The following is a 72089-nucleotide window of genomic DNA, read 5'->3' on the forward strand; positions in this document are numbered from 1 at the left end:
TAGGCCCGATCAATTGTCATTTAACCGCGGCCTATTAAAATATGTCATTTCCCGTTTACAGTTTTGTGCCGTTAATATGTCAACTAAAAAGTTATTTGAATTAAGCAAATGGGCTATAAATGTAGTAACTAGTCGAAGTGGACCGGGTGATAAAATGGCTGTTTCAGGGACAATTTTGAGCATAAATAACCTTATATCTAATTCAAGTAAGTTTCATTCCGAATTAAACTAGGGCTTCATCATCGGGTGTCCAAAAGGCTAGAAGACATTTTGAGGTGTCTACAGGCATTTAAAGGTTATTTCGTCAAATGCTTTTCATTCTACATTTTATTCTCAAAGGGTGTCACAAAACTTCAACGACGTTCAACCTCTCCACCTTTTACAATCAAATCTAAAGCTAGGGTTCATAACTTTTGGGGATTTTTACACCTTTGCAATCGTCGGTATTTGGGTAAGTTCTTTATGTTGTTTTTATGTTGATTCACTAAGTTTGGTCTAACCCAAATTGATTGATTTGGGGGCTTTGGGTAGAAATCGGATTATGATGTATAGTTGTTGATTATTGTTGTAAGTGACGATATGGTACTCTTATACAATGGTATGTTTGGCTGCAGTTATAGCGGATTGCGAAAAGATAGGGCTTTCCCTACTTGGTTACTGTATAATTGATTTAAGTTAATGTGGTGGATGAATTACATGGTTATCATTATGGTTATAATTGTATTTATTGGTAATAGCATGATTGTTAGTATTATGGTTTTGGCTTCTAGTTGTATGTGGTTCGCGAGGTGCGCCCTCGGCTGAATGGAGTCATTTACGGGAATGACTTCACGCCCTTGATTCGTCTCTTGTGGTTCCCGTCACAAGGGGGATGTGCACATTAGTGGTCATAGGGTTATTCGCTCTACGGTTTCGAGCGGGGCTTATGTGGTACGGCTGCGGTCCCCACTGGCGGAGTGGAGTATCTGTTGCGATGGGTATTCTGGGAGGTCTACACACTTTAGTGTGTAGACAGGTGATTGGTGATGAACTGGAGTTGGAGGAATGTGCTTATGTAATTAGATGTTGCTGTATTGCTTATTTTGATTATTCAGTAACTGACCTCGGCTTAATGTTTTGAAAACTGTGGTGATCCATTCGGGGATGGTGAGCAGTTGTTTAGCAGGTAACCATATGGATAGCTCGCGGGATTTGGCTGGGATGGAGTCATCACTATTCTTGAGTTTAGTCTTCCGCTGTAGTCTTATGACAGTTTATTTTCTAGTTGGTTTGGTTTGAGACAATTTGTATCATACGTTTGGTTTTGGTTTTTAAGTTGTACGCACTTTAAACAGTTGAACTTTAAAGTATGTTCCTTTATGGTCACTTTTGATATCTTGTACCTCGGACAACCAAGATGGTAGCATCTCCATATGTTATGGTGGTCTTGGTAAGGCACATTGGTGTATGGGGGTGTTACACTCATAAACATGCAAGCATTGGATTCCGCATCACCATAAAGCAAGAAGTTATGACGAAATTAAGACGAAAATGGGAAAACACACGACCCCGATCGGGGTGGGGTGTCCCCGATCGGGGTGACCTCTTCATTAATTGTTTACATTTCGTTCCTTTGGTCCTATATAAGGTGTGTTGTATACGACCTCTTACACATCTTTCCACACACTTTTTCATATGTTTTAGTCTTAGTTTTCAGAATAAAATGTAGTTTAGATTTCCTTTAAGCTTTTCCTTTATGTTATAAACAATTTCATTTAAGCATTTCAAGTTATATACAAGTTACATTTCAATTTATTTCCATTTGTTATCTTGTTCTTCATTTCCAAGTTCTATTTCCATTATTAAGGTAATCTCATTTCTAGTTCTACTTTTGTTATTCATTTTTCATTTACATTACTAGTTAATATGTTCATGTTTATCATTTCATATGCCATTAGTTTAGTTTTCATTATGCAAGAGTAGTTCATTTGTCTAGGTAATAGGGAAGTCATGCATAAATAGTTTTTGCAATTGTTGAATTAGGATGCTATAGTAATCGTATAATAGTTTCTATCATATGCTTGTATTGATTTGTTAGTCTTTGATTGTCGGCCACTATCTTAGATTAAATTTGTTAATTCTTTCTATAAGTAGAGAAGCACGGAATTGAATTAGACTAAGCATGTCTTAGTAGACCAATCTAGTCATAGCGAGACCTTGCTAGAACCCGTTCTATGGTTGACAATAAGGCCGAGAGGTGGTTGTCATAAGACTTAAAACAATTATCATATTATTTATTTCCTAGTTTGACTTGAGCATTTACATAATTTGCATGTGTGACCCTTTGCCAAAGCACGTCATGGGCCGTTACCGATTTGTTAGGCATTGAAACCGGTGAAAGGTTGAATAAGCTTGCATTTGTGGAGTCGCCACCAATTTATTGTGAAAAAATTGGAAACCGTTCGAATACCTTATGCCATGTCAAGATATAAAGTAATGACATGAACACTAAGAACTCGTTACCCTTAGCATTCTATGTCTAGAATGACTCTCAAGATACCAATCGATACGGATGTCCAGGGATAACTGGAGTAAGGGGTGAGGGTACGTATTAGGAAGTTCTTTAATTCGAACACCTAATCCCACCCGCCTCGATATCGGCCTCTACTAATGATAAGAGAAATCGTTCATATTTGATATGTCGTCGATGTAATGTATGCAATGCAACAAACATGGATTAATCCTAGCATGTGAAATTACACTATGTCGGTTAACACGTGTTTTAGCAATCAATTTGGTCGAAGTAAATGTTAGATTCAATTCATGTGAATGCCATACAATTAAATCATACATAATAATAATTACGATAAACGAATTACAATAATTAAAATTACAAAAATTACAAGCTTTATTTGATCTACGTCAAAAGCACGCTCAAAGACGGGATTTCGAAGAAGAAAATAAAGAGAAAATAAATTAGAATTAATATGAAAATACGTCAGATTAGAATTGATAATACGGATAATAGTTGATTTAAACCATAATTAGGAGCTACGTCAAAGCGAGAAAGAGTTCAGAGGCAGAGACCAACCCAGAACAGGCGCAACATCTACTGCATCCTCTGGACGAGGCGCAGCACTTCATGCATTTGTTCTCGAGCTGGGTTCTGGCTGTGAAGTCAGAATCGCAACACTGTTATTATTCGTTGGTAGAATTAAGATGAATTATCGATATTAGACTCGAATTGGAGTTTTTTAACCGATTATATATATCTGGACAAGTCATAAAACGAATTAAAACGAGAAATTATATCGGTTTACATGATTATCATTATACGATGAACTCGTGTCGGAAATAAAAAAAAGGCGAAATTTGAGGTTAGATTAAGACGAAACTGGACAAATAAGACTCGGAAGAAAACTTATGTATCAAATTAGGATTCCAGAGCCTCGACATGAACAAGCCGAAACCCCGAAGAATCGATTTGAATTAAAACGGCGAAAACCCGCAAGTATTGAATTACTCGGGATTAAGGACGAATTAAGCATTGTAGTAAAAAGGGAATTGTTAAAATAGGATTTATGTACTGAAATAACAAAGAAAGAAAGAAAAAAGAAAGAATAAGAAAAGAAGGAAATTTGCAGGAAGTCGAGGAAGAAGAAGAAGAGCAGAAGCAGTAAGCAGCCTCTGGTAAAGGCGCAACAAGGCTGCGATCCTTCCTGAAGGCGCAGCTGCTGCTGCATTTCTTCTTGATGTCTGACCTCTGATGTTTCGTAAAAAACGGCTTTAAAAGGTGGATTTTAAATCGGTTTTCGAACGTGCTTTTGATATAGATTTACATTAATTGATACAAAATAAAAGTACAATAATAAAATGGGATTTACACCCTCAGACTTACATGTTTAACGAAACGGGAATGATTAAAGTTATCGTTTTAGTGATTGCTCGACTCGAATATGCGTGGAGTTGGTCAAGTTGGTCGGTCTATGCAATGTGACTGTCTATGCAACGTGACTGGGACTCAGAATGATCTGAGCTTACGTGGTCGATTGATCAAGCACGTAGGTGTCGAAAGGCAATAGCGTAGTCTAGAATGCAAAGAGAGAGAAAGAAGGGGCGGAACACTCGTGTGCCAAATATGGAGGCCGGAGGCCTCTATTTATACTAAACATATGAAAGAGTTTAGGAATGACACGGATTTGGAAACAAATCTCGGAAATATTCTGAAAAAGGCGAAAAGAGGGATGGAGAAGAGGCGCAGCAACCATTGCGACCCTTGGAAGAGGCGCAGCACTTGCTGTGTCCTTTCCCCAGAAGTTTTCTCCTTTGCAAGAAAGATTTCCGCGTTTTATTATTGAATTTCGGTAGATTTACACTTCCTTATTCCATGAAACACAATATTACGGTAGATATAATTTTAATTAGGAATAAATATCCAGAGAATTCTAGAACATTCCGGAATATTCCGACTTGGCATTTAAACGGTTTTTAGAAAACGAAGCGGTTTTTGACCCGGACTCCAAATGAACTCTAATTATTGTCAAAACGACTGTATCGGTGCGTAGATGACGACCAAGGGGTTGACTCGAGTGTTTAAGCTATCACTTGACGATGAACTTAGGGACTGTCATAAATCGTTCCGTGTATAAGACATGCGGCCCAATCATCACTGGGTGGTTGGCGGGAGGTGTAGAAATGAGGTATCTACAGAGCCCCCACTTTGACTGAGGCTTAGGCAAGGCGAATGTCAAAGTATAGACATCGGGTCAAACGAAGATTACAACCTGACGACTATGGCGACGCGAGGCGGCTCAAGGGGTATGAACCAAGTACCTATCGTCGAGAATATTTTTTAGTCTGTCGACTATCGGGGAGGGTCGTTTAAAGTCCATTAGACTACATAAGGAAGCTCGCCAACCATAAGAAGAAACCATACCTGAGACTCACCCCTAGGTGAAGGATTTGAAGGTACTCTTCGGAGAATTTTATCTTAAACTCTGTGGGGAAGAATCATATGTTGAGTCGACAATGGCGCGCCCTTGGCACCGCTGAGGAAAAAATAATAGATCGAGAATGAGGTGCCCTTGGCATCGCTGAGGAAAATAAAGGTGTTCGATCGACAATGGCGCGTCCTTGGCACCGCTGAGGAAAAAATCCGCTCAGGTCATCGCAAGCGAAATTCCGATAAAGAGGAGAAGCTCATGAACTGTATTTAGTGAACATACACTCTCGCTGGGGAACAAAATGTCGTGGTTGTCTGTAGTCTATTGAAGAGAAAATGTCGATTCGGACGAAGAGAACGCCCAAAAAGGAGCCATATGTCGAAGATAAAATGTCGGGGAAGAGGCGCATGAAACCCGAGCCAACAAATAACGAACATATAACGAATTATAACGAATCTTTGAGGAAACTCACTGAGGAAGAGGCACAGCAACAACTGTGACCTTTGGAAGAGGCGCAGCAAGCGCTGCGTCTTCTCCCGAGCTCACCCCTGTCTGGGTAAAACCCGACTTAATGCCGTGTTTATTTCATTTCAAAAACACATACCTATTTCATTTTCTTACAAAACCCAACCAAATTCCAACCAAATTCCGTCAAAACTTGATCAAAACTCGCCATAAATCATGACTAATCGAGGTAAGTGTCCTATACTTGCTTTATTTTGCATTTGAGCTTTGATTTGGGTCGAAAAATTAGGGTTTATATACCCATCTTTGATCGAAAATTTGGGGCTTTGTCCCAAATGAATTTGTCTCATGAAATTGATATTGGAAATGAGTAATTGATCTTGTTAGGAACATAACCATGTATCCCTTTCGAATTTTCGTCAAGTATTAAGGATTTGAGGGCGAAATGTGACGGTCTCTTGCTATACCGTAAAACCCTTCTAAAATGGCTCTCTACTAGCCCATTTTTTATGAAACTTGATGTTTTGGAACCCTTAAGTAATGGGTAAACTTTCTATTATGTCGTATTTTCAATTTGTGACAGCTTCTCCGGGACACTTTTGTATGGCATAACTGCTATTGTAGCGAAATGCTGCCGAATTTTCGACTCAAACCCGCAACTAGGCTTGAATTTAGACTCGTTTGGACATAATCTACCACGTGTGGTCGGGCTTGGAAAAAATATGGCCAAAGATGGCTAGAAAGGTCGTTTTTAAATGCTTGAAAATACGTTCAACATCGCTTTGTTCACTTGATTTTGCAGAGGATATCCCTTCTACGTCGAGGAGAGACCCCATGGACACTGAATTTGACCCTTCTACCGCTCCGGGAGTGACCCAGGAGATGGAGGAGGATATAGAGAAGGAGGCTCCGCGGAGGGCCAATGTAGGACGAGGCGGCCGTCAGCTCACAAGAGCGCTTGAGTGGGCTGAGAAATGGGATGGTAGACATATCATTTGGGTGGCGGAGAGCCACGTGTCCTATAGGATGGCGAGGAGCATGGTAAGCCTTCATCTTGTCATTCCCTTATTTCCCTTATTTATTTATTTCTTACACACTTCATACTAAAGAAAGCTTTCTTTTGAATTGACGCAGGAGGCTGGGAATATGAGGTCCTTCTCTGGTTATACGATGATGATAGACGCCTTCGAGAAGCTGTCGGAGGAGGAGAAGGCTATCATCGAGCGGGGAGCCTTTGGTTCCTTGGTACGAGGCTGGAGGGAGATCAAGGAGAGAAAGATTCGGGCTAACCTTAGCCTGATTAGAGCCTTTCTTGATCGGTTCTGGGACACGACCTCGACTTTCCATATGCCTTTTGGAGAGATCGGGGTCACCTTGGAGAACTACGACATGATCTTGGGTCTGACGTGTGGAGAGGAGCCGTTGGTGTGGCTGTTGGCGGCCATGAGAGTAGACTCGGCCGAGGCGAGAAGTCTGGTTGGCTGGAACCTGGCTGCGGGTGCGGCCCAGGTTCATGGTTTGGTGCCGAGTAGCTACGTCGAAGACTACTTCGGTGGTAGGGTTCCGGCGAGAGTGAGGATGGATGGACGTACGGTGCCTCCACCACCTTGTACTGCTGAGCAGCGGGCCCGTTTGTGGTTGTGGCGGTTCTTGTCTTCAACTTACTTCGGAGACAAGGGGGAGAGGCTATCGACGAAGCTTCTTCCGTTTCTATCTTACTTGAGTAGCCTAGGTCGCTGGGACTGGGTTATTCCTAGCTTTGCGGTCCTCACGCGCTATATGAGGACCATAGTCCGTCCGGAGCTAATGGAGAAGGGAACTTCTCCTGCCACTGTCGGTCCTGGACTCCTCTTGGAGGTATGAATCTTTATTGAAAATATGAAAGATCATTTTTGTAGAAAATGATTTGTAATCATTATTATTTTGCCTCCAGGCATGGGTGTACTCTTACTTCCCTGGCTTTGCGCCCACGAGGGCGGAGGACGTACCGAGAGCGTACCCTGTCGTGAGGGACTGGGTATTGTGTCGTCATAAGAGCCAGCGGTCTTCTTATGATGCTTGTCGAAGGGGCGTGAATGCCCTGAGTTTACACAGCGTAAGTGTCTTTTGATCTTCATTTTATTTTTCCTTTATTTAGAGATGATCATAGGAATGGCCTCTCGTTTTCTTGCTTTAGTGGGTGCCCCGGCCTTGGGATAGCTACTCTGGGGTTCCAGCCTTTATGGCTGAGGTTCTCCGTCCCCGGAGTTCAAGTAGGTTGTTGTTGACGACAACCATGGGGCATGTGTGGTACTTGGGTGAGTGTTTGACTCGGCAGTGCTCTGTGACGCCTTTACGGTTCCCATCGACCCACCACGGACGATGTTTAGGGAGCCTTCAGAGGATGAGATTGCAACTGACCTGGATGGGACGAGTGGTGACGCCCTCCTTCTCCCTGGTGAGGAGTATGCTGGGTTTGTTCACCGAAGGCTAGCGTACTGGCCGATCGTGGTAAGCATATTTACCATTTACTTTCTTTGATAGATCTGATAAATGATGAATGATTAGCAAATAATGAACCATTTGAGTTTTGTAGGAGATCGAGGTGGCGGGCGTCGAGCCCCCAGTTTTTCCATAGACGTTGGAGTACACTGACTCGGCGGGCATGACGGTGATCTCGGAGATCCATTCTTTCAGCGAGGAGGTGACTGACGCTGGCTTGGATGAGTGGCTCGGGACGGCAGGTATGAACCTTTTGTACCCGTCTTCATTTTTACACCTCCAATTCCGTGAAGTGAAGTATCACTCCATTTTTTCTGTGTAGAGGGAGCGTGACTTGGAGCGTGAGCCGGTGCAGTCCCGGGAGGAGACGGCCCATTTGCTGATAGAGCTTGAGGCCAGAGATGCTGAGATTGCTGCCCTTGAGGGGACAGTGGCTGAGCTAAGAGGTTGTCAGGACTAGTTTCCTGACTTTATGTTTGTACATTTGTACATTTTGGATGTCATTTTAGGCAGGAGCCCGTATTTTGATGTATATTTTTGCATTTTGGTTGTATATATGACGGCCTACGTGCCTTTGCTGCTGGGTTTTTGTTGTATCTGCAGGTTAGCTTTGAAAAACAGGTTTGGCATGTGACGGTTTGCGCCGTCATGCTGCCGAAATTCACGTAGGAAATCACAAGCAAAACATATAGCAAAAAGAATTCACGTAGAAAATTAAAATGGCCTAAAGCGCGAAAGAAGAAAATGAAAAAAAAGTGCCCAAAAATGGACAAAATAACGCGACCGGACGGTACGGAGGGTTACCCCCTAAAAAAAGAATTTAAAAGAAACGTCTAAGTGTGTCATAAACATTTTGAAAAGAGGGAGTGAAATGATTCCCCGAAAAAAAAAAAAAAAAAAAAAAAAAAAAAAAAAACAAGACAAGTATGTGTGCGTATTTGGCGAAAATGTCGATTTTACCTCGAAAAGCGAACCCAAAAGATTAGGAAACATAAATTTGGTAATTAATCGAAATTAGCGAATTAGGTCGCTATAGGAATAAAAAACTATAACTAAAACAGATTAGGAAAGATCCCACGACTGTGAAACGAGGAAAAGAGCATGGGGAAGAGGCGCAGCAACAGCTGCGATCCTTCGAAGAGGCGCAATTCTGTTGCGTCCTCTTTTCAGCTAGTCGGTTCTCGACAGAAATTAGGAAACGTCGAAGAGTATAAATAGAGGCCTTGGTTGAGCTTCTATTCTCACAATGCTCCCTTCCTTGATTTCGTTTATTACATAAAACCTCATATATCTTCCCAAATTTTACCCAAAAAATATGGATGCCTTTGAAAATCGCATTAAGGAGTGGCGACTGAATTTACGAATGTGGAGAAACACGACATGGGTGCTTTTAACTTAGGATCAGTCATATGTTTTAAGCTAGTGAAGGTAATTAGTCCCTTTTTGGATGCTTGTCTTGAATATTGGGACCCGAATGTTCACGTATTTGCCTTTCCGGGAGGCGAAATTTGTCCTTTTCCTGAAGAAATTGCTGCGGTTGGAGGATGGGACGTAGAAAGTGTTCCGACTATATCCCCTAGCTCTCAAGGCTATAAAAATAAATTTAGGGATTTGCTTGGATTGACCAAGGCTGAGGTAGACCGTCTTGTGACCTCAAAAGGTGTCCGTATGTTTGAATTTGTTGATTGATTTATAAATAGGGAGGACCCTACTGTCTCTTATGTGGCGAGGCGCAGAGCTTATGGATTTTGCCTTCTTCATTTCTATGTTCTGCGAGGGCATGTGGACAAACAGATGAGGGGTCACCCTCGATTTTTAGGCATAATGGAGCAAATGAAACTGCGCAGGAGCCCAGCATGCTTAGTTCTAGAGGAGACCATTCTAGGATTGGACAATAGGAAGGCGAACCACGAGTATCCTTATCTTGGGAGTCCTATTATTTTACATGTAAGAACCCGTTTTCTGTCCTATTCGACCGTTTTTTTTTTGTCTTCTTCTTTTTTCGTTTTTTTTTCGGCCGGTTTTGGATACTAACTCCCATCCCCTTTTTTTGGAGATCTGGCTAATGGAAAGGCTGTGGTTGATCGAGCCCCTAGTTGACGTGACAGGATATCGCTCTCGATCAATTGCGATGAGAACGAGGCTATACATGGTGGACTTCACTCGAGTATGCAGTTATTGAGAAAATAAAGTGAAGAGTGAAGGTGGGCCCTTGATTAGGTGGATCGTGCCATGGTGGCATCTTAGATCGGTGACTGAAGTATCGTCTTTGGATCCGACACGGTCAATTCGTGTTCCCGGCTTGGAATTCATGGTCTATACTTTTCCGGAGAGATTGATGAGGCAAGTGAGCCTAAGACCGAAAATCCCGAAGCTAGACACCGTCCCTCAAACTGCCTTGGCGCATACTTCGGAGTCTTATCGAAAGTAGGAAATTCGATGGGCCCAAAGGAATATGTGGTTCATACCTGTTCCGGTTGGCTCGTTATGTAACACCCCCTCATACCAAGGTACCTTACCAGGACTACCCCAGCATGAAAGGTTGTTACCATCTCGGTTGCCCGAGGTTAGTATATATCAAAAGCAACAGTCCAAACACATTTATTAATGTACGTAATTATAAAAGTTACATAGTCTCCAAAATCTAATAAACGAATTATCCAAATGGCAACAACTACCAAAACAATAACTAAGGCTCGTGATGGTGTCAGCTAATCCAGCGTGGTGACTCTCCCATGAATGCCCCAATCTCAATAAATGTATCACCTGTCACAATCTGCTCACCATCCCCGAATGGATCACCGCAGGTTTTACAAAACAACAACACGGGGTCAGTACTACTCAATCTATATAAGACAACAAACAATACAACCAGCTGATCATCGATCTCACACAGTAACCGACCACACACCGAAGTGTGAAGCCCTGCCAGATTACCCATCGCAACAGGTAATCCTCGCCGCCAGTGGGTGACCGCAGCCCATCCCCACCTAGTCCAGCTCATCAACGAGCGACTAACAATCCCTGTCCCTTAATGTGCACATCCCCTCCCGTGGCGGGTTCCACGGAGGGCGAACTAGGGTGTGAAGCCACTCCCGCAAGTGACTCCACCACAATCACAATCACATGACATCACAACCATCTCAATCCCCTCACACCGACATCATCACAACAATCTCCCTACTCCGATGATCAACAGATAACAATAATCACAACAAACATGTCTTACAAAGAACAGTAAACTGAGTAGGGAAACCCTACCTTTTCGCAATCCGCTTACGCTGCAATCAACCATACAAATGCATAACAAATATCACATCGTCACCTACAACAATAATCACATAATACAATTACACATTGCACAATCCCATTTTCCCCAATTCCATATATACAGTAACCCCAAAATAATACAAATGACAAGGGAATGAAACTTACCAATAGTAGAATAAGAGACTACACGCAAGGATCACGACGATTTGCACACCCAACGAGATTAGAGGATGATTAGGGAGTGATTAGGGAGAGATCGTAGAATGATTAGGGTTGGAAGTGATGTTTTTAGAAACTGACGTCGAATATAAAATAACCCTAACATTCCCTAATCAAACCGATAAAATAACATTCCCCAGACCGGATACTCGGTCGAGTAAAGCTATACTCGGTCGAGTATCATCTACTCGGTCGAGTATTCTCCATACTCGGCCGAGTATTACTCGGCAGCACCAAAACAGACTCCACAGTTAACACTACTCGGCCGAGTAGGCTCTACTCGGTCAAGTATACAACTTAACAAAATCCGTAGTGTTACAATCTTCCCCCCTTAAAAAGAACTTCGTCCCCGAAGTTCCAACCCAACCTATAAAACATGGAACATCTAACACTAACTCCACAAACCACTCTTCCTTCCACAACATGGCTCACGATATCGTCTCCACTATAGCATAGGCTCCCAATACTGACTCCATAACATTACCCAATAACCACAATATAATGTTGCCAACCTTGTATCACTTCCATAACACTCAATAGCACTCAATCCACAAAAGAAGATCAACCATCAAAACGGAATGTTACATTCTACCATCCTTAAAACGAACTTCGTCCTCGAAGTTTACTCAAACACATAAACATCCTCTTCCAACTGTCAAAACTATCGGACTCATAATCATCATCATTCAACTGTCAACACTATTGAAATATTCTCTCATTCCTAAACATCGAACTACTACAAGCACGGTCATGACCTTTAATTAAATCAACACAAATATCCGTCCTTTATGCTACACCAACACTCTACTTCCAAATATACTACGACATGCACAACCCTCAAACGCTCTTTGCCGCATGCTACTCCTCTTAAAACATATGTTACGTCCTCGTAACTCACTAATACTAGATCCTCAGCTATATCCTCTCATTATCTTCATCACCACCACATATCAAAGATAACCTCCTATACCCTCACACCTATAACCATTCCTATTTTCAAGGCTCTCTTACTTAAACAGTTCTCATACCTCAACTCATTCTGCACTCCATCTAGCCAATACCACAAAATCCTGATCATAACAAACACTCTAACTCTTCCACATTACCGCAACACGACATACCTCTCTATATAAACTATATAAAACTCTTATCGCCAAAAGCATAACTCACGATCCACACTTGTTACGTACAGTCACACTAGATCCTTAAGTTCCTTTCTTTCATTACCGCAAGACTCATACATAACTTAACACGACACTAATTACCCAACACCCTACACTCACTGTCTCAAGAAAGGATTATGAACCACCTGCATATATCAGATCATTACCACACATGTTCTACGAATCACTTGCCATTACCACGTCTACCAAGGCCTCATCTAGAACAAGATCAAAATTACTGTAACAACCTATCTCAACTATGTCCCATCAACAGAATATCACTATACCATGACAACAACGAAAACATATACAACTCTCTTTCATATCATACTCTACCCTCATTCCCAAATCAAACCGGTAAGACACATCAACAAACAAAACAACATCTACATGTCTAACCAAAACTCACAAGAAATAACAACAACAAAACAACAATCTGTGCATAATCGGTCTGTACTTTTGAAACTCAAATCGTAACCACCTCGTATACTCCACCACAACCGTGACGGCATCGCAACACCGCCACCAACAAACCGCACCGCAGCCAGCGAAATGCCCGCATCACAACACGAAGTACCGTGCCCGGATCACCACCCGAGGCACAACAACCACATCGATAAACATTACACCCACATATAATTTCCACAAACACCGACTCAAGATAATTCTCCTGGACAAGAAAACTTACTTAAAACTGCTTTACTCGATCGTAACACAACATTTTATACGGAATAGACATACAAGAATCTCATGCATATCATCCATACCTTTTCACGGAATAAAATATGTATCATCAATACACATACGATTTTAACTATCCATGCCAGATCAATCAAATTATTACTTTTTGAACCTTATTCCATTAGATTGTTGTACCCAAGTAACCCAACATATATAACATTCATATAACAACTTTATGACTATCACACCATACCGCTTCTCGTGAGGTCAGAACCTCACACAAACATTTATACACATCATAGACCCATAACCACATCCAACTAGTCAATCCTGATCACGTAAGTTACCATTTGACAAAAGTTACCTCTCACCCGAGCTTAACTCGTACACCCCTCATAACATATTCTCCCACTCGCATAACCATCACCCCCTGCCAAGTGTAACCATACCATTAATACTCAACTACTAACAACCGCCTCATATAACCACATCTTATACTCTCTCACAACCATACATATCAATCTGGTCTCTACAAAATCAACCTCATTAGAACAACTAGCTTCCCTAAAGTAACATCATCCTCAACCACTAGTGACAATACTATGACACCAACATCCTTCATGTGACTACTCTCTTACTATCACTTCTTAATATTACAATCCGTTTTCTCTCTTTGGTTATCATCCCAAATAACAAACATCCAATCCATCAACACAATTTACCTCAACATTATTCCCAATTCTATCCTTTATCATATCGTTACCTAACTCTCCACCAAAATCTCAGATCGTGCAAACACTCTACAAGCTTCTTATTCCCTTAATATCTCGAAACCCACGGCTAACATGTCGTCATGTTCTCCTATATAACCATTAACTCACACCCTCTAGTGAGGCTATCGTACATTTCCATAATTTCCTACCTTCATGCTCCTTAACTCCGGTCAACGTTCTCTCAACTTCCATCCATCCATCTTTCCCCCTTTTTACTCAATGATACCAATTAATAATTCATCTCCTTTCTCTTTCTACCAAATTTTTTTAGTAAACTGTTTATTTTCCCATAGCTCCACAACTCTAATTCCATTAATTCATATCAATATCTTATCATTCTTCTTATCATTTATCCTCTCTCATCTTGTTTCTCACTCACCCTTGTCACCATCAACTCCACACTCTACAATTACTATTCAACTAGTCGTATCTCCCTTTCGTATCTCTAGAAAACCAAAAATTAATCTCATACCGTTAATCGCCCAAAGAATTACACACTAGGCTCACCTCTTGATATTCCAAATTCCCAAACTTGGTCAGTATCTACAAATCCACGTCGCGACATAACTCTATCTAAGTTCACTATATATCCCTCTTCTCCATCCCTCCAAAGCAACCTTTCATTACATATATCCTTAAGCAACACAATGCTAACCGTCTCCCTCTATAAGTCCTTGCACATCCCGAAATGTCACTATTCGTATCCCTCATCTCAATCTTTCATTCTCACGTTTCTTTAAACTCACATTACTTTTGCCCATATATACTTACTTTTATATTACGTAACACACGACTATATCACTCACCATATCTCACGAAACATGCTATTTACCTCGACTAGCTCATCATTCTTCCCTTTCCTTTTTCCACTATTTCTCACAACCACATTAACACATGTCTTCCTTATCCAACACTTATCTCTCATAAGCCGACATTCTCCCTATCATAGCATTTGGTAACTTACGTATCAAGACCGTCGCATATATAAAAGAATACTTTAAGACTCAAAACATACATGTGTATATACCCTACGACTCAAAACAATGTAAAGACATAGCCACCGGCTCAAAACAAAAGTAAGAACATAGCCACCGACTCAATGTGGTGGCCTAATGAGGTACTCGGTCGAGTACATAACATACTAAGTCGAGTACAAGGTACTCGGTCGAGCAACTATATTACACGGTCGAGTTTTGGACTCCAGAAGCAAACTCAATTGTCGCAGAAGGATTACTCGATCGAGTATTGGGAATACTCGGCCGAGTAGACCTTACTCGATCGAGTATGAGACTACTCGGCCGAGTTCACGACTCCAGACGCTAAACAGTATTATCACAGAGAGATTACTCGGCCGAATACGGAATACGCGGTCGAGTATAAAAGATACTCGGCCGAGTAGGGACTACTCGGTCGAGTATCGGCGCAGTTCTCAGCACCGTCCAGTTTTCGTAAAACAGTCATATCTCACTCGTTACTTGGTCATTTTGGGCGTGTGACCTATCGTTAGAATCGTAAGAGGACAAGCTATCACCTCAACTTGGAATCACAGCAATATCATTTCTAGAACTCGACTTATGACAGTTTTAAGACAATCCTTCCAAACATCGGTTTGTATACAACTCAAAATTCCTTAACAAAACAACTTAAACATGCATAAAACAAATAATAACGACCCAATACTTCTAAAAACCAGTACAGAGGTGAACTTTTATCATACCCACATGAAAATTAAACACGACATTCATATGCATAGGCGCATGACCTTAATCACATGCTACTACCAACAACCAAACATTAACATTATCATGATTATGTACCCATGTACCACTACTCTTTTGAAAGCCACATAATAAACACTTAACATGCCAACATATTTCATACCAAATCCGTTTCAACAAGTTTCACCATGTCTTAAACATGTTTCCACACATCTCACTTCCTTTCACATGATTCAACCATTCAAGTTCCACATGCCACACACACGCATCGAAAAGACTCACAACAAATTCCCCCTGGTGACCGGCTTGAGATTGTGAGGGCCATAGTGCGACTTCGGGACGTCTCCCAAGTCTTTGCGGTAGCTCCAAACAACTCTCCCCGGGTTCATTTTATTTTGACTCTCTAAGTTCATTGAGTTCATTAGTTTTAGGTGCCGGAATCGTCGGCTCTGATACCACTTTGTAACACCCCCTCATACCAAGGTACCTTACCAGGACTACCCCAGCATGAAAGGTTGTTACCATCTCGGTTGCCCGAGGTTAGTATATATCAAAAGCAACAGTCCAAACACATTTATTAATGTACGTAATTATAAAAGTTACATAGTCTCCAAAATCTAATAAACGAATTATCCAAATGGCAACAACTACCAAAACAATAACTAAGGCTCGTGATGGTGTCAGCTAATCCAGCGTGGTGACTCTCCCATGAATGCCCCAATCTCAATAAATGTATCACCTGTCACAATCTGCTCACCATCCCCGAATGGATCACCGCAGGTTTTACAAAACAACAACACGGGGTCAGTACTACTCAATCTATATAAGACAACAAACAATACAACCAGCTGATCATCGATCTCACACGAAGAATCACCACACACCGAAGTGTGAAGCCCGCCCATTACCCATCGCAATGTAATCCTCGCGCCGATGGGTGACCGCAGCCCATCCCCACCTAGTCCAGCTCATCAACGAGCGATTAACAATCCCTGTCCCTTAATGTGCACATCCCCTCCCGTGGCGGGTTCCACGGAGGGCGAACTAGGGTGTGAAGCCACTCCCGCAAGTGACTCCACCACAATCACAATCACATGACATCACAACCATCTCAATCCCCTCACACCGACATCGTCACAACAATCTCCCTACTCCGATGATCAACAGATAACAATAATCACAACAAACATGTCTTACAAAGAACAGTAAACTGAGTAGGGAAACCCTACCTTTTCGCAATCCGCTTACGCTGCAATCAACCATACAAATGCATAACAAATATCACATCGTCACCTACAACAATAATCACATAATACAATTACACATTGCACAATCCCATTTTCCCCAATTCCATATATACAGTAACCCCAAAATAATACAAATGACAAGGGAATGAAACTTACCAACAGTAGAATAAGAGACTACACGCAAGGATCACGACGATTTGCACACCCAACGAGATTAGAGGATGATTAGGGAGTGATTAGGGAGAGATCGTAGAATGATTAGGGTTGGAAGTGATGTTTTTAGAAACTGACGTCGAATATAAAATAACCCTAACATTCCCTAATCAAACCGATAAAATAACATTCGCCAGACCGGATACTCGGTCGAGTAAAGCTATACTCGGTCGAGTATCATCTACTCGGTCGAGTATTCTCCATACTCGGCAGCACCAAAACAGACTCCACAATTAACACTACTCGGCCGAGTAGGCTCTACTCGGTCGAGTACACAACTTAACAAAATCCGTAGTGTTACACGTTATGGGTATCTGACTCATATCTGCAGTGGAGGAAAGCTAGCACTCCTGAGGAGCGTGAAAAGCTAAGGAAGCACGAGCCCGCAGACTATAAGATCCGCGAAGTGGCGAACGAGAACCAAAATTACTTAACTGAGGAGGAAGAAGAGGCCGGATATCGAGTTGTTCGTTCGTCGAAGAAACCAAAGAATGCTCCTGCCGAGAAGATGGTGGTGGATCGAAATGGGAAAGTTAGACCGCGAGAACGACCGTTAGTGATTAGCTCGGAAAGAACGCAAGAGTGTCCCGCTCGTGGTCGAGACAAGAAATGTGACAAAGGCGACAAAGACAAGAAATGTGACAAAGGCGATATATGGCGGGGTTTTTAGAATCCTAACCTAGCATTTTATTTTTCAGCATTTTAAATTATATGTATTTTACGTATTACTATTATTTAAGAAGTAATGAATAGAAGATTTATTAGTTAAGAAACTTTTATAAATTTTCTTTATTTATTCTTGTCGAATTTCAAATGCAACATGCAAATGTCCTTCTATTTACATCTTGAAATGACGGGTTGTATCCTGTAAAGGATTGCCTACGTATTCATTAGAAAAAATGAAATCAAACCCTGTACGTAGTTCGAAAAAATGTAAAAGAATAAATGTTCGAAGTAAGAGCTTGTAATAAACTTAGAAAAATAAGCGTGTGCTTTACTTACTACTAAGGAAATGCAATTCAATTTATTTGATGATATGAGGATGTCAAAATGTCAAAACGCAAGAGCGAAATGTCATAAGCTTTTTAGCGGGCCAGGGGCCGTTTTTATTCCGTGTCGCAAGAGCGGCACGTGTGTGTAGACACCTCAAAATGTCTACCTAGCCTTAAGGGTACCCGATGCTGAGACTAAAATTTAATGACTAAATAAAAATTGACAATGTTATAATTTATGACTCTTTACGCTTATTTTTCGAGAAACTAGTAAAATGGCATAAAATCATTCGTGAATATCCGTTCCATTATTTCAGCTTTAACATACCATTCCACAGCCAAACCTTACTACTCGTTTTTGTTCTAATAGGCCCAAGAATATTGAGGCAATTCACCTTAATGTTAAATAAAACGTCTAATTATAAGAGCCCAATTATCATACAAATCCAATTGGGTGTTTTGCGGTCATCGACATAAAATAAAGTGATTATTTAGGATTACACTAATTATTATATAAGACCAGTCTTAGAGTAAGACGGGTCCAATTATGAATAAGCCCAAACTTTAATTCACCTCTCCTTTCTTTATTTCTCCTCTACTGCTTGCGTTCTCCCTGAACAACTCAAATCCAACCTCTATGCCACCCATGCCCATAATCATGAATTTCTTGTCTTGACCCAGCATTCTGGCCACACCTATGGAGTATGGACGGCGATTTCCACCCCGACCCCAAACAACGACATTACTTAAACCAGTAAGTTGTTAAACTAAAATCGTTAGTCGTAAAACTAAAAACCATGTTTCACAAAAGTAAAGTAAAAACTTTAAGATTTCAACAGAAAAGAATAACAATTTTCCATCATAATTATATGAAGTTTTGAAACTAAAATTGTAAGTTCTGAAATTAAAACTTTCAGTTGCTAAACAAAATATATTTCCCAATGAAATACTAAGGTAAATCACAAGATATATGTAAATGTTTTGAGCTAATTTAAAATGTAATTTTTAACATGAAATTTTCAAAGTTCTCAAAATAAAAAAAGTGAGTATTCAAGATAAAATAGTCAGTTATGGTTTAGAAGCATCAATTTTAATTTTAATTCTTGATCTTTCAAGATCAATTTACCAAACCTGATTGTACTTGGTGTTCATCGCCATTGCCAATGTTCATCTTCTATATATAGTGTGATTATATGTGGAAGGAGAAAGAAAGTGGACCGCTAATATTGATGACGATGGTTGTAAATGATGTTGGGGCGGTGTAGACATAGGTGATGGTGATGGAGGTGTTGGTGGTGCTCGTGTTGGTGGAGGTAGCGGTGCGATGAGGAGATATCACTGGTAGGTAGTGTTTATCACACTTTGGTGCTTTACATAGGAATAGAGGGTTTTCAATTAATTTGGGCTAACTTCTTCTATTGGACCCGTCCTATAGCATAGGATGGTCCTATAAAGGAATTGTTGTTTATTCGTTCATTTGGAGGCATGCATGTACGTATAAAAGAAGTGTTGTTTAACCCAAAATACATGAATTGTGTAGATAGATAATGGACAAGCTAAAAGATAACACTGCCATGAGAATAAGATAAGGATGTGGTATTTCAGAAAATCCATTGTAGGCTAGTCTACGGGTTCTAATGATGGAAGGCTATTGAAACTCTCAAAATTATTATCCTTGTTGAACTCCAATTCCACGGAAAGTACCATAGCAAACCACTATAAATACACTTGTACGGAGTATATCTTTAAAAAAACACGAGACACAAAATGTACAATTCTTATACTATACATCCAGGTGTATGGTACTTTCTACTCCCAATATTAAAAAAAAAAAAAAAAAAAAAAAAAAAAGTCCCCACTACTTAACAATTATCACTTTCCATAAACTCTTTCTTTCTCCTGTTTCAAACTATGTCTTCTGTTTCTATCAAAAAAATCGTCCATAAAATTTAATTTTCCATCCAACACAGTGGTTTTGTAATCTTGGTTCGAGTTTTGATTAATTAAATTCTAACTTATCAGGTATGTGTTAAAATTACTTCGTGTTTTGATTAATTAAATTCTAATTTATCGGGTTTGTGTTAAAATTACATTAAACCCTAAAAGTTGTATAATACCGTAAATTAAATTGAGTTTTTATGTTTTATCTCTCAATATTTATGATTAAATTTGTGGTTTCAGGTGTGATATTCATCATATGGCACTATCATATTCACTCAAAATTTAGTGAATCTGATAATTTAATTTGATGAATATGTCTTATCAAGTGTGATATTCATCATAAGTCACTATTTCATTCATTTTGATTTTAGTGAATATGATAATATAATTTGATGAATATGTAGTATTTAGTGTGATATTCACCTTATGATACTATTATATTCACGTTAACTTAATTGAATATGATAGTGTAATTTGATGAACGTCTGTTATGTAATGTGATATTCATTTTATGACATTGTTATATTCACTTTGAATTTAGCGAATATCGGTCTAATTTGATGACTATGAACTGTAAATTTGATAAAACTCGAATACAAATAGACGAAAGAAAACTACGAATTTAATAAATTCAATAAGGTTTTAAATTTGATAAATTGAGTAATTTATAAAAGAGAAAAAAAGGTACTGTGAAAGATGTAGTGGGTAGTTTTTTTTTTTCCTTTTTTTTCATTTTTTTTTTTTTGCCCATAACTACCATGGATGTATCTTACTCCCTACTCTTGGGAGTAGGATATAATTTGTCCAAAAAGTACGACATTCCCAGACACAAAAAGACCTGATCCAATAATTCAATTCTACTCTCTAATATACCGTCTCAAATATACTATCTCAGCTTCAAATCAAACCACACACAATAAATCGTCCCAGTTTCACATAAGCGCATAAGAGCCATTAATTTACGACAAAGTCGAAATTCATTCATAGTCAAACATCCAGATAGGCCTGAGGGTACCAGATTCAAATAAGTTTTTTCTTTACTCTTTCTTTTTATTTAATTCTTTTATTTTGTCTTTTATTTATTTTCTCTATTTTTATTGTATTAACTAACCTAATAAATTTGTCCTTGTAAATAACTGTATAAAGTTTGTTTCTAACTTTATTTTCTTTGTTTTATTATCGTCAAATATATAATATTACAAATAAATAGTAGAGGCCGTCAGTTTGATGGACGCTCCGGGTACCTAACACCTTCCCTGACCGTACCTTTACCCCCGAATCCGCAATCTTTGGTTCAGACCGGAGTGACGGATCAGTTCCCATACCAGGGATCAAAAGGGGTCTTTTCCGTTAAACTAATTTTTGTATGTTTTTTTATAAAACCTACTGGCGACTCCTCCCTATTATCTATTTATTTCAAAAAGGAAATTTTTTTTTTTTGATCTCACAATGGCGACTCCGCTGGGGACTTACTAAGAGGGTAAGACTTAAAATTTAATTGTAATAATATAAATTAGACGTCATTTTCGCCTTTCGTGCACAACTAACGCATGTTGATTAGAAGAAAATACTGATTGCATGCTTGTTTGAGTATTGGAAGTAACATGATGGTCAAAACAAGAAGCCATGAAGTTATACTGAATAACTTGTTTGTGTGGACTCTTGCTTATCATTATTTTTCCCCATCCCGTGCTTATTTTTAATTTGTTTTTCGATTTTTTGTATATTATTCTGAGACAAAAAAAAAAAGGCGTAGCTTCTCCGTAAGCCAATATTACGCCATCTTAAGCTACCCTGATTTACCTTCGGTAAAGTACGATGTATACTTAGAAGGTCCATTCGACCGACTAGGCCTTACACGTATTTTACACTTCATGACGTCGTGTTTTGGCAACTCGCTTGGTCCATATGACTGGGTGACCACAAAAGCGAGAGATACCCTCGGGTATTTTAATGTCGTGAGTACCCAAATTTCCAACCCGTAAACCTAACCATAGAGCCCGAAGATCCTTGGTATAACTGTATAAGTCATATTATTATGTGTGCCTTAACTCTTAGTGTTTATGCGCCATTTATGATTTCTATTATACGTCTTGCATATAACGAATTTTTAATATCTACAGATTGACGTGTCTCAGCTATCACTAACCACAATAGGCGTCGTGAACGTACATATACATTAACGAATTTGGTCAAAACTTTGCACTGAGTCCTTACATACATAGGTTTTCATCATGTAAATATAAAAAGCATCACGTGTAAACTTCACCATGTCCCCGCGTTTGCATATAGCATCCCGCACTTCTCTTGCGTCTGTTTGTAGAAGATTTCATACCCTCATTAGGCATTACATTCACCAGTCTTTTATGTACATAATCCTAACATTTAGGGAAACATCATAGGACATTAGTATGTCCACTCATCAGCTTACCATGTTTGCATTTAGCTAGTTCACAAGCCAGTCCGTCCATGCGACAGTCCGTCTGTCAGTCCTGCACATGTAACATGTGAAAAAAAACCAATGCCTACATTAAGTCTTGTATGCATCACTTAGTTCATGGGTTAGTTCGACATATGCACTCCATAAAACCATTGCTTTCATCAGTACAGTGTGTAGTACTTACATTTAGGCGGTCCAGGACTCCAGGCTCATAGTTCCAACCCATAGTTCCAGGTCCTGCAATTCCATTACCTAGAGGTGGCAAACGGGTCAATCGGATCAGTTTCGGTTCGGGTTCTTTCGGATCGGGTTATTTCGGTTTATCTTTTTTTTCGATTTCCGTTCGGTTCAACTCGGGTTGGATTCAGTTTCCACTTTTAATCGGTTGTAGATATTTCGGGTCGGTTCGTTTAGTCGGGTAAATATCGAAGCAAATAAGGTTCGGGTCGGGTCAATATCACAGCAGATGAGATTCGAGTCAGGTCATTATCGGATCGGATGTCAAGGGTTTAAATCTTTATTCAAAACATTGGATATAATACAAATAATTTTTTTTTAAAAGCAATATATAATGGTTTTTTGTATAACTATGATATAATATTAATTCATTGACGTCAAATGGGCGATACTCATGTACTAAAAGACACCTTAGAAGTGACGCCTAGGTACATTCGGGTCATTTCGGGTTTCAAAGTTGGGTTTCAGTCACCAATATACGGGTTAAAATCGGTTCGGGTATATATCGGTTCGGATTAAAACAATTCGGATTGAAACAGTTCAGGTTCATTCGATTTTGGGTCTATTTCGGGTATTACAAATTCGGTTCGATTTGAATCAATTCAGGTCGATTCAGGTTTCGGGGTGAAGTTCAGTTATATTTTTCGGATGTACGGTCAGGTGTCGATTCAGGTATTTTCGATCGGTTTTTCGGGTTCGGTATACTTTTGCCAGGTCTACCATTACCCTCGTCTGCCTCTCAAGTGTTTGCAAATAGACGTATCATAATATATCTCCATCTGTCAGCACGAATGTGTCAAAAGGAATTAAGATCAGAGTACTTGCATTAAGTCTTATCCGCATGCATATCTCATATCTAGGCAATAGCAGCATATTCTCTCAGCATTTGCATATAGCACAAGTCCAATAAGCAATAGTACAATGACAATTATGAACACGTAAAAAAAAAATAGGTACTTACATTCAAGTCTTATATAGCATTAAGTGAATAATATTTTCATTATATAGGGAGTTCTGCATCTGCACTCGCCGTATTACTCCATTTTAGTTCTGTTCACTATAAAATCGTTTTTTAAAAGATACAATGTCATGATCCGGGATAGGGAGGAGTAAACGAGACCCTAATTTTAATAGCCACTCTAGCTTGGGAACAAAAGAAAGGTACAGGAAGACTAGGTAATACAAACTGACATGTAGTTTTCATTGCCGGTGTCTAATTAAAATGTAGGACCATCCAAGCCCTTTCTCACTTGCATTAGTTGCATATATATAAAAAAATTAATTAAGAATAAGAACAAACATGTCAATAGAATAAGAAAATTCACTCTTATAGTCATATAATGTCATACGAGTGTTCCTGACATTACCTAAAAAAAACACTAGTTTACGTAAGTGTCTAATTAAAATAGGACCATCCAAGTCCTTTTTTGAATCAAATAAAAGAAAAAAGAGCATATGTCATTTTTACTAGTTACTTGTTCTACTTTTTACCCTTAACTAGTGGAATAGACTCGAAATACTTTAGGACGTATCTCTTTAGTGTAGATCAATCGACCTCTTAGAATCAGCCTAAACGAGGGCGTGCATTTGACCATCTTTTCCATCTCTGTGGTGTGATAATTCCTTGATCGCCGTGTCTCTAGCTAGGTGACCTCTAGGTTTGGAGACCCTGTCTTTTTACCCGATTTGTCAAATTCTTCATATTTCATATGACTACCAATCTAAATGAGCACAACCCTTTATCTACCCGATATGTCAATTTCCCATATTTCAAATGATTACCAAATGAGCACAAATTGCTTTCTACCAAATTTGTTAATTTCCCATATCTCAAATGACTACTAGATGATCACAATCTCATATGATCGGCCATTTCGTCATTTATTGTCATCCATTCTCATTTGCGCTAGAAAATTAGCTCAAAAATATTCAAACCATATTCCTAGAACACCCGTGCCCAAACTTACCAAATAAGTCACGGGAGCGCGCACTCCGTGCTGTTTTATAGGTGACCACTAGTCCCTTAGAATGAACTTAAGATGTGAGTCCAAATAACAATACAAGCTCAAAAATACTCACACCAAAGACTCACAAGTAAACAAAAATTCCAGTCAAAGTTGCGATCAACTCTAGTGTCAAAAGTCTCAAAAAGTCAAAGACAAAAGAGTATGATCTCTAATAGATACAACTCCAGTGTCAAAAGACTCAAAAATTCACAAGACAAAAAAAATCCAGCTAAAGTGCAATTTATAATCCAGTATCCCAAAGATTCACAAGACAAAAAAAATCCAACCGAAGTTGCAATTTAATCCAATGTCAAAAATCTCAAAAATTCACAAGACAAAGAAAAATTCCAGTAAAAAAGAGAAAAAAATACCCTAGTTAAAGATGCAATTGAAAATTGCAGCGTAGTCATTTTTTTCATTCCTCGGACGAGTCAATTCACAGTTCCATTGTCTCCATTCTTCTTGGGACGATCCTTTCATTCATTTAGGTGAGTGAGAGAGGCACACAGATCTCCAGTGTCTTCTAACACCATAGAACCTTCTACTCCATTCCATTTATCACCCTCGTTTAGCATCTAAGAATTCGGGGGATGTACACTAAATTTATACGGTCACAATAGTATTTTGTTTCTATGCTATTAGTTTTGCTTAATTAGAAAACCGTGTTACTATAAAGAAGGCAAAACTCATTTTAAAAGAAAAATCTCAAATTCCAAGTCGAAAAAAAAAAGGAAAAGAAAATACCTAAACAGGGGGCTACCACAAAACACAGAGTGAAGAGTTTCAGTTAAGACCCAGGGGCATAGGGAAACACTCAGCGCATATGTTTGACTACATTTAGACGACAACCCTGACCCAAAAGTTGTAAGGACTTACAAAGAAATGAAGGTTCAATAGGCATATAACACCTAAAAAGCTAGGATTAGAGTACTTCGTCCCTTTCCCAGATCATGCTCAATAGCACGTTTTAATTTGAAAAGAAACCGGGCTAGTAATTCGGTGTGTCATGTGTCTATTGTCTATTTTAGGAAAAGAATCCATTGTCAATTAGCTAGTGTGTGTCTCTATTGCTGTAAGTACATTAGCATCTTGCATTAATAGAATCATAAGCAGTCTACAGCATACCTCATAAGAATTCTACGGCATGCATCGTAAGCACTCAACTATTCAAGCACACAACTTAATTTAGTCGACAAATAGGAAAAAGAGAACAAGAGCATAATTTCAAAGTCAATCAACAAAGAATACGAAGCACTTACTTCAATTGTGCTCAGTCACCAATCGGGATTTCAAATATGGGCTATAGCGGCGCAACCCCGCTGATTTCATTCTATATCAGGAGCTAGCAAGATTAACCACCGACGGTGCTCCTTTACGAGTCAGCCAATCTAGTGCTCAAAGAATGGTTATAATGGCACAACTGGCGCAAACCACGCCAAACTCCATCCCACATCAGGAGACAAAAGATTCGACGATGCTCCTTTATCAATTTACTTGTCGCCAGTCGGGGCTCGAACGATGGCTATGACGGCACATCAACTGTCAATTATGTCCCATATCAGGATAGTATGCTTGAAACTAATGGAAAATGTGAAGATAATCATTTAAAGAGCAATAATTGAAAATCATCAACAAAAAAAAACACACCTACGTTGATGGTACTCCGTAATAAGTCATCCGGTCACCAATCGGGTGCTCAAAATGCGGCACATCTCCGCTGATATCGTTCTATCTCATGAGCTAGCAGGATCGACAACCGCCAGTGCTCCTTTATCAGTCAACTCGTTGCCAATCTAGTGCTCAGACGATGGCTACAGCAGCAAACCTACGATGATCTCGTCCCATATCAGGATAGTACATTTGAGCAATCATTTAAAGAGTATAAATTCGAAATCAATCGACAAAAAAAAAATAACCACTTACTTCGACGGGACTCCATCAGTCAGCCGGTCGCCAATCGGAGCCTTAAATAGCGGCACAAAACCGCTGATCTCATCTGATATCAGGAGACATCAGTCTTGATGGCGCTCCGTCGTCAGTCGCCTTGTCACCAGTGGAGTTGGAACGATGGCGACGTTACAACAACAAGTATGATTGATGAAAGCTTCCCTTAGCAACAATGAAAAATCGATCCTGAAGCAAGATAATGGTTGATCGAGGTCTCAATTTTGTGAGCAATAATGAACTGATGAGAAAATCAAAAAGAAATGTGACAATTTGGGCGTAGGTTAATTCCACAAGAAGCGAAATGAGATTTCCCTTGCTGGAGAAGCTTTCATGTGATAATAAATCAAAGTAAATGGCCCACCTCAATTTCTCAACCCGTCTTTTAATCAAGTACTCTAACATACTCGGTTTTAAACCCGCTCCTGTAAAATAAAATTTTACACCTCTCTATTTTGCGAAATAAAACTTTTGCAATTCTTTCAGCCCATTTCTTAAAATAAAATTTTCCGAACTTGCCTTTTTGGGAAATATAATTTTGCAATTTTCGAATCTTTTGGTCGGCAGGCCCTGACATGCATTTCAGTTTTTAAAATCAAATTTTCTGAACCTTCCCTTTTGCGAAATAAAATTTTGCAATTTTCGAATCTTTTGGTAGGCAAGCCCTGACATGCACTTGTGTTCTTAAAATAAAATTTTCTGAACTTACCTTTTTGCGAAATAAAATTTTGCAATTTTCAAATCAATTGATCGGCAGGCCCTGACATGCATCTGAGTTCTTAAAATAAAAATTTTTGAACTTGCCTTTTTTGCGAAATAAAATTTTGCATCCTAGTTTGTAAAATAAAATTTTACATTCTAATCCCTTTTCAAAATAAAATTTTGAACTCCTAGGTCGGCGGGCCCTGCCACGCATTCGAATGTGAAATCAAATTTTGCAGGTTCACTCTTAAGTGAAACAAAGTTTTGCTCCACCAGATTCCAGACCAGCTAAACAAAGTTTGGCTATTCCAGATTCCAGACCAGCAAAACAAAGTTTTGCTTTACCAAATTCCAGACCGACGAAATAAAGTTTTGCCGTACCAGTTTCCAGATTGGTGAAACAAAGTTTTACCTGCTCCATTCCAGATTGACGAAACAAAGTTTTGTCATGCCAGTTCCAGACAAGCTAAACAAAGTTTGGCTATATCAGTTCCAGACCAGTGAAACAAAGTTTCACTATGCCAGTTTCAAACCAACGAAACAAAGTTTTGTTGCACCAGTTCCAGCTTCATTTCAGATTAGTAAAAAAAAGTTTTGCTTAGCGAGTTCCAGATTCCAGCTACTCCAGACACGTAATATAAGAGGACCAGGTACGTTTTTTAACCTTTATCTGTCCCAACCAGACTACTTTGACCTTCGTCTTACTCAGACTCAGTCAAAGTGGGGGCTTCTGTAGACACCTCAAAATGTCTACCTAGCCTTAATGGTACCCGATGATGAGGTTAAAATTTAATGACTAAATGAAAATTGACAATGTTATAATTTATGAGTCTTTACACTTATTTTCCGAGAAACTAGTAAAATGGCATAAAATCATTTGTGAATATCCGTTCCATTATTTCAACTTTAACATACCATTCCACAGCCAAACCTTACTAGTCGTTTTTTTTTCTAATAGGCCCAAGAATATTGAGGCAATTCACCTTAATGCTAAACAAAACGTCTAATTATAAGAGCCTAATTATCATACAAATCCAATTGGGTGTTTTGCGGTTATCGACATAAAATAAAGAGATTATTTATTCATTCATTTGGAGGCATGCATTTACGTATAAAAAGAAGTGTTGTTTAACCCAAAATACATGAATTGTGTAGATAGATAATGGACAAGCTAAAAGATAAAACACAGCCAAGAGAATAAGATAAGGTTGTGGTATTTCAGAAAATCCATTGTAGGCTAGTCTACGGGTTCTAATGATGGAAGGCTATTGAAACTCTCAAAATTATTATCCTTGTCGAACTCCAATTCCACGGAAACTACCATAGCAAACCACTATAAATACACTTGTACGGAGTATATCTTTAAAAAAACACGAGACACAAAAAGTATACGACATTCCCAGATAAAAAAAACCCGACCCAATAATTCAATTTTACTCTCTAATATACCGTCTCAAATATACTATCCCAGCTTCAAATCAAACCACACACAATAAATCGTCTCAGTTTCACATAAGCGCATAAGAGCCGTTAATTTACGACAAAGTCGAAATTCATTCATAGTCAAACATCCAGATAAGCCTGAGGGTACCAGATTCAAATAAGTTTTTTCTTTACTCTTTCTTTTTATTTAATTATTTTATTTTTTCTTTTATTTATTTTCTCTATTTTATTGTATTGACTAACCTAATAAATTTGTCCTTGTAAATAACTGTATAAAGTTTGTTTCTAACTTTATTTTCTTTGTTTTATTATCGTCAAATATATAATATTACAAATAAATAGTAGAGGCCGTCAATTTGATGGGCGGTTCGGGTGCCTAACACATTCCCTGACCGTACCTTTACTCCCGAATCCGCAATCTTTGATTCAGACCGGAGTGACGGATCAGTCCCCATACCAGGGATCAAAAGGGGCCTTTTCCGTTAAACTAATTTTTGTATGTTTTTTTATAAAACCTACCGGCAACTCCTCCCTATTATCTATTTATTTCAAAAAAGAGATTTTTTTCAGGGATCTCACAGTGTGTCACGTGAGGCGCGTTTTATCCTATTCTAAGGGTAGTACCGTTTCAATTGGTCTAGGTTAGTCGGATTAGAAAATTCATTCCCGTCTAGGTCTGTGATCTTAACCGCACCCCCTGAAAGTATGGACTTGACTAAAAATGGTCCTGCCCTATTAGGTTTAAATTTTCCCCGTGGATCGACATGTAAGAGAGCTCTGACTGACTTGAGTACTAAATCCCCTTCCTTGATATATCTGGGTTTGACCAATTTATTAAATACTCGTTTGATACGTGCCTGATACGTCTGCACATTATGTAATGCGCGTAGCCTTCGTTCGTCCAAGAGGACGAGTTCATCATAACTATCCCTATTCCATTCAGCCTCTGGAATTTGACTTTCGAGTAAGATGCGTAAGGATGGAATCTCTAGCTCTACTGGTTGTACAGCTTCCATGCCATAAGTGAAATAGAAAGGAGTAGCCCCAGTGGGCGTCCTAACTGACGTGCAATATCCCCACAACGAAAAGGGTATTTTGCTAGGCCAATCGCGATAATTGTCGATCATTTTCTTGAGGATCGTGACGACATTTTTGTTAGCTGCCTCTACCGCGCCATTAGTTTGAGGTCTATATGGTGAGGAATGGTGATGCTTGATTTTATATTTGGCTAGCAACTGTTCAGTTTCGGCCTGAAAATGTGACCCGTTATCACTGATGATTTCATGTGGGCAACCGTATCGACAAATGATATTGGTTTGTATGAACTTTGCCACATATTTGGCTGTAAGGCTAGTGTAAAATGCTGCCTCGACCGATTTAGTAAAATAGTCGATAGCTACTAAAATGTAACAATGACCTCCTGTCCCAGCTGGAGTGATTTTCCCGATGATGTCTATTCCCCAAGCAGAAAATGGTCAAGGAGATGTCATGGTATATAGCATTGAGGAGGAACATGTGGCACATTCTTAAAGATCTGGCAATTATGACAATGCCTGACGTATTTGATGCAATCTGACTCCATTGTCGTCTAGTAATACCCTAGACGCGTAATTTTCTTTACCATCATAGGTCCACTTATGTGAGAACCGCATTCTCCATCGTGAACTTCTTCCATTACTTTATGTGCCTGTGAATGATCAAGGCAACGCAAGATGACACCAAGTGGTGTTCTCTTGTACAACTCTCCCTGCATGAGGAGGTATTGAGAGACAAGTAAGCGTATGGCGCGTTGTCCCCTCTTATCCATATCTGGTGGATATATACCATTAAGCTTGAAATTTAGAATGGTCTAGAACCAAGGTTACCCTGGGTTTTTCTCTTCATCTATAAGGAAGTGTGCATAGGCTGGCTCTGACCGCCGTTCGATGCACAAAGGCATTTCAACCATGTTGTCTGGCATGTTAATCAAGGATGCGAGTTTTGCAAGAGCGTCCGCAAACTAATTTTATTCGCGAGGCAGGTGTAAATAAGTAACCTGATCGAAGAATTAAGGAATCTGATCTATCTTAGCCTGATAGGGTGCTAGTCTTTCACTTTAGATTTTCCAGGATCCAGTGATTTGGTTAATCATTAAAGATGAGTCCCCGTGAACTCGTAGATGGGTCAAACATTATTATTCAGAGGGAGTAACATTTAAAATATGGCTATATTTCGAGACTTAGGTGGCACCATTTTCATTTGTCGCCGTCTTTATTCATAGATGTTACCTTTATAATATTCATTCACACATTCTAACTAATATAACAACATTTCATACAAGGCTACATTTCGAGACAAAGATGGTAACATTTTCATATGTCATCATTTATTCATAGATGTTCTCATTATAATATTCATTCACACATTCTAACTAACATGATAACATTCCAAACAGGGTCACATTTCAAGATAAAGATGGTAACATTTTCATATGTCACCATGTTTATTCATAGATATTGTCATTATATGATAACATTCCAAACAGGGTCACATTTCGAGACAAAGATGGTAACGTTTTCATATGTCGCCATGTTTATTCATAGATATTGTCATTATAATATTCATTCACACATTCTACCTAACATGACAACATTCCAAACATGGTTACATTTGATATTAAGGTGGTAACATTTTTAACACAAATCATATATCACCATGTTTATTCGTAGATGTTGTCGTTATAACATTCATTTACATTCTAACTAATGTGACAACATTTAAAAACATGGCTACATTTCGAGACTAAGGTGATAACATTTTTAACACACTCATATATCACCATGTTTATTCATAAATGTTATCATTATTATATTTATTCACATTCTAACTAATATGACAATACTTAAATCAGGGTTACATTTCGAGACTAAGATGGTCACATTTTTAACACAAATCATATGTCACCATGTTTATTCTTAGATGTTATCACTATAACATTCATTCAAATCTAAACAAACATGCAGTGTAATGGTTACATATGTTATCAGTAGGTACATTTTTTTCCACTAAGGTGGTCACATATTCAACAATAACACACATGTCACTATGTTTACTCCTTTATGTTATCATGTTAAGATTCATTTTAAACTGAAACAAACATTTTTATATTGAGTAAGACACTCAAACATATATACATACATTTATCAACTAAGACGGTCACATTTTCAAAACTAACACATCTGTCACCATCTTGAGTCATTTATGTAAAATATGTTAAGATTCATTTTAAACCCAAATAAACATAAATATAAATTACAACACACTCAAACATATGTACATTTCTCAACTAAGGTTGTCACATATTCAACACTAACACATATGTCACCATGTTTACTCATTTATGTTATCATGTTAGGATTCGTTTTAAACCCTAATAAACATTTATATAATGAGAAACATACTTAAACATAGGTACATTTTTCACTAAGTTGGTCACATTTTCAACACCACGCATATGTCACCATGTTTAGTCATTTATGTTAAAGTGTTAAGATTTATTTTAAACTCAAACAAACGCATATGTCACCACGAGCACAATTCAGAAGCGTACATATATCAAAAGCCGACTTATTAGAATTTGAACTTTGGATTCATGATGCAAATAAATCATTTAAAGTCTAAATGTATAAAGGCAGATTTTATATTCTTACCGAGTCTATGCTAACGCAAACTCTAGAGTTTTAGTTGTCTACACATTCATTTATGCCAACACAAACAGAAGTGTTTAGTTTATACAATAAAAAGTTAGTTAGTGAGAGTAAACCAAAATTTACCATAAAAAATTACTCCATATTATTTGATAAGTTTTTTTAACAAAATTATACTATAACAGAGTTAATTAAGTTAAATACATTCATTGTCATTATAGAACTTCTTTTTTTTCTAATATTGTCATGGTAGAAATTTTTTTTCTATTAGTGCCACTCTAGAATATGTATTTTCTTCTTAATGGCCAATATCTAATTTACTTTACCTGTGATAGCAGGTTAGCTAACATTAATCTTTAGATTTTATTTATTTAATGGAATATATATCTAATCAGTACCATCCAAACATTAGGAGCTGGAAGCTTAAAACTGTCGAAAGCTATAGCAAGACACAAGATTTTCGCACTCAACCCAAACTCCCCTACAAACTGCATCCAACCAGTACATATCTTTCATCGAATTTGCAAGTTCTAGGACTCCTCTTGGAACTTGTGGTAAATTTGAGTAAGGAATAGTTATCATTGCACGAAACGGTCTCAGACCCTAAAACGATGCAATTATGTAAAAATATATGTAACTCATTTGTTAACAATAAAGGATGTTCTTTTTAGTAGATGGACCGTCTAATACTGAGAGACCGTCTTACTCTGTAATTTGCGAGCAAGAAAAATGTCATGTCTAATGCCCGCATGCCCCTACTCTACTTTCATCTTGATTTCCTCGTCCTTGTATCCTTTTGATTTCACTAAATTTGTAATATTTTCAACAATTACATAACTAAAAGGAATGGTTAAATCAACTGCCTCTCCCCCTACATAAATCAAATTTGGATTCCTTATAAAATATCCACATAATGAAGGTAAAAGGTCATTTTATCCTTTCGATCTAAAATCCCCTATCTATAAAAGCTAAAACATTTAACTTGCTCCTATTGGTCCCTTAAATTTAGGGATTGAATTTTTTTTTTAAGGAACCCCACGTTCCATGTAAACATTTAATTACTCACTCTTTTCTTATGCTTTCATTTTCTAGATCTCTTATAGTAACCAAAAGAATACTCAAAACCAGTTTTAGATTTATCCATATTTAAATTTTCATGCATTTGCTCGGAAAAAAAATTAACTATCAATCAATTTTAAATGAAACTCTATAAAAAAATTATTAAGAAATGGAGTAAATATTTACAGAAATTATTTGAATATAAATTTTAATCATACTAATATAAAATAAATAAATCGAAAAAATATATTCATATAAAAGTGAACAAAAAAATCATCTTATTAAAAATCGAAAAATAATTAATACTGGATGAACATAATCAGATTTATTTACCTCAAAATAAAATAAAAAATTCAAAAACTTGAAAACATATCTATAAACTATAACAAAGGAAATCTATAAACTATTTCTATAACAAAGGGAAATTGATGTGAAAGAAAATACTTCAAGGAGCCTTACATAAAAATTACTCTTTACTGTGAATGTGAGTATTTCAAAGAGCCAAAAATCGAAAATTCGGGAAGAAAAAAATACAAGAATCAGTCGATCATGTGGTAATTAATACCAAATGACCCATTGAAATACTTGAATAATGGGTTGATGAGTTAGATTTATTTATATTATATACATAACTAATTAAATACATAAGAGATAATTGTAGATTTAGTTGAAGATAGATTGAAGATGTGAAAAGTGAGGTAGTGGCGGTGGAAAGGGGTAGAAACAAAGTTTGGATGGATGAATGTTACGACGAAAATGAGTAATTTATTGGTAGGGTTTAGTTCTTTTTTTCCTTTTTCTTTTTAAGGGTAAAATTTTATTAATTAGATTTGTAAACAAGGAGTTATTGGGCTTACGGGGTTCATTAAATTCTTTTTATTTGTTAGGCCATAACTCTCATTTTAACCACAAATAGGATCCTACATCCTGTTGTACAGTAGCATTGTACAACAGGCCCATATATTATATATATCTATCTAAGCCCAATAAAAATAAAAATAAATTCTACGCATCTTCTTTTTCCCTAATTCTGATTTCTCTTCAGTCGACAAACCCTCTTCTTTCCCTTCTCTAAATTTCTCTTAAACGGCAGTCGACAAATCTCTCTTCTCCATAATTTTGATTCTAAAATGGTGAAAGGGAAGCAATTTACATCATCATCAAGGAGGAAAAACGCATCTAACAATATTTCGTGAACGAGAAGCAATTTATATCATTATCAGGAAGGAAAAATGCATCTAACAATACTTTGAGGTAACTTTCTACAACAATCATACGAACTATTATTAAAAGAATATGAACTAAAAAACACAAGCACCTAAGAATACGAGCTATTAAGATAAGAATACGAGCTAATGTAAAAAGAATACGAGTTTAAGAGGATCACGAACTTAAAAAAACGAGCACATAAGAATACGATCTATTAAGATAAGAATACGAGCTAAAGTAAAAAGAACACGAACTTAAAAAGATCACGAGCTTAAAAATACGAGCACATAAGAATACGAGCTATAAAGATAAGAATACGAGCTAATGTAAAAATAATACGAGCTTCAACTATTTTCATGCATCGGAAATTTTGGATAAAAAAATTCTTTCAAGATGATGCTCAGTTCCGCATAGTCAATTAATTATAATAATTTAAGGGAGAAGATGATTCATTAACTGGATGATGGAGGAAGATGAAGAGAAGTTAGAAAAATATGGAAACAGTAAGAGAGAAATAAGGATTAGATTAAAAATTGAATTACGTTACCTTTTTTTTGCAAAAATATTTGAAAAAATACTAAAATAATCTTGGATGTACAATACTCATTGTACATCCAGTTGTATAGTCTTGGAACTGTTTAGTGACCTATACATAACAATCTTAGTATTTTATACTCTCTCCATTCATCTTTTATCTTCTCACTTATCTAATATATGTGGGGAGTATTTTATTGAAATGGAATGGAGGGAGTACTAAAAAAAATATTTTGAATATAAAGGCATTTTTTTTTTTTTTGCAATATTATGTTGATTATACTATTTTGTAATTTGTATGCAGTTTAATATCCAATTTTGCACTTTATTTTACTGAAAATGTAATTTAGATAAAGGTTGACTATTATATGTTTGAGGTCACCAAAATGAAATTTTATTCAAAACTCAGGTTACCAAAGTGGGAAGTAGTCGAAACCTCAGGACACCAAAGTAGAATTATGCAAACCTCATGACACTAAAGTGGAATTAACCTGAAACTCAGGGACCAAAATGGAAATTTTCCAAAAAATAAAATAAAATGAAAAGCTATAGTAAAAACTATTGTACTTTTAAATATACAATCAGTACATTACAAAGTAATAAGTCTAATAACCAGCAATACGCAAACCGCGGTAAATAATAAAGTGAATAAAAACACATAGATGAATTGGAATTTAGAAAGTAAAAATTGATGTAATCGCATAATTTTGTATATTTGGCAATTCAATACAGTTTTAACGTCTATTATGGATTTGATATGAATTTGAAATCGCTTTGAAGAAAAATTCGGTGATATAATAGTAGATTATATATAATTCTCACAATTTTTCTATATATTTATCGTACACTGATTTATTCATAGTTAGCTGGTTCTTGGATTATTAGTCCCGCATAAAATCATAATTCTTGACTATGTTCATTTATATTTAATTTGTTGGCTCATTTGACAAAATCGATATGAGACTTATTTAGTATTTATAAATGGTAGCTCAAATGTTTTTAATCTGATGTGAATATTATTAGTAATTTAATCACACACATTTGATACGGTATAGTAAATCAGTGTTAAAACTATTTCATGCCATCGTTGAAGTTGTTTATTTCTACTATTGTCATTGTAGAAATTTTTCTCTGCCAAATGTTAAGTAAATGTTAATCTTTACTTCTTTTTTCCTTTTGACATGTTACTTTTTCCTGAAATATTTTTTTAAAAATAAAAATAAGTTTTGTCCTAAGGTTTTCGTAAGACAATTACGGGTTTGGTTATAATTAACAACTCGTGTAAGTTTTAAATATTCAAAAAAATTTTTAAATAAAATTATCTTTGTTACTACACGAGTTTTTCTAAGTAGTTAAAATCGAACAAATTAGATTTTTGACAATATTTTTATTTGTAAGAAATTAGGATCCTTTTTTTTTCTCACAAAGATTAATTGTATGTTTATAAAATATATAATTTTAACACTTTTATACGTTTATTATATGATTTTTTTTGCTTTATAAATGTTTCTAAAATAAATATTCTTTATAGAGTTATTTTTCTATTATTATTTTAGTAAAGAATAATTGATAAATTATTAGATCCACTTCTATTAGTATTATTTTTCTCATAAATTATTAGATTTACTTCTATTAGGATTACTTTCTCATAAATTATTAGATCTACTTTGATTAGGATAATTTTTTCATAAATTATTAATAAGAAAAATCTAGATCTACACTTATTAGGAATTCTAAAAAAGTTGGACTCTCTAATATCGCTCGAAAAGCTTCTGCTTTATATATATGTATTGATTGATTGCACCAACTTGATTGAAGATACAAAACTTGATTGAAAATATTTTGTTTCAAAATCGACTATGCAATTTCTAATTTCTAAATCTTTTAAATATGACAACTTAATATAAATATTTTATGTTTTCATGATAGATTGTTTAAAATTCAGTTCCTACATGCGACTATAGGTAAAATTCTAATGGTAAGACATGTGCATACAAAATTACAAAAGTGCAAGTATGCTCCTTCAAATTTATTAATGCGACTATAGGTAAAATTCTAATGGTAAGACATGTGCATACAAAATTACAAAAGTGCAAGTATGCTCCTTCAAATTTATTAATACGTAAAATCCGTATATTAAATATAATGTTTCATAAAAATTATTAACATATAAAGATATGAACTGTAACATTATAGTAGACTATTATACGATAAAAATATGGTACCTTATAAAAAATGGCGTTGATACAAACAAATTTGACGATTGAATATTACAAAATCAAAGTTGAAAAAATATACTCTACCTGCAAAAACAATAAACTATATAAGAATAAGAATTAGGTTGTGATGTTTTAGAGACCATAATTAAATTAAGGGGTCGTTTGGTTGCATATAGGAATTTGTATTGCCTATGAAGTCATAAAACACATGAATTTAGAATTTATGTGAATTGCAAAAAAATGTTTGGTTGCCATGAAGGAAGTGCAATTCATGTAGGCATTCTAATTTACCTAGGGGGGCCTAGGTAAGCAATTTCCTCCATTGTGGAGGAATTGGAATTCATGGGAACTTCCAATTCATGTGAATTGGGGTAACCAAATAACATACCCATTTTGCAATTCACATGAATTTAAATTCCTGCATTGTTTAGTGGGTAACCAAACGACCCCTAAGAATCAAATACCAAGCTAAGAGAAAATCAACATCCATTATTTAAGTTAACTAATAGGAAAAAAAAAAAAAAAAAATCAATGCTTGGCGCAAAACCCTGATGGTGGAGCATTATATACACACTAGCTTAGGACCTGTGCAAATTGCACGGGCATATATAGATGATATATATAAAAAAATCTTCTTAATTTTAGTTACAAATATTGTATAAGTTTGAATATATGACATCTTATACAAATGATTGAGAATTCAGAACTATATGAGGTAGTCATAACATTCATTCTAATAATTGTATTTTATAATGAGTAAACTAATCCCATAAAAAATTATCAAACTAAAAAAGCCTTGAACTTTTGAAGTCATTATATCACCATTATATGTAGAAGCATAGTTACACTCGTTTGTTGAATACTTTGTATCATGTTTAATTTATACTCATATGAATGTGTCTTGCGGCCCAAGCATTCATATGTCCAACATGCTAAAGAATTAACAATAGATCTATCTACTAAACAATATATATACTGTTGGAGTAAAACGTTGCAGTAACAATGAAAAGCAAGAAAACCAGAAGAGATATAATCCGATTAGTAGTGACGTGGTATGGAAGCCACTGCCTTGAAAACTATATTCCGGTACGACCGTGGTGGTGATCATCTAGTGCCGGTAGTTCCCCAAGGATAACACTACAGTCTCCACTCAGTTTCGCCCACTCGGAACTGTGAGACTTGGAACGACAGAATTTGCTTCACCCAGAAATTATAGAGGAGAAGAGAAGAGAAGAAGAGATGTGTTGTTATATTTTTCTGAAGTGAAGGGAGTGTTTATGTAGTAAAAAGAAGCAGTCATTAGCAGCACTTTAGTGGAGCATTAACAGCACTTTTCTATTAACAGCACTTCCCACTCAGCACTTCAGTGGCAGAAGCATTAACAGCACTTCCCACTCAGCACTTCAGTGGCAGAAGCATTAACAGCACTTCCCACTAACAGCACTTCAGTGGCAGGAGCATTAACAGCACTTTCAGTGGCAGGAGCATTAACAGCACTTCAGTGGCAGGAGCATTAACAGCACTTCCTACTAACAGCACTTTAGTGGCAGAAGTATTAACAGCACTTCCCACTAACAGCACTTCAGTGGCAGAAGCATTAACAGCACTTTAACCTCCATTAACAGCACTTTAAGCTCCATTAACAGCCCTTTAAGCTTCCACTAACAGCACTTTAATCTTTATAAGCCCCTATTTCCAACAATCCCCCACTAGGGGTGCCACATAAAGAGAAAGAAGAATTTCTGGGTAAAGGAAGGATTGGATACTTAGGTATCAATATCTTTCGATTTGAATTGACACTTTAGTGAAATGAGGAAACAACTTACTTACAGCGAGAGAATATCTTGCGATTTGAATTCCTAGCTGAGCTTCGGTCGATACCCCCCACAACACATATCATACCTTCAGATTAAGATCGTTCCGCGAAAGTGCAACGCGCTCTTTTAGAGTTATGCGTTTACCTCGATGTCGAGATAGATGTGTTCGTAAGACTTCTCATAGTCTAATGATCGTTACACCTACGTAGGTGACTCAAGTGCTTCTCAATAGCACTTCTCACATGAGTCATTAAGGATCTAAGTCCAACCTGGTGTATGATTCATCAAGTGCGTCTCAAAAGCACCACCATTAAGGCTATGAATCATACAACGTCATAGGAATAGAAGCTTTAGACCTAGTCAAGTCTCACTCTTGACCTAAGGACTTAAGCCCCATTCCCCTCGACGTATCAACGACTAGTCTCCTAGCCAGCCCTTTAGTAAAGGGATCAGCAAGATTGTTTTCGGACTTCACATAGTCCAAAGCAATCACTCCATTGTTTTGGAGTTGTTTAACTGCAGCGTGTCTTATTCGAATATGTCTCTTTTTCGAATTGTAGACACTATTCTTTGCAACACCAATTCTTTGTCATGAGTCACAAAGGCGGGAGACCGGTGTTAGCCGTCCGCCCCATCTTGGTATATCGGCTAAAAGGTTTTTCAACCATTCACCTCTTGCCCCGCCAACTCAAGAGCTATGAACTCAGATTCCATGGTAGAGCGTGCAATACAAGTCTATTTAGAAGACTTCCACGATATAGCACCTCCACCCATGGTAAAGACATGACCACTAGTAGAACAGATCTCATCGTTACTCGCAACCCGCTTAGCATCACAATATCCCTCTAACACAAACAGCAGAAATTTACTATAATGCAAACATAAGTCAATTGTTCCCTTCTGTATTTTAGTAAACGACGAAGAGCATTCCAGTGTTCATTGCTAGGGTTATGTGTATAACGACTCGATCTACTAACTCGCATAAGCAATATCTGGTCGAGTACAGTTCATCAAAAACATCACACTACCTAGGATTTTAGCATACTCTTCTTGGGAAACACTCTTGCCCAAGTTTTTACACAATGCTTTGCACTAGAATCATAGGGTGTTACGGGCAGCACATCATCAAAGCAGTTAAACTTTTTCAACACTTTTTCAACATAATGAGATTGACTTAGACAGATTCCATTGGAGTTTCGGATGACCTTAACTCCTAGGATAACATCAGCTTCTCCTAAGTCCTTCATCTCAAATTGTGATGACAAAAAAACTTTGGTTCTAATTATCACCTCTAAATTATTACCAAGTATTAACATGTCATCAACATAAAGGCATATAAGCACACAATCAGATTCTATTATCTTTGAATAAACACATGAATCAGAATGGTTAACCACATAGCCATTACTTATCAAAGTGTTGTTAAATTTCTCATACCACTGTTTAGGTGCTTGTTTCAGTCCATAAAGAGACTTGTTCAGTTTACACACTTTACTCTCTTGACCCTCAATCACAAACCCTTCAGGTTGAGACATGTAGATCTCTTCCCTTAGTTCACCATTCAAAAAAGCAGTTTTAACATCCATTTGATGTATAATAAGGTTATGAATAGCAGCTAAGGCGACAAGAGTCCTAATAGTCGAGATTTTGGTCACAGGAGAGTAAGTATCAAAATAATCAATACCCTTCTTTTGTGTAAAGCCTCTAACTACAAGTCTAGCTTTGAACCTCTCTATTGTACCGTCAGGTCTCATTTTCTTTTTAAAGATCCATTTACTTGTAATGGGTTTACTACCTTTAGGTAAGTCAGTCAACTTCCAAGTTTGATTTGACATAATGGAATCTGTCTGTAACAATGTCGTCTGTTTTAGCGAAAACCATTCCTGACTTGACTAAACTTGAGAAACTGAACGGTCATAAGTATAGCCTTCATCATTTCTTTTAAGGTTCTATTTTTTCGTTCAGCTACACCATTGGATTGGGGTAAATAAGGTGGACTAGTCTCATGTATTAAACCGTTAGCGACAAAAAGTCGCCTAGATAATCGGATTTATACTCACCACCTCTATCAGACCTTACCCTTTTAATTTTTTCTGTCTAGTTGATTCTCAACTTCATTCTTAAAGTTTATAAAATATTGTTCAGCTTCATCATTAGTCTTAAGCAAATAGACACGGGTGTATCTAGAACAATCATCTATAAACGTAATATAATAATTCTTGCCACCTCTACTTGCGACATTTTTAAAGTCAGCCAGGTCGGTGTGGATTAACTCAAGAAGACTCGTGATCCTAGTAGTCACAGGTTTACTAGGCTTCTTGTAAACTTAGCCTCAACACAGCTAGCACATTTAGAGAATTCTTGATTCGTCAAACTCGGAATTAAACTCATAGTTCTAAGTTTTTTTAATATAATCCACATTCACATGACCTAACCTACCATGCCAAAACAGACGACATTGTTACAGCAATTAACAACAACATATATATATAGTTTTCAAATTGTTGGAGTAAAACGTTGCAGTAACAATGAAAAGCAAGAAAACCAGAAGAGATATAACCCGATTAGTAGTGACGTGGTATGGAAGCCACTGCCTTGAAAACTATATTCGATGCGACCGTGGTGGTGATCATCTAGTGCCGGTAGTTCCCAAGGATAACACTACGCCTCCACTCGCCGCCCACTCGGAACTGTGAGACTTGGAACGACAGAATTTGCTTCACCCAGAAATTATAGAGGAGAAGAGAAGAGAAGAAGAGATGTGTTGTTATATTTTTCTGAAGTGAAGGGAGTGTTTATGTAGTAAAAAGAAGCAGTCATTAGCAGCACTTTAGTGGAGCATTAACAGCACTTTTCTATTAACAGCACTTCCCACTCAGCACTTCAGTGGCAGAAGCATTAACAGCACTTCCCACTCAGCACTTCAGTGGCAGAAGCATTAACAGCACTTCCCACTAACAGCACTTCAGTGGCAGGAGCATTAACAGCACTTTCAGTGGCAGGAGCATTAACAGCACTTCAGTGGCAGGAGCATTAACAGCACTTCCTACTAACAGCACTTTAGTGGCAGAAGTATTAACAGCACTTCCCACTAACAGCACTTCAGTGGCAGAAGCATTAACAGCACTTTAACCTCCATTAACAGCACTTTAAGCTCCATTAACAGCCCTTTAAGCTTCCACTAACAGCACTTTAATCTTTATAAGCCCCTATTTCCAACATATACTTCACCAAACTAAAGTACAATGAAAGATGAAAACTAAGAGGCCTGGGCTAAATAAACGTTCTTGTACTTGTAGCTCTTGCAGCTTGTCATACATCTGGAGGAACATATTCTTGTAAATTATCACCCACATCTTCTATGATTTAAGCGCGACAAACTCCTATCTCCACTGTGCACGGTAGTTGATCAGTTGGTCATGATCGATATAATGTTACATTTACATCCAGGCAATTCTCTATATTGAACTCTAAACCCAACTCTTGTAGTCGAGTTTGACAGGTTCCCCATCCTTGTGGCGGCTTGCTTATTTGCTAATGACATGGTTTGCTTATTACTCGTAACTGATTTGGTTTTAATCACAAATAATCAATACACTAAGGGCATGGGGAGATAACTGATCATATCAAACAATCACAATACATAAGAAATATTAGACTAACTAATGTGAATTAAATGTATATATATTATATAGCATAAAAGATTACTTGCCAATCAATCATTGATAGCTTTTCTCCCTTAACATTTGTATGTACCTGAAATACTACTTTGAGTTCATATCAACAATCATCTTTTGATTATAATAAGCAATGAATTTTGGGAACTATAACATAAAAAAGAAACTAAGAAAATTAGTTCTCCCATCCCGATCATTTGTTTGTCTTAAAGAATAAAAAAAGGCAAACAAATGATATTAAAGTTTGAAAACTATATTTAGAACCCCGTAGGAAGACCCTGTTGTTATCATGCCTAACAATTAGATGACGTTAAGGCTCTGACTAAAGCAAGAAGCATAAAACTATAAATGTAATGTGTGATTTAAAAAGAAACAAAACAAAAGATGAATTACCTGCTAATGTTTGTGTAATCTCAGTAGCAGCCATGGGAACGTAAAAACTGAGATGAAATACTTAGCTTCCCTGTGATCGATAAATAAATGGAACTAAAATAATAACAATGTACATCAAAATGTGTAAGTTCATGGACGATAACCATGCGGAAGAATTGAACGATACACTTTGGAGGTGACCGATTCCAATATAACACCTAAATCCATAAACCAAAAGACGATAATAATTCAAAGTTATAATGCAATATGATAATCAAATTAAGCATAAAAATTTGCCACTTGAGAGTTACAATTCATTCTTAAATATCCACATATGAAAATTGTGATAAGAACTTCGACCAAAGATGAAACTAATTGAGCAGACATAGAGGCTAGAAAAGATTACCAACAAAGGGACAGAAAAATTCTAAAATTTGAGTAGAGAAATCAAAATTTTGTGAGAATAGTTCTGAGACGGAGGGTGAGAAAGATGTGTTGTGACACGCCATGCCGTTGCGACGAAAAAAGACCCATCTAGACGCCAGTCTATAAATCTTGTGTGAAATAAATCGAAGATAGTTTGGAGAAATTACCTCAGATAACATCGTCATTCTGAAATTGCATCAACTATGGAGTATTATTTATAAAAGATTACAGATACTATTCACCTCTTTAATAGTAGCTTGTAATTTATAGCAAGCTGGTAAAGTCGTTGCTAATTGCTTCCTCAACCAATAAATCATACGAAGTAGTAAAATCTGAAGGAACCAGATGATAGGGAGATGGGGGGAAGAATACGAAGAGGATAGAAACAATTGCATAATGTGTGATGGAGAAGAGGGAGCGATGATAGCAGGATAACAATAAGAAAAGGAAAACCTTAAGCGTCATATCTCAATTAGGGTTAAGAGGAATGTTTAGTATAGAAAATACTCCCTCCAATTTTTTTATATCTTCCCATTTTTCTAATATTTGTGAGGAGTATTTTATTGAAAGGGGAAGATAATAGGAACTTGGAGGGAGTATGTTTTAGGGTTTGTAGAGTGATGACGGCATATTAGTCGGTAGAGAAAAAAATTTTAGGGTTGTGTGGAGTGAGCGGGAAAAAAATCAACGTGAGAGTGACATGTGTCATAGGATGATGTCAGCGGTTATTCTTTTATAGTTTTAATATAGATAGATTCATTATTGATAGTATACCTTTATAAGAATTCTAAGCAAGGTAAAACTAATAATGACTCTAGATTATTCCAAGCCAACGCAACATTGTTAATGGGTAGAATTCTGGGATTATCTCTTTTTTTTTTAATTATTTTTTAAATTAAGTGTTTTAGATTTGTTGGAGACTCTCACAATGCCTGAAAAAAACCTCTTTTATATTGATACATTGATTTTTGTTTTATTCACCAAAAGCAAAGCCAGAAAGTTATAGTTTACTATTAGAATGATTTAGTATCTTAAAATGGTTGTAGCTTTGAATATGATGTGGAATTGGCAAGCTAGAAAGTCATAGCTTACTATTAGACTTGCTCTTAGAGGTACAAAATGGTCGGCAGACTTCAAAATTAGTAATAATCAATAATCTTAATTCTTGATATTAATAAGAATCTAAGTTTATTATTCTGTCAAACATGATTACCTTCTCTGAATCTCACTTGAGTTCTGCTTATCAACTCTTCCAACTTATTTATTATGTCTCCAAACTTGGCAGCTTCTCTAATTTATTTTGTTTTAATTTTGTGTTTGTCTTACGGAATCCCATATACCATTGTGTGGTTCACTATCGATGTGATAATTACTACATAGTACTACTTAGCATATACCGAGTTCTATAGATCGTTTGGCACTATTTTACAATAAAAAAGTTGTTTTGGTAAAAATCTACCGAGTTATTAATTGAATTTGTGAGTTAAAGCGATCGTTCTATGGCCTGCGGATGAAATAAATACGAATGTTCGAATGAATGAAAATGCAACGAAATAAGAGAATGACACGAGGAATTTGGTGACGCAAAAAACCCGATGTGGGAACAACCGTGAGAGGGAGTCGGAATCCCACCAACTTGGCACTATAATCGAGACGGAAATACTAAAGTGAGGAAATACGAGAGAGATTTTGCTAATGTATTGTTTATCGATAGATTGAGAGTGTTGTAGTAGTTGAGTTGATGTCGAATGAGATGCCTTTCTGATTGCATTTGCTCTCCTTTAATAATGGTTGTTTGCTAGAGTTTTGGTCCTCAACCTTTTCCAGATTCTGCTCCTGACTTTTTGCTTCTGTTGCACAAAAATAGGAGGTAGTTGTTGACTTCTTCTTCTCACCTTTTATGCGTAAAATATTTATCAAATGTGTGTTTATTATGTGCTTTAATCCAACGAACCCCATGCCTCTATGTCATCAATCCTCTTGCTTTCCTATCTCCCAATAAATGCTTGTCACGTCATCTAGAGATAAAAACATACTCCCACCAATCCAATCCAAACTATCCACTTGCTTTTTGGAGGTCAAACTTTGAAAAATTTGACCGTTAATCCATAGAAAAATATAAAACTTTGAACGATAAAATTTACATATTTAGTTGTATTATGAAAATATCTTTCATAAATTATATTTTTTGCAAAAAAAAAAAATTATATACAAATGAAGAAAAACGCGGTCAAAGTGTCGCCTCGAAGACCACCCAAAAGCAAGCGGGTAGTCTGGATTGGATTGGAGGGAGTAATTTTTATCCATAACAAAAATGAATATACATTTCAGTTAGAGTATTATTATTACACAAATATTATCCTACAATCAGTTGTATAGTAGCATTGTACATCCGCCTCAAAGTTATTGAGCTCTTACACATAGTTATTAAGCTATTTTACAAGTTATTAAGCTATTTTACAAAGTTATTGAGCTTAAAAATTATTCTGTTAAGCTCAATAACTTTGTATCATAGCTCGATAATTTTGTTAGTAGAGTTCAATAACTTTATAACAAAGCTCAACTACATTGAATAAGTTGTATATACAACCAGTTGTATAATACATTAATTGATTACGGCAAGTAAAGTCATTTAGAGTGCTATTTATGATCTAAGCACTCGTAAGTCATAACTTATGCACCAATGCATGCTCGGTATTATGTAGCATTAGCAAGGCTTACCCATGTTCGGACAAGTTAGTTGTACCTGAGTCCGAACATGTTTATGCATTGATTTTTAATTGATTTTTAATTTGTTCATGGTGAACATGGATGATATTGTGTAGAAAGAAAACGAGATGTAGAGAAAAGTTTGTTATTGATTAATGATGAGAGCTTCTGTGATACATCGCATATATACTAAAGGGGCGTTTGGTTGGGGAGAATAAGGAAAGGGAAAGAGAATAAAAATGGTTGATTCCTTTTGTTGTTGTTTGTTTGACACAAAGAAAGGGTAACCCATACCCCCCCTTACCCCCAAAACCATTCTCATCTTTACCCCTCCCCTCCTTGGGTAAGCCCATAACCCCATAATCCCTTCTTCCTCCTACTCCCTATTTCCACCACTCCCACCAACACCTACCACACCCTCTCACACCGTCGACCACTGCCACCTACACCCTACACCCACCACACCGACACAACCACCACCATAGACGCCGACACAACCACCACCAGCGATGCCGCCTGTCCACGCTTTTAATTCCCTTTTCCTCTAATTGTCAACCAAACACCCAAGTATAATATGGGTGATCCCATTCATTTCCATCTCTTACCCTTTCTTGATTTCATTCTCTTACCATTTCCCGTACCAAACGCCCCCTAAATGTATAGCACTAAAATAGGAACTACTCCCTCCACTTTTTTATATATGACGTTTTGTATTTATGAGGTAAGCCTTTGACTTTAATATTTTCAAAAATATATTTGTTCAAAAAATATAAAAATGGTATCATTAAATTCCTTACGAAAAACTCTTTCATATGAGTATACATATCATAATATTTAGTCTTATATTTTAAGAGATATTGAAGAGAGAAGGGAGTGTCTCGAAATGTGAGAAAGTCATATATAAAAAAATAGAGGGGTACCTCCTAACAAATCCCCTAAACCAAAGCAACTAAATAATTACAATATCATACAAACATCTAAGTACAATGTATACAGCCTAATATGAGATATATGCGTATAATATGGAAATCACATAATATCTCTTAATACTCCCCCTCAAGTTGGAGTTGAGGGTTGGACAACTCCCAACTTGGATTGGAGATATCGAAAAGCATCCCCGGCCAAGGCTTTGGTGAAAAGATCGGCGATATGTTCCTTACTCCGTATGTGAGACGTTGTGATCGTGCCTTGAACGAGATGATGTCGAATGAAATGACAATCTATCTCAATGTGTTTAGTTCGATCATGAAAAACCGGATTTTTTGCTATATGTAAGGCTGCTTTATTGTCACAAAAAAGAACCATAGGTTGATTATGCTCAATGCCCAAAGACTTGAGAAATGATTTTACCCAAATAACTTCACTAGTAAGAGCTGCCAACGCCCTATATTCGGCTTCTGCCGATGACTTCGCCACTGTTGTTTGTTTCTTTGCCTTCCACGAGATGGGTGAACTACCGAAAGCAACATAATAACCAGTGATGGACCGTCGTGTTAAGGGGCACGTTGCAAAATCCGAGTATGAAAAACCTCTAACACGGAAGTCACCCTCTCGCTTGAGAGCAATTCCTTTATTAGGAGTTCCCTTGATATAACGCACGACTCTCATTACAGCATCTAAATGCTCTTCTCGTGGAGCATGAACAAATTGAGAAAGAATATGGACCACATAAATCAAGTCTGGCCTCGTAATTGTCAAGTAAACAACCTTCCCAACCAATCGTCTATACTTCATTGGATCGTTCAAAAGACGCCCTTTGGCTAGTGATAAATTATGATTGCGTTGAATGGGGGTATCAACCGGTTTTGCACCTTCCAAACCTGCTTCCTTTACAATGTCGATAGCATATTTACGTTGGCTAAGGAACAATCCCTTACAACCTTTTGCTACTTCGATCCCTAGGAAATACTTGAGCCTACCAAGATCCTTAATGCCAAAACTACGGTCCAAAACTGTTTTAGCCGAGTACTAGCTCCTTCATCATCACTCACAACTATCATGTCATCCACATAAACGAGAATTCCGAGAAAAATACCATATTTGTTGTAAGTAAAGACGGAATAATCTGCCATGGACTGTTCGAAACCATACCTCGTTAAGGATGTTGTCAACTTTTCGAACCAGTTTCTCGACGCCTGCTTGAGACCGTACAATGATTTGTTGAGCTTTCAAACTTTATTAGTGCCTTCTTTGTCGAAACTAGGTGGCATCCTCATGTATACTTCTTCATTCAATTCCCCATGGAGAAAGGCATTGTTTACATCCAATTGAGCAATGGACCATCCCTTCATAACGGCAACTGCTAATAAACATCGGACACTCGTCATTTTTGCAACTAGAGCGAACGTTTCATGGTAGTCAACCCCTTCGACTTGAGTGTATCCTTGTGCAACAAGCCTAGCCTTATATCTCTCAATGATTCCATCCGCTTTATACTTAACTTTATAAACCCATCGACAACCAATGGTCGTTTATCTTTTGGCAACTCAACAATTGTCCACGTCCCATTTTTTTCTAGAGCTTTATACTCTTGTAGGATCGCCTCTCTCCATTCTGGAATTGCTGCTGCCTCGGCATAATGCTGAGGCTCGACGATTTCATCAATTTTACTTAAATAACACCTGTGCTCATTAGAAAAACAATTCGTAGTCACATAATTAACCAAAGGATAACGAGTACCTTTCTTTCCGGATTTTGATTGCGCCGAAGGAGCATGAATTGCGGGGTTTATGATCCGAGTCGATTTGCAAAGGTAGTCTTTCTTCCAGTATGGTTCGATTTTCTCCCGTGCACCACGTCCCATTGGCTCACCATTATCTTCACCTTCCTGGTTTTGTGCTTCTTGGACCACTTCGTTTTCTACAGCATTTTCGTTTTGCTCAGCATCCTCGTGTGGCATTACTACTACTACTTGTATTTCTGTGTTATCCTCCAAAAATTCCTCTAAAGTGACCCTTTGAGAATCTCCTACTGATTGAGTCAATTCTTCGTCATGACCCACACTTCCATCCATGGTATTAATATCATTAAAAGGGAAGACATGTTCATGAAACATTACATCTCGACTCTCAAAAATACGACGACGTTTAAGGTCATACACTCTCCATCCTTTCTTACTCGACGGATACCCAACAAAAATACATCGTGTCCCTCGTTCTTTGAACTTATCCTTTGGTCTCTCTTTAGTGTGGACATAACAAGACTCCCGAAAACTCGTACATTATCAAGATTTGGTTTGTGGCCATGTAAAATTTCATAAGGTGTTTGGCCGTTTAAAACGTGGGTTGGAGTTCTATTTATTAAGTATGCAGCGGTAACAACACACTCCCCCCAAAACTCGTTAGGTAGGTTACCTTGAAATCGCAAAGCCCGAGCTTTCTCTAAGATATGTCTATGTTTCCGTTCCACTCGCCCATTCTGCTGTGGTGTATCAAAATTAATAGTTTGAAAAACAATTCCATGCTTGCTATAATATTCTTTTAATGTTCCGGAGAGAAACTCCATCCCATTATCGCTTTGAACCACTTTAACTTGTTTTTCAAATTGACTTTTTACCATATTGCAAAAATTGATCATCAATTGATTTACCTCACCTTTGTCTTTCATAAGATAGACCCAAACAGCCTGACTTTTATCGTCTACAATGGTGAGAAAACACTTGGATCCACTCAAACTTTTAGCATGATACGCACCCCATATATCACAATGGATAAGACCAAATAAAACACTACTGCGTTTATTATTCAACTTAAAAATGGACCGCGTTTGTTTAGCTCGACAACACGAATCGCAAATATCTTTTGAATTCCAACTTAAATTAAAACCAATTAAACTAGAAAAAAGAGGTAAGATATTACTCGAATGATGGCTGAGTCTCTTGTGCCAAAGTCGCGCATCCCCACTAGTATCAACCCGTGCTACCATTGTGTCATGACTTGCCTTGAAATAATAGACCCCTTCTTCATGCTCACCCCATCCAATCTTCATCCTCGTAGACAGGTCCTGTATCACACAATGGTTAGTATAAAAGGTCACTACGCAATTGTTTTCTTTAGCAAGTTGTTGAACGGAGATTAAATCGCAAGTTAAAGACGGGACATAAAGAACATCTTTAAGAACAAAATTATTAGCCAAAACGACTTTCCCATGCTCATGAGCAATGATTTGAGAACCATTGGGGAGGCCTACTGTTGACGGCTTACAGCTATGAATATTTTCGAGCAAATGTCGTCGACCCGTCATGTGATGCGAAGCACCACTGTCGAGGAGCCAACTGTCACAATTTTTATTGACCATACCTGCATTCTTATCGCTACGTTCGTTTGACAAGAGAGTACGAAGTTTAGTCAATTCCTCCGAGGTCAGATTCTGTGCATTCCCATTCCTGTGCGTATCGACAACACCTGCTGCATTTACCCCGTGGTAGCTTCCACGACCACCACGACCTCTGCCACGTCAGCCTCGGCCTCTCCCTCTTCCTTGATTTTCTGGTTTATCCCAATAATGATCTTCAGTATGCCAAGGCTTCCCACAATGCCCACGGCAGAAAATATCTTGTTCATCCTTTTCTGATGTGCTGCCATTACCTCGACCACGACCTGCTCCTTCTGTGATTTTAGTCGCCTTAGCCAAGGTTGCTTCGAGCACTTCTTCTTTCACCTTGGTCACTGCTTTATGTCTTTCTTCTCTTAATACAAGAGCGTAAGCCCTACTTAAAGAAGTGATTTCGTCATCCATCAACAAGTTGGACCGAATATGACCATAGAGATTGGTATCGAGTCCCATGAGAAACTGGTGCACCTTCTCCTCTTCACACTCCTTGAGAAGTGTAGTAGCCGCTCCGCAAGTGCATTGGGGAACCTTACTGTAACTCATCAACTCGTCCCATATCATTTTCAGATTGGTGTAATATTGGACCACAAATTGGTCTTTCTTCTGTTTACACTCGTTTAATTCCGCCTTTAATTGATGTACTCTTGGAGCGTTTCCAGCGGCATATCGCTCCTATAATTATTGTCAAAACTCCACTATGGTACCCGAAAAACTGATACTAGCGTGCAATTATTCTTCAATTGAGCACCTTATCCACGCCTTAAGCATAACATTGCACTGTCGCCATGCTACTGCTTCGAGGGGCTTTTCCTGCCCTTCGATCGTGACAGGTTTCTTGATGGTGCCTTCAACGAAAGCTAATTTGTTTTTCGCGTCGAGAGCGGTCTTCACTGCATCTGCCCATAAATCATAATTTTCTCCACTAAATTTCTTGGGAGTTAATGATAAACACGGATTTTCATTTGGGTGGAGATATAACGAAGAAGATGGTAATATTTGCTCGACCTTTGTCTTGGGTGTCGTCATGGATGTGGTTTGATTTGAAAAAAAAAGTGTATTGTATTTTTTTTGTGTCAGGATCAAAGAACCTTCTCTGATGCCATATAGAAAGAAAACGAGATGTAGAGAAAAGTTTGTTATTGATTAATGAATACATAGCATATATACTAGAGGCATACCACTAAAATAGGAACTACCTCCTAACAAATCCCCTAAACCAAGGCAACTAAATAATTACAATATCATACAAACATCTAAGTACAATGTATACAGCCTAATATGAGATATATGCGTATAATATGGAAATCACATAATATCTCTTAATATATCGCTATGTTATATGTAATCAGTCAAATTATTATAAATTTATTATGAGACCGATGCATATCATGCAACAACCCAGGCCAATTTATTCTCCGTTTTTAATAAAACTGAATAAGTTAATATAAAATCGTATAAAATACTAACAAGTACTACAGTCTTAATCTCAATATGACCGGGACAGGAAAAAGTCCAAAATGGGAGTGATTTGTTTAAGAGTAGTTTCCTCAAGGCATTTGTTTCAGTAGCTAATCAGACAATACAGGAAAAAAACCAGTAAAGCAGTAACAGTATCAATGCAGCATGCAACTGAATAGTGAACAATGGGAATGATAATGTCACTATTATTTCCTTTAATGTCACTCAAATTATGTGTGGCATTAAAGGAAATGATATATGCTCCGTATATTACTTGTAAAATCGTTTTACTTTATAAAACGTTATATCACTTGCTAAATTTTGCCTTTTTCATTCGAATTCAATCTTATTGACTCCTTTTTTTCTGATTAGGTAATAAAACTAGATTGATCCTTTAAGGTAGGGCCAACCTATCTCATCCTTTCGAATGATAGAGGTAAGTTGAAGCCACCGGCTTTCAAACTATCTCGAAAGAGTTGGACATGAATGTCCAATAGAACCCATAAAGTCGGCAACTTTGTTGGCTTCACGAAAGCAATGTTTAATTATCACTTCATCAAAAAACTGAAGATCTAATTTTACATCCTTGATAATACTAGAAATTTCCCAAGGAATTTGCCAAGTACCGCGGATTGAGTTGATAACACATAAATTATCACCTTCTACAATTAACTTCGAGATTCCTAAGTATTTAGCTGCTAAAACGCCTTCCTTTAAAGCGAGAGTTTCAGCAACCAGAATTCTATTAGATCCGCACTTTTTTGCTCCTAGCAAAATGACTTTACCATTATGATCTCTTATAGAATATTCTAGAGCAGCTTTATTACCATCTATTTTTGATCCGTCAAAATTTAGCTTTAGAAACCCATTTTTAGGTTTCTCCCACCAAATTTCTTCCTTACTAGTAGTATTTCTAACTGACACGTTTTTATCAGGATTGTTAAGGTCCTTATGTCTAGTCTCATTCCAAGTCTTGATTTTATTATTATATAAAAGGATAATTTTGCTAATATTAAAATGGACATCATTAAAAATAATCTCATTTCTATGAAACCATGCATTACACCAAATAAAAACAATATTAATGAAATCGGCTTTTGGAATTAAAATTTTAAGATGATTAAGTTTCTCTATAAAGCTCTGACTTGCAATATTATCGTATATTGCCAAAAAATTGTTAAAGCTAATGATATTCATGTCTTGGATGACCGATGTAATCAGGAACACTTGAAAAAGAAATGATCTCTATCTTCAATTGGATGATTGCACAAAACACATTGAGGTGGGACAATAATATGACTTTTTCCTTTGTTCACACTATATAGTGTGGATAAATTTTCATTAAGACCATCAGTCGTTCTTGCAGCCCTACCTAGACCTAATTCCTGCATTAAAATACTAATATATACTTCTTAACCTACTTACTAGACCTAGTTCCTGATTTTGTTATTTTATCAAGCCCTAGTTAGACCTAATTTCTCTTTTTTTAACATCATAATTCGTATATTTTTATTATATCCTTACATCTTAATTTTATTTTGATAATAGTTATAAATGTATTTACGTTTAATATAAATTAAGTTTTTTAGATAAAAAATACAAAAAAGAAATACGATAAGTCTCTTTTAAGACGGATATATCCGTCTTAAAGTTAAAATGGGTCAAGTTGTACTCACTTGTATGGATAAGACAAAAATGAAATGTCTAAGAAATAAGAATATGCTTGTCTTATCTATACAAATGAGTCATTATTTGACTTGTCTTAAACTTAAGACGAATACCTCTGTCTTAAATGAGTATTTGTGCATTAAAAAAATGAACTATATTTCTTGGGCCCACACCTCAAATACACATCAAATTAAACAAAACTTTCACAAAAGTGTGTTCCTGTATGTGGTTTGCTAGGTCCAAATGGGAACGGTTGGAACGGATACATGTTCTTGAATTTTATTTTAGTTTACTTTTTTTTTTTATTTTTTTTATTTTTTTGTTTATTTAAGACCTGGTTCTTACTAGCCCTACCTATAAACGTAGTCTAAAAGATAGGAAATTAATGTAAATTTAATTAAGTTTATTTTGAAAAGAAAGGGACATTGGAAAGGCTGCATGAAAGACAAGTGTAGTGTTGCCGGTAATTTCATCTGTAATCAATATCTATCTATAGACTTGATTAATTAATATTAGAAATAATTTTATAACTCGTGGAATGTATAATGTAGTATGTGCACTCTGCCTGCATAAGTGGATTATACATTTAATGTACTATATCAGATGGTATAGTTTTTGAGCATTATTAAGAAAAAGTTTTTAAGTTTTAATTTAAAATTTTTGAGTTTTATTATAAAGTTTTGAGTTCATTTACTTAAACATTAATCTCATAAAGTTATATTATAACTCAAAAAAATTACATATAAACTCAGGAAAATTTGATTTTTGACGCCATAAAACTAAAATGTAATCTATAAACTCTATAGAACTAAAAAAAAATACACAAAAACTCAAAAACTCATTAAGTATGAGGTAGTACATCTGATGTACAATCATTTTTCTCCTCTGCCTACTAACCTTTGAGTTTGGATGTCTTCCATCTCCATAATAAATTAATTACACTACTACAAAACTTGTGATGGACATCGGACTTTTCGCTATATGGACATCGGATACACAACCGATGTAGAGTTTGGTCATGTCCATTGTGGATTAATGGACATCGGATTTTAAACCGATGTCCATTAAAATTTGCACATCGGATTTTTAGGAAAATCTATGTCTATTTGATCAATGGACATCGAATTTTTAGGAAAACCGATGTCTATTTGATCAATGGACATCGGATTTTTAGGAAAATCGATGTCTATTTGATCAATGGACATCAGTTTTTTGCAAAAATCCGATGTCTATAATTATTATTTTTTATAAAAAAAAATATTACGCTGTTGCCCATACTAGTCGTACACATGATGACAATGCAAAATGATTCCATAATCAACAAAAAATATCTGTATACAATCAATCAGTTATCAAAAGTCAATTACAAAAAAAATTTCATCTACTGTCAAATTTACTTAGACGACTAACCTATACAAAGATATCTTTTTTACCCATGGAAGATCTTCGACTATCCTGCCATTTCCCTCGAAGCTCGGAAGTAATTGCTGCAATACATCATACACGATATAGATGAAAGACTACAAGGCTGAAATGCAACAAACCAGTGTTGGTGACGATAAGAATGCAACAAACAAGCGAGTTCGAATTTGAATCACATACACTCATCAGGTCCAACACTTTCTCATAAATATCTTCCGATGATAGAAGCTTCTGGCTACACAGGAACGTCTCCTCAAAAAAAGTTTTCAAATATTCAGTGTACGATCTCCTGTAAAAATTATATATTAACTTGTGATACAGATCAATTTAAGGAAACCAAAAACAAAAATTAATAGCAGGCACACTCACGCAAGAAACGGATGAAGAGCAGGACCACCTAAAGAAACCTTTTTCAGACTGTTCTCATTGCCCTGACAAGACAACGTAGCAGGCTAAGCAACTCTTTCATAGTTACTTGGTATAACCAATAATCAGGGCAACCATGGGTGCCCGTCTGGAAAGATGAAAGATATAAATCACCTTATACACATGAAAATACGCGGTTATAGCAGCTCTTTGTTCATTGATTAACCTGCAAAGAAAGTATGACATCTGAGATTTAAGTAGTTTCCTGCATATCATGGAATACCTAAGATCAAGATCATTTTCAACTTGTTTTTATACCTTATTGCTTTTGCATCTCAAACCCAGCAATGTACACCACGTCGACCACTGAATACCTAGAGAATGTGATTGAAACCGAAATCATCTGCATACGAAAGCGATAGTAACATTTCATTTTAGTACAATCATACAATTTAAGGCCTTCTTCGTTCTTAGCAAAATCAAAAGTCTAGGTATTAGGTTTTAAGAAAGTGGACATGAGCAGAAAGATGACAGTTCAGAAATTATACACAATATAAGTTAACTACCTCTAAGAGCAGTGTCCACAACTTTAATAGCAACTGTCATCAGAGGCCAACAATCACAGCAAATGTCAGCCCCAGAGCAGCAAAATCTGACATCGTTGTAATCCGTCATATTCTGCAGAATAAAATGAATCACAAGCGAAAAGCATACTAATTTACCCAATATGTTGGCAGATACGGAGTACTAGTAGTTACATCATACAATATCAAATACGAGCTCTCGCTCCACAGAAGTAATTTGTGCATAGGTGTGTCGCTTGGATGGCTGCAGAGAAGTTTAAGTACACGATAATTAGACAGCAGTAGTCCATAGGTCAAATTTTTAGACTGTTCTCATTGCCTTGACAAGACAACATAGAGGCCTAAGCAAGTCTTTCATAGTTACTTGGTATAACCAGTAATCAACGCAACTATGGGTCTGAATCAACTTTCCTGGCAGATTGATCTCAGTCAACAACAACAATAAAAACATTAGACTAGTGTATAGAGGAGCTGTTAAATTATCGAATGGTTATGTCTGAGAGACCCTCAGTTAAATCAACAGGAAAACAACAACCATGACATTAGCCTAGTGTCTTGGATTACCTTTCCCTCCCGTTCTTAATCTCCCCCATCTTCCATCTCTCAACAATCATTCTAACAACAAACCAATACTGAAATTAACATTGCGCTAAGGAGAAACAAAAGTTACCGACAAAACCAAGTCAGTTTAAGTAGGTGAAACCGGCATATCAGAGAACATCGACAACTCACCTTACTATCTTACCACAGTAAGAGAGACGGGATCATGTATACAACGCTAACTCAACCCACTTCTCACACTAACCTACTACCTCCAACCAAATAAAACTTCCTATTCCTCCCATACCTTCCGACCCTTCCTCGACAGCCAAACAAGGACAAAACTCACACAAACTGATTATCACTGTCATAGCAATACACATGGAACATATGAGAATCCAATTAACCAAATGCTGTCAAAATAACATAGCCTATGCTAAATCAGATAGCACAAAACACAACTATATACAGCAAAAGCAAAACGAGAACGGAGGGAAAACGCACCGAGTAGCAGCGATAGACTGAGAGGGAGCTTCACCTCTTAGGGTTTTAGCTTTCAGCTTCTTCGACAAAGCTTCCAATTGATCCAAATCCCTCTAAATTTAACTCAAATCATATTAGTATTAGTGAATCAGTTATCAAATAAAACCCTAATTAAATGCAACAGCATTAAAATGCTCGGAAATTACAAACTTGTTAACAAAAGAAAATTATAAAAATGAAATTGAAAAAGGAGAAAACCTGGAGAGGAGGGAACTGAGCGGAAGGGGCGGCTTGTTCGCAAAGCTTAGAAGAAGAGTGAAGAAGGTTAGTGAAAATGAGACGGCCACGGTGCAGGCGTGGTGGTAGGCCGGCGGTGCAGCCGTGCATGCGTGGTCGGAGGCACCACAAAAGGAAAAGAGAAAAAGAGCACCAAAGGAAAAGAGGAAAGGAGAAGGAGAAGGGCGTGGTCGGAGGCAGGCTGGTGGTGCGAGGCCGGTGGTGGTGGTGGTGGCCGGTGACGGGCGATGTGGTGCGCGATTTTAGGTTTTGAGTGTGATTGAAATTGATTTGGGGGAAATGAAGGAGTATCGCGATATTAGGGTTTTTGAGTGATAGTGAGGGAGAGGGATTTGGGGAAGAATGTATGTAGTGATGGCGATGAGACAAATATTATTGCGCTTATAATTTTAACTTTAGATGCAAATCGGTTAAATGCAATGCCCCATGTCCATGACTTTTATATAAACATGGGTTTTATTAAATATCACATGTCCTTTAAAATCATAAATAATGGACACGTGTTTCTTAACGCAACCGATGTACATATAATTATATGCACATAAGTTTTTTTGCAAACAACCGATGTGCATGTTATGTACATCGGTTTTTCAGATAATCCGATGTCCATAACGAGTTTTGTAATAGTGTTAGAGCAAGAACCATTACAAATCTTATATCCTACACTCATGTGTAGGATACTCCATACGCCCTCCAACTCCCCCACTCCCTCACTCATCCTCAACTTCCTCTTTTTTATTTTATTTTTTAAAAAAAAACCAAAAAATTAACTACCGCTTTTAATAAGCAGTTACCACTATCATATTCAGTTTAAGTGTTATGTAGTGTTACATTCACGATATGACACTATGACAATGTTGTTTAATGAATACATGTTTTATAGTGCGATATTTACAATATGACACTATTATAGTGAATATGACCGTGTAGTTTGATGAATATGTATTATGTAGTGTGATATTCATTCCATGACTCTATTATATTCACTTTCAGTTTAGTAAATGAATATGGCATTATAGTTTAGTGAATATGGCTCTATTTGTTCAAATATATTGAAGAATGATCATGAACGTTTTATTCCACATAAAAACCGCATAATACAAAATAATTTAAAAGAATAAAAAATAATTATGTGATATGAAATGAATATGTCAATTACATGATGTGAATATGTAAGGAAAACTAAAATAAATAACAAAATATATCAATTATGATATTTATTTGTAAAGGAATAAAAATTATGAATAATGATATATTTTTCTTTTATTTTCTAATTTATTAAATTTAAGATTTATTTATTATAAGAAAAAATTAAGGGGGAGAGTATTATGCACGCACCATACTCCTGGATGTATGGTATAATATACCGAACCCTTATGATCAAACGTTAACACAACAAAAATTCTACCACAAGTAGAACATCAATAGTTATCAACTTCTAACATATATAAATACTTACCAAATTTCAATATTGGCCTACTACCTCATAATATGGGTATACTAACAACCTATTTGTTTCATTAATTTAATTTTATGTGGTCGTGTTATTAATTTTTATTTGAGAACTAATAAATTGCTTGATTTTTAATTGCAGGATTTCGGGAGAAAAACTTGATAAAAGGGCACGGATAGGATTTTATAGTAAGGTGATAAATCTAATTTGTTTATTGATTGAACAAATTTCATGAATTCTTACAACTATATATTGCGTTCCAATATTTTTGTAATTACCGATCGCAAGAGTGTTGTATGTGGCCTAAATGAAGGACTTCTATTCTCAAAGTGTAAAATAGAATAGGTAAACAAATGATCGTGGCGGAGGGAGTATACAAATTTTTATAGTTTTTTTAGTGTTAGCTTGAATTTGAGAAATTTCTTTTACGGAGCATATCCTAAGAACACCCTCATATCATTAACAATACATCTAGTCTTTCGATTTCACCTCCTTTATTTATTTGCTTATGAAATATATGATTAAATAATTTTTATCAGTATCGTAGGACATATATATGATGATTCAAATACAAGTTTCAAAATTAGGAGCTTCGACCGAAGGAAGGACTAGCCGAGATCGAGTTGTAGATACCCAGTATCTGCACCTTCCAAAAACCACCCGATGATGATCGGACTGTAACGTGTTTTTGATACGCGTGCGTGGATTAGCTAAATATGAGACGGTTTAATGCACTACTCGGATATGAAAAATGATTTCAAAAGTTTTCTAACTTCATTTGCATTAAAATAACACTATTTAGAGTTAAAACCGTCTTCGGACCCAAAACCGACTCAGAAACCCGCAACTCGAGTCAACCTGAGTCAAACCGAGTCAAACCAAATCTCAAATGTCAAAAATAATGCCATAAATGTCTTTATCATATCATTTCCATTAAAATGACCCTAACTAGAGTCAAAATCGACACCGGGCCAAAAACCGACTCGAAATTCAAATCTCGACTCACACGGGTCAAACCCGAGTCAAGCACACAAAACACCTACCTCAAGTAACACCAAAATCATCTTATTAGATGCCCATATTGTCACACGATATCCTATATGAATACCACATATCAACAATGGATGGAGAATAGGCCACGTCCAAATTGAAAGGGACAATATACCCATTTGTATCACGAGGTAGCTCGCGACTCAATGGGGTGTCTGCTTAGCCTCCAAGCAAACACAACCGACCTACCATCCCATATTTCTCTATAAATACCCACCATCACATAACATAATCTTCACGTGAGCGTCCGCCCCTTCACCTCTCCCTTAAACTTCTAGACTCGACTTCCTAAATCACAAAATCGACACGTGTTTACGACCTACCGATCGTAAACACAAGCCTTACACATATTGTTTGGTACCGTCGCCGTGTATTCGACCGACCTATTTGACCAACTCAATTCATCAACCAACATGTTTTAATCAACATATTTTCAAAACTAAATCCTTTTTTAAGGCACCTTTTTAAACTTCTTTGATCGCGATTAGTCACAGCGAGAAAACCGTCTCTAAAGTCGTCTACTTCACAAACATCAATACACGTAAGTTTGAGGGTGTAAATATCTCATTTATTTCATTTCCTTACTGTTTTCATGAGTTTATGAGCATGAACAATGCATAACACGATTCAAATATAAGTTAGACGAGCCAAAAACGAGTTTTGGCCTGAGACAGAAGCTCCTTGCTATGCATGGAAGCTCGCGCCTCTTGTGGCATCTCGGGTCAGACTCAAATGTGTTTGAGTTCGTCTTTCCTCCAACACTTTCTTTTATTTTTACTTCTTTCCTTTTACGGTTTTTACCATTTCAAACATTTTAATTCATTTTTATGATAAACATATTTTGACCATTACAAAAATCATCCTTGGTTCCTTATACCATGACAGTTTATTCCGTGACTCGATGATATTATTTGGTTAATTACATTTTAATGGGTATTTTAACACCCTTTTCCTTTATTTACCAATTTTATCATTTATTTACATTTGCAAACATATTAGTCATAATCCATAATCATCCTTAGTTCTTTATACCATGTCGGTTTAATCCGAGTACGATGACAAACTTGACTAATTACAAAGAAATGAACTTAACATGATTAGTTCAAATCAAACATTTTACATTTTTATTTGTAAGCTATACTTTTCAAATATGCAAATCCGACAACGAATGTTACTAACACAATAGTAATTATTCAGAGTCATGCAAACAACATTTGCAAATCTTTCATCATAAATACGGTTTTAAATAACCTTTTCAAGAACCTGGAGACGCCCCCTTAGGTCGGCTCATGGCTCGCGCCCCAAGCGGCCGTCTGTTTCAATCTCTCAAAACCAGCGTAGAGCCCTTTATCTCGTCAATAGGTTCGCGCCTTAAGAGGGCTGGCTGACACTGTTCTGTCCCATTTTGGTACTTGTCTAGGACGATCCCGATTACGGTTTATCCGAATACGTGACGGATCAGATTGACAAGTTTACGTTTTTTACACTTTATCTTTTAAACACACTTTTTCAAATAATGGATCGTGTTGAGCATCATAACCCGAATTTGGTAAATGGATGCTTAATTTCTGTTCTCACATGCAAATCAACCATAAATCCAACTTGACATCTTATGCTTGATATTTGGATTAACAAACCGACTTAGAAAGATCACATGTTAGGTTAACACTTTTGGATGTGCATTCATGCATTTACACCGTTTTATCAACTCTTGCACTTAAACAACCACGATCGATCAGTAGAGGCCGCTAACGCGAGCGGGATTGGGTGTCCGATTAAAGGGCATCCTAATAAGTACCCTCATCCCTTACTCAGAACATTTAGATAGTGGATGGCCTTATCCAGGGCGTACGAGAGTCATTTTAGGCATAGAATGCTAAAAGGGGAACGAGTCCTTATCTTTAGTACCTATGTCAAACACTGCTTTGTACTTCATTTGACTAAGGTATAAAGTGGATTTCGATTGGGTTCCAGGCATCCCACAAATGCTTGGTGGCGACTCTGAACATCTCTGCATCGTTTCGAGACCTTTACCGAGACGAAACCGACCGATGTAAAGCGATCCGGTCAAAAGCATTTTAACGCCGCCGAGCGTGACTTTCAAAAGACCGCTGCATGTCCACAGATTGCCTTGGCGTGCAGGTGGCCCGTGACCGCAGATCGGTAGGTGGCCTAAATCCACAGACCGGCCTGTGGCCCATGTCCACAGTTTGGCGACTCCGCTGGGGATAACTAGGACACTTGTGTCTTTGTGATCCTTAGAGGTGAAACTGGAACGCGGTCGTGGTTAAAGTGCATTAATTGATATTACGGTCATAAGTCGGGTTCCTTGTCCGGGCCCACAACCTAACCATTTTCGACCAATTGGCTCGTCTCGTCGGCGTGAGTTTTCTCATCCCCGCGTTTTGAATCCCGATTGAGTCAAGCATACCATTGACGTTACACATTTCTGTTTCGTCAAAGAGCTTTCATCACTTTCGAGCACGAGGCTAGGGCACCCTCCTTACATATTTTGTTTGGATTGGTATCCCTCTCGCAAATCGGAGTTTGATTGCTTGGTGTGTAACCCACCCCTATTAAGCCAAAATCCGTATTAGCATTATGCATAATATAATGAACTGCGAGTGCTTAGGTGTTATGTGATCATAAGTCCTTCCGTGTCATTTTAAAACTTTCAAAAGCACCTTTTTATGCCGTTATAATGGCCGTTTCAAACCTCGGTCTTTTGTCGACCGTTGCACGCCTTTTTAGACCGTCGTAATGACGACTTTCAAACCCGGTTTTTAAAACCGTTTCAAAACACCTTTTTCATGCCGTTATAATGGCCGTTTCAAACCTCGGTCTTTTGCCGACCGTTGCACGCCTTTTTAGGCCGTCGTAATGACGATTTTCAAACCCGGTTTTTACAACCGTTTCAAAACACCTTTTCATGCCGTTATAATGGCCATTTTAAACCTCGGTCTTTCGCCGACCGTCGCATTTCAAACAACACGCCTTTCTAGGCCGTCGTAATGACGATTTTCAAAACCGGTTTTTACAACCGTTTCTATGCACATTTTTATGCCGTTATAATGGCCGTTTCAAACGTCGGTCTTTTGCCGACAGTTGCACGCCTTTTTATGCCGTCGTAATGACAAATTTCAAACCCGGTTTTTCACAACCGTTTCAAACCTCGGTCTTTCGCTGACCGTTGCATTTCAAACAACATGCCTTTCTAGGCCGTCGTAATGACGATTTTCAAATCCAGTTTTCACAACCATTTCGAAATGCACCTTTTTGTACCGTTGTAATGATGATTTCAAACCTTAATTGGTTTTCACAAACCATTTCAAAATACCCTTTTACGTCGTCATAATGGCCGCTTCAAACCTCGGTCCCTTGACGACCGTTGCATTCTCAAAGCGCCTTTTTACCCCGTCAAAATAACGAATTCTACCCTCGAATTTTCAAATTCGAAATCAATTTTTCAAACCGTCGTAATGACAATTTCAACCCGCGTAACTTTCCAAATTTCAAATCTCGTTTTCGAAATCAAATTTGGCTTTTCTAAACCGTCGTAATGATGATTTCAATTCTCACTTTTCGATTTGCATACCGTCTTTCAAAGGTTAAAATGATTTTCTAACCCGTCGTAATGACAAATTCAATCCTCATTATTTCCAATTTCAAATCCAAATATTTGAAAACAAATTTAATCGTTTTAAAATTTCAAATTCAAAATAAAATCATTTGAAAACAAATTTAACCGTTTTCAAATTTCAAATTCAAAATAAAATCATTTGAAAACAAATTTAACCGTTTTCAAATTTCAAATTCAAAATAAAATCTTTGAAAACCAATCTAACCGTTTTCAAATTTTAAATCCAATTTCAAATCATTGAAAACAAATTTAACCGTTTTCAAATTTCAAATTCAAAATCAAATCTTTGAAAACAAATCTAACCGTTTTCAAATTTCAAATCCAACTTCAAACCATTTGAAAACAAATTTGACCGTTTTCAAAATTCAAATTTAAAATCAATTCTTTGAAAACAAATTTAACCGTTTTCAAGTTTCAATTCAAAATCAAATCTTTGAAAACAAATTTAACCGTTTTCAAGTTTCAATCCAATTTCAAATCTTTGAAAACAAATTTAACCGTTTTCAAATTCCAAATTCAAATGAAATCTTTGAAAACAAATTTAACCGTTTTCAAATTTTCAACCCAACTTCAAATCAAATCCTTGAAAACAAATTTAACCGTTTTCATGGCCATTGTGATGACGATTCCAAATTCTTTAATTCTTTAATTATCGATTTTCAAATCCGTAATTCAGAATTTCAAAAACCGTCTCTGGAAACAGGACATCGTTTTTCGAGCCGACTCAAACTCAAACCGTCTTTTGAAAACAAACTTAAGACAACTCTTCAACTAATCGACTTTCGGAGATCCCTACTCTTCGGAAACCGTCCATAAAACGACAAATGAACCTTTTTGAAAATTTCAGTCCACCTTTCCGATTCAGCCTCGAGTCGATTAGAGTCCAGTCGATTTCAAGTCAAGTCGTCTAGATAACGTCGGATCTCCGCCGAAGTTAATACCTACCTTCTGGTCTAGGTCGTGTCGCCTAATTGTCAAGACATCTTCAATGGCGTTAGCAGAGTCAAAACCTCTCGGGTATTAAACCCATCTTTTCCCTAAATTACGGGTCAAATGTCAAGTTTGTGTACATGTCTTGTCCAACGACGTCACGCCAGTAACGCACATCCAAACTGAGTCAGAAGTCGTATGTCTAGGCATCACTATGCCAAAGTCGACACTTGAGTCTAAGTTCAATGTCATGCACCAAGAGGTAAAACACAAGAGGTCATTCACGATCTTTAATGAACTCATAACCTAGTCACACCGTCGCATCTTCACAACAAAACTGCCTTTTGTGCATATGTGTCGTACTTGCCTTTGTTTGTGCAATACCTTGCCAAGACAAGTTATAACGTCTATCGTTATGTAAAATAGGAATCCCTTGGGTGCCATCAATCGCCAACCAGAAACTCAAGAAGCTGATCAACCTTCATCCGCCATGACTTCTGCTGAAACCAACGACATGGTCCTTCGACTCCTAGCTACCGTGGAAAACTTGAGCACTCGTCTCTCCCATGTTAAGGACAAAATGATAACCAAGAATCCTCCCTCTTCTGATAATGAGCAAAGGGTTAAGCTTCTTGAAAGCCGGCTACTGGCCAACGACCAAACCAAAACTAGACGACCTCATAGGTCCTTCCCTGATCTGGGTATGCCTTATGCCACAGCCTTGGAAAGGCTAACCTCCCAAGAAAAACTTCAACCAATTAGTCCAATTCCAGACCCTCTACCAAACAAGCGAGGACGTACATGGGTCGGAAAACTGTTTTGCCAATATCACCAAGGTTGAGGACACGATACTGAAATGTGTCTCCCCCTAAAATGTGCCATCCTTGACATGATTGAAAAGGGTGAGTTACCATTACCTCCCTCAAAAAACAAAAAGAACAACCCTCCAGAATACCCTACTGAACACAGCCAGGAATCTTCCCTAGACTTCTCTCACCTCAGCCGTCCAGACGATGAGGAAATTCATGTAATTAACGAAGATGGCATACAGAGCGCTATAATGATGCTCTCCATCTCCATCAACAACATATTCTCAAAGATGCAAGTAACTATCGATGATTTGAACACTCAGGTAGCTAATTTGGAGAAGAGGTTTGGTAGTACAGAAAATGAACCTGACCACCATGGAGAAAACCAACCCTCCCTTCACCAACCAATAGCTGTTGAAAATAAGGAGTCATTCGAGGGTTCCCACATCCACGAACCTACCAACAAAGAACATGAAATCACCTCAACAAATATCCTTTCAAAATACCAAGCAACATCCCCAAAACTTGCCATTGACAACAACCAAATCCCGCTTCCGCCCAGGACTGATAAAAACAAAAATAAAACTCACACAAACATCCCAAGAAACACCAATGTGGGAACCACGGGAAAACATCAAAGGGTCTTCACAGATCTAGGAATAACATATGGCACCGCTCTGGAGATACTTGCTTCAGAAGGAAGGCTCCAACCCATTGGTCCGACTCCGGACCCACCAAAACAAAGGAGAGCCCGATTCAGGGATATTAATGCCTATTGCCAATACCATCAAGACAAGGGCCATGACACCGAAACCTGCTTCAAACTCAAGCATGCCATTCAAGATATGATTGAAGCTGGCAAGATCACAGTTGCACCTCTCAGTCAAGACGATCCTCCTGAATGTCTCAAGTCAAACAGCAAGGTTGAACGTTCTCAAAGGACATTCACTAGACTCAACACAACCTATACCGCAGCTCTTCAAAAGCTTGTGACAGAAGGGAAGCTACAACCAGTCGGGCTCACTCCGGACCCGTCTGAATGCAAGAAGTCCCGATTTTGGGACGGCAGTGCCTATTGCCAATATCATCAAGGAAGAGGTCATGACACTGAAACATGATTCAAGCTGAAATATGTTCTTCAAGATATGATCGACAACCATCAACTGATAGCTTCATCCCTATGCCAACCAGGTGATGAAGACAACCCTAATGAACATCTCATTCTCCAAGGTGATGAGAGCCTCATGGACTATTATCCTCATATCATCCCCAATAACGAGAGTGAAGTGCTCAAGTGGGTCAATGCTCAAGATCAGACATTCAAGCTGCTGGATGTTACGGAGGAGACCTTCAAAGAGGAAAATGATAATTAGGAGTCCGTATCTACGATTGAGTCCTAGTCCGAGTCCGAGTCTTAGGCTTTCTCATATCTATCCTAGTGTCTGCCCTTTTATTCCTAAGTGACAACTGGGGGCTGTCCCCATGATTCACATGTATTCATCGAGTCTGTGCTAACCTCTTATTTATCTAAAATAAAAGCACGATTTCCATCTATCATATATTCTCTTCCTTTACCATTTCCCGTTGACAATGAGAATTTATTTGAGAATTGATTTAAAACAAACAATATGTTCCAATTCAATGTGAGTACACTCGAGTGACGTTCCGTACCGAGTAAGCAGGGGACTTGAAATTCCGTGTCCATTTTCTTTACCTATTTCATGTCTGGCAATAGAAACCTTTATTAGCGCCCAATTTAGAACGAGCTCCTATCAAAGGGATTCTACGACGAACCTAGATAACAAAACAGAACATCTCCTTGTTCGTGATCAATGACGGAAGACAAGCCCATTCCTCACAAAAAAAACACCCCATCACCAAGAATCAACCTCTCACCAACGGGTACATCCCCGTCTGCATCTCTACCTTTCTCGAACGAAGGACGGTAAAAACCAATACATCCAAAGCAAAACCAAAGAGAAAGGCCAAAATCAAAGGCCCAAGCCAATATCCATTCAGCCAAAGCCAAATCAAAAGGCCAAAATCAAAGGCCCAAGCCAATAGCCATTCATCCAAAACCAAAGCGAAAGGCCGAAATCAAAGGCCCAAGCCAATATCCATTCACCCAAAGCCAAAGCGAAAGGCCAAAATCAAAGGCCCAAGCCAATAGCCATTCACCCAAAGTCAAAGCGAAAGGCCAAAATCAAAAGCCCAAGCCCATACCCATTCCCCAAGCCAAAATCAAAACAAAATAAGATTGAAACCCCTTACCCAAAAAGGCCAAAATCCAAAGAAAGCATCCAACACACAAAATCCTGGACAAGTGAGTCCAAAATGCCAAGTCCAGGACCAACAAGTCTAAAGCCCAGGACCAATGAGTCCAACACACCAAATTCCGGACCGACAGACAAGTCCAAAACACCAAACACTAAAACCTCAACCAAAACTCCTTCACCCTTAAGTCCTTCTAGAAACTACTACAGGGAGACCTATATAGGATCCTGGGGATTTCCTCAAGATCAAAACCAACATCACTTCACCCTTAAGTCCTTCTAGAGACTGTTATAAGGAGAACTATCTAGGCTTCTGAGGATTCTCCCTCAAGCTCGTAATATCGCACCTTAACCTTTAAGGTCCAGACATGGGAATCTGATCCCACATTATTTATCAACCATTTCATGCTCAGGCCACATCAAGCCGGAGACCCCATTCTGCACCACACTACAAGCCGTTACCCATCGGCCTAAACACCACAAAATTCTTGGTCCAGATTTTTATCTGTTAAGCAAACCCATTATTATCGAGCTCCACATTCCCTAATGTTGAAGCCATTTTTCACCACAATCCCCACGGAGTACCCGAATGCTTTGCTATCGAGAACGGGACATACCTAATCTACCCTTAGAGTCCACCTTTAATGCGCTCAAATGATAAGGAACATTTTCACAAATTACACCTCTTCGATTCATGATCAAGAGGTATTTATCTCCAATCAACCTTCAAGTCACCAAACGGAATTTTCCGTCGTGACCCTCAACTCCAGATATTTATCTGTCAAAAAAACCAATTATTACCAAGCTCCACATTCCATAATGTCGAAGACATTTTCACCCTGACCCAGATACGGAGTCCTCGAATGCTTTGCTACCGAGAACGGGACATACCCAATCTGCCCTCAGGGTCCACTTTTTAGTGCCCTCACATGATAAGGAACATTTTCAGAAATTACACCTCTTCGATTCATGATCAAGGAAGAATTATCTCAAATCAATTTTTCAAGTCACAAAACGGCTTTTACCGTCGTGACCTCCACACTTTAAAGTCCTAACAACTCGCTTAGGCACACACATTCAGAACTACGATCTGGTTTGATTTCACTTCACGTGAATACGTAGGCAGTCCTTCAAGGACACAACCATTTACCTCAAAATCACTTTAAGGTCCTAACAACTTGCTTAGGCACACATTCAGAACTACGATCTGGTTTGATTTCACTTCACGTGAATACGTAGGCAGTCCCTCAAGGATACAACCATACACCTCAAAATCACTTTAAGGTCCTAACAACTCGCTTAGGCACTGATGCGTGTCTAAAATATGATGTTTTCCACGCTCTTTTACACATATTTCAGAGCTCAAATGTGTAGTTTATTCTACTATATTCCCTTTTTCGTCTACTTTCGTGTTTTTGTGTAATATTGCAGAAATGTGAAGAATTTAGCGGAAATCGAGACGAATCCGTCCCCGAAAGCTTGGCATAGGAATTGACATAAAGTAGTGACTCGAGAACCGAACTTGGTGCACGTTTCAAGGCCTAAAAGATAGCAAAAGCATGGTTGCATACAAGTGCAAAGCTTAAACAAGCGAAGAAGTGCTTCTCAAAGTTGCAGCCTTATTCAGATTTCTATATCTCGAGTTCTATAGCATATAATCGACGGATTCTAATTGGAGGTGAAAGCTTGTCCTCTTAGCATTCCAATGCCGTGTAGAACACCTGATTTGACCAAGTAACGAATAAATGACAGCCGTTTTAAGATCGGTGCGCGCTGCAGAATTCGTCAGAATGCATTACTGTACAACACCTTTGGTCGATCGACTGGTCTCAGTGGTCGATCGACCACCCCACGACTCTGACGCGCAAATTAAAATTAAAATTCCGAAGCCCACTTATAATTAGGTTTAGGAATAAGTTACGGGACTTCTCTATAAAAACAAAACATCATTCATCAGTTTGGGGGAGGTCTCTCTGGCATGAGAGAAGAACGGTAGATTAGTTTAGTTTTACATCGGATTTCAATTAGTTTAGTTTTATCAATAAAGTTATCTTTAGCATTCGGATTCAGTTCCTGCCTTTCTTATTTCGGTATTCTTCTTCCTAATTTCAGTTTATTTTACTTTAATTCCTTCATTAGTATGGAATTGGTAGTTAGTTCCTATAGCCCTAGTTTTAATTTATGCAATTCTATCATTTAATTACTTAAATTATGCACCCTGTTATCGTTATTATCAATCTCGTAGTTGTAGTTAGATTAAATATGTGTAGGTAATTACCCCGTGCTAAGGTGTGAGGGGATCTGCAGCGAAGACGACGTAGATTAGTAAACCTGATGTCGGACCTTGGTCGATCGACTGGACCCGTTGGTCGATCGACTAGATTAGCTTATCGGTCGACTGACGCGCGATATATTAGCACCGTATCAATAATTTAATTGCAATATTTGACAACGAGACCGAGAGGAGACTTGTTAAATACTGAGGAATAGACCAACCCAGAAGATCGAAAGATAGGGAAAAGAAATAGACTACCAATTGAAACGACTAAATTACGCTAAGATCGAGAGATAAGTAATTTAGGCATTAGGAATCACTTTTCAGGGCGAGAGCTAGTATTAGTTAGACCTAGGGACCAGTAGCATAGGCTGAGAGGCGCTACTTGTTAAGTTGGACCGAGAGGACTTCTTATTTGCCCACCTATCGTGATTTAGACTTACTTAGATACCGTCGTCACAGCTACACTGAACCAAAAGTCTTAGCATTCTTATAATTTTAGTTAACAATCATCTTATTTATTTGCCTTATTTATTTGCATTTTAGTTATATTTATTTTTAATCGCATTTAGATATAGTTCAAAATCCAAAACCCCCAACTTCCTTAGACTAAAATTTAGATCAACTATAAATTCCCTACCTCCCTGCGGATCGACCCGTGCTACCACTATCTATAGTAGTAGTCGGTATTATAAATTTTATTTTTGATACTTTGCGACGGTATCAAATTTTGGCGCCGTTGCCGGGGAGGCAGCGTAAATTTTTAGTTGTTTTATTTTAGTTTATTTTGGTCTCAAGGAACATCCGTTCCTTGAGGCAGTCCTTATCTTCTTCTTGTAGTTTCTTCTTATACGCAGGTCGCCTTGTGCTAGACAGAGACTTTTAGAAGAATCATTTCAGGAGGAAGGCTTGAGTACTCTTGATAGATGGGAAGTTCGCGTGGGAATTCGCGAAAACCAAGTATTGAAATGAATGCTATTGCGGCACTAGAAGCTTCCATTAATGCCAGGTTCGAAAAGCTGGAGAATGCAACAAATGAAACTGCGGAATTGAGAAAGGTAGTTCAAACTCTCTTGGTTCAAGTTATAAAAATGGAAGAAGCTAGGATTGAATCTGATAAGAATTTTGAAAATCGGTTGGCAATTTTAGTGGCTAATCAAGCTGCTAATTTGTCGGGCAAATTTGATGATACTGTTGGGGCTGGTGTCCTCTACAATTAGTGCAATAACATTTAAATCTCTAAAAGGATCAAAGGGTATACTTTTGTATTATTATCAGTTGGTCCACGTTTATCAATAACGGTTGGCTTGCTAGATAAGTTTGACGTTATTGTCATACAGATGGCGGTGATCAACTGGTCCCTAAAAATCACACCTATAGGATACGTTTGAGAGATGTGACGGTATGAAAATACAGTCATGTTGATGCCTAATATGACTAAGCAGTTAGTCGGAGTTATTGACTAATAATTAGTCAAACGCGATGTTGAGATATTTTATTTAATACGAATTGAATAATAATGGCTAAGGCGAATTAAGCAGTTAATTCCTAAATTAAATATAAACGATTATATTTGATTAATGTATATTGAATAAATTAATTATACAATATTGTCATTATCGGACATGTATTATTATATCGACTAATTCATGTTACTAGACGATATTTTAATAACCGATAACCGATGACGATTTATAATAAAATCGCGTCATATACATTTAGCATTTTCGAGTCGGACCACGAGTTAAAATAAAGAGGAAGTGAAAGCCCACTTCCCCATGGTGCACTCGGTTTGGCCGAACCAAGAGAACAAAAGGAGAGCTTTCTCTCCTTTTGTAACCTAATTCATTTTGAAAGAAAAATTAGGGTTTTGAGAACATTTTCTCTCAATAACCTAGATCTCACATCTAGCAAAACTCACACAAAACTCTCTCAATATTGCAA

At 37.4% G+C, this 72089-nt stretch overlaps 2 long non-coding RNA genes across 2 annotated transcripts; both read right to left on the reverse strand.

Moving 5' to 3' along the window:
• Positions 1–22248: 22248 nt before the first annotated feature.
• LOC141626472 (uncharacterized) lies at positions 22249–27030 on the reverse strand. The gene is made up of 8 exons (XR_012536057.1): positions 26692–27030; positions 26420–26593; positions 26028–26307; positions 25140–25343; positions 23489–23541; positions 22710–22777; positions 22517–22577; positions 22249–22398 (listed from the first exon to the last, which is right to left on the reverse strand). It is a non-coding gene; the product is annotated as an uncharacterized LOC141626472 (long non-coding RNA).
• A 28601-nt stretch (positions 27031–55631) lies between these two features.
• LOC141627216 (uncharacterized) lies at positions 55632–56039 on the reverse strand. Its single transcript, XR_012536777.1, has 3 exons — positions 55986–56039; positions 55815–55876; positions 55632–55734 (listed from the first exon to the last, which is right to left on the reverse strand). It is a non-coding gene; the product is annotated as an uncharacterized LOC141627216 (long non-coding RNA).
• Between the last annotated feature and the right edge of the window lie 16050 nt (positions 56040–72089).

The sequence above is a fragment of the Silene latifolia genome, chromosome Y (genome assembly GCF_048544455.1).
Source record: "Silene latifolia isolate original U9 population chromosome Y, ASM4854445v1, whole genome shotgun sequence".
NCBI lineage: Eukaryota > Viridiplantae > Streptophyta > Magnoliopsida > Caryophyllales > Caryophyllaceae > Silene > Silene latifolia.